Raw genomic sequence first — 72,089 nt, forward strand, 5'->3', positions numbered from 1 at the left:
GCACATTTTGCAATGTAAAATTTAAGTTTAGCCCAAAGAAGTGACATGGAACTCAAAATGAGATATACCCCTAACATTTTATGATATCCTAACCTTAGGTAGACAAGCACATTGCTTTTTGACCCGGGATTTGACGGTTTTAGGAAATGAAGACGGTTTTTGACCCGGATTCCAAATGAACTTTAATTACTGCCAAAATGACCGTAATGAAACCTAGACGACAACCATGAGGTAGACACAAGTGTATGAGTTACCGTTTATTAACCGATTTACAAAACGTCATAAAATCGCGACATATGCTAAACATGCGGCCAAATCATCACTGGGTGTTTGGCGGGAGGTGCAGAAACAAGGTGTTCACAACATGTTCAATAATATTACATGAAACTTCATGGCATAAACATTAATATGTATTCACTCAATATCAAGGCGCGGCTTATCATAATTAGGCTTGTAAACCATCAAACCCCTTTCATCCAAGTCCGTAACATCCTCAAAATGCTCGGATGGTGTACCTCTAGAAGCATCGAAGTGAGTGGGGTTGATGGGCAGGGATAAGTGTAGGATCATTCATATATGTCATCATGATAAGTTGGTGTTGGAATTAGGCAAGTAGGTCGGTAACAAAGAGGGGATGATGAGACCAAATCAACACTTTTAATGACCCGAAATAGTAGTTCACTTCATCTTTCTCTTGATTTTCATCACAACTCAACCCATTACCTGAAGAGATGGCTTATATGTCACCAAATGCATACCACTCTTCCCTCGACAATGTGCTCATAAGTGGAGATTGGAGAGTCAAAGCATATGGAGTCAATAGGAGATAAGTTCATCCCAAATACAAGGATTTGAGATCAAGATTAAATTTGAATCTTCGATACAAAACTTAAATAAACTAACTATTACATGATTAAAGCTTACTAAAGTATAATTGGAGGGAGATTAACACTAAACTAAGGACTAAAGTACTCTAGGATTTCATAATGTAAGATCCTAAAAAAATACAAAGAAGGGGTACTTACACCCCAGGGAACAAAAGACGGAAGAAGAAGCGAAGGAACCGAGAGAACCAGCCTAAACCGGCCCTCCGGTTGGTACTGACTCCAGTCCGGGTCGGGACACCAATCCTCCCAGCCGGGACGCCTAGCATAGAGGGGGGTGACTTTGTTCTTGCTTATCCGAGATGGTTGTCTTTAAGAACGACCTTGGGTATGACCGAAGACAAAACGAATTGAGTCTTAATGGATATAAAGAATATCTTAGCAACGATATAATTACAGTTATAAAATTATTGAAGGTTGCTTAGACTTTTTAATCCGACAAAAATGGTTAAAGATAATGAATAGAGTGAAATAAAGTTCTCGGGAGTTTTAGAGGCTCTTTTTATGACAAACTAAATTATTTAGATTAGAAATTTACTAATATAAAATACAACCTGTTACACTCGATCCATACATTTATCCGCACAAGAGGTGCGAGCGTTATGCAATCTTTGAATGATTGTTAGTTAGTCGTGTGTAGTGTGCGAGGAAAATTCAACTTTAAGGTAATGATATTCATCAAGCCACATGCATATTTTTTTATCCAGATAACATTTTCTTATCACTATTTTGCTATTGGTCAAATCATCTTTTTTATCAACGTACATACTGAACAGTTGTACTGCTCATAAGTCAAGTAGTACTTTATCTATCACCTCTCTCGTATGGTCCTTGTACTATATCATGCATGTGTTTGTGACGCTTTTAAGTAAAACCTACCATATTCATAAAGATGTATTTATATTATCATTAATCTAAAAGAACATTAATAGATATTCGCATCATTATTGGATTTCAACAAAACATTATGTGTAACACCCCCTCATACCAAGGTACCTTACCAGGACTACCCAAGCATGAAAGGCTGTTACCATCTCGGTTGCCCGAGGTTAGTATAGATCAAAAGCGTCCGTCCTAAACACATTTATTAGAAGTACTGTAAAGTATTAATGTTTACAACAATTCAAATCCAAACCAAAACCAATAAAGTGAATACAACTGAGGACAACTACAAAATCATAGCCAAGACTCGTGACTGTAATACTACAACTGGTGATGACGACTTCCCCATGACCGCCCAAGCTCACCAAAAGCAATACTCACAAATCTGCTCACCATCCCGAATGGATCACCGCAGTTTTACAAAACAACAACAACGGGGTCGATACTACTCAATCAATCTAAGACAACAAACAATACCACCAAATGATCATCGATCTCACACAAGAATCGACTACACACCGAAGTGTGTAGCCCCGCCAGATTACCCATCGCAACAGTAATCCTCGCCGCGATGGGTGACCGCACCCATCCCCACCTAGTCCAAACTCATCAATGAGCGACTAACAATCCCCGTCCCTTAATGTGCACATCCCCTCCCGTGACGGGTTCCACGGAGGGCGAACTAGGGTGTGAAGCCACTCCCGCAAGTGACTCCACCACAATCACACACACACGACATCACAAACACACAACACCACAACCGTCACAACACAACCACACCAACACCGTCTCCACAACACCCATCCTCCGATGATCAGCAGATAACAACAATTATGAACATATGCAATCTCAATCAATTAACGATCGAGTAGGAGAAACCCTACCTTTTCGCAATCCGCTTACGCTGCAATCAACCATACAAATGCATAACAAATACCACATCGTCACCTACAACAACAATTACATGATTCCAATCACTAATCGCAAAACCCCATTTCCCCCAATTCATGATCAAAGACAAACCCTAAATATCAATCATTGAATATAAGGATGGGGACTTACCGAAGATGAATCAAAGGAAAGAATACAATTGCTATGATCACCCAAAGGAGAGATTCAGAGATGATTAGAGCGTCGTAGGATGTTTTAGGTTTTATAAATTGTAAATAGAAACTGTTTATCGTAATATATAACGCCCTAACCATTCCCAAATAAAACTGCAGAAATAATACTCGACGGACCGGGTACTCGGTCGAGTATAGAGCATACTCGGCCGAGTATCCTCTACTCGGTCGAGTATTCCTCATACTCGGCCGAGTATTCCTCGGAAGCCAAAACAGAATACACCTTTAACATTACTCGGCCGAGTAGGCACTACTCGGTCGAGTACTTAACTTATAAAAATCCGTAGTGTTACAATCTTCCCCCCTTAAAAAGAACTTCGTCCCGAAGTTCACACTCTACTATAAAACAAAGCACAACACTACGCCACAAGACTATACCAACCACATATAACAACACCAAGGAACTATACAAGTCACCACAAAAATCGTTATCCCGACTCAAAGCAAAACAACAAACAAAACGAAACACGACCGCGAAGTTCCAACCCAACCTATAAAACATGGACACTTAACACCAACTCCACAAACCACTCTTCCTTCCACAACATGGCTCACGATATCGTCCCAACTATAGCATAGGCTCTCAATACTGACTCCATAACATTACCCAATAACCACAATATAATGTTGCCAACCTTGTATTACTTCCATAACACTCAATAGCACTCAATCCACAAAAGAAGATCAATCATCAAAACGGAATGTTACATTCTACCACTCTTAAAAGGAACTTCGTCCTCGAAGTTTACTCACACTCATCCACATCATCATCCAATTTGCCAAAACTCTCGAACTCATAAATATCATCATCCACTTTTATCAACACTATCAAAAATTCACACACTCCTAAACATCGAACTACTACAAGCATAGCCATGGCCTTTTAACACTATCAACCACTATATGTACCCATCCATTCCTTATGCTACACCAACACTCTACGTCCAATAATATTACGACATGCACAACCCTCAAACGCTCTTTGCCGCATCCTACTCCTCTTAAGACACATGTTACGTCCTCGTAACTCACTAATACTAGATCTTTAGCTATACCTCTCATTATTTTCATCACCACCACATGTGAAAGATACCCACCTATAATCTAACACTTACTATATCCAAGGCTCTCTTACTTAAACAGTTCTCATACCTCAACTCATTCTGCACTCCATCTAACCAATGCCACACAATCCTGATCATAACAAACACTCTAACTCTTCCACATTACCGCAACACGACATACCTCTCTATATAAACTATATAAAACTCTTATCGCCAAAAGCATAATTCACGATCCACACTTGCTACGTACACTCACACTAGATCCTCAAGTTCCTTTCTTTCATTACCGCAAGACTCATACATAACTTAACACGACCCTAAATACCCAACACCCTACACTCACTGTCTCAACAAAGGATTATGAACCATCCGCATATATCGATCATTACCACACATGTTCTACGAATCACTTGCCATTACCATGTCTACCAAAGCCTCATCTAGAACAAGATCAAAATTACTCGACAACCTATCACAACTGTGTCCCATCAACACAATATCACTATACCATGATAACAACGAAAACATATACAACTATCTTTCATATCATACTCTACCCTCATTCCCAAACTGAAACTGGTAAGAAACATCAACAAACAAAACAACGGTCTACATGTCTAACCGAAATTCACAAGAAACAACAAAGAATAAAAAACAACAATCTATGCATAATCTGGTCTGTACTTTCAAAACTCAAATCGTAACCGCCCGTATACTCCACCACAACCGGTGACGGCTTCAGAACACCGCCGCAAAGAATAACAAGATCATAGCGCAAAATGCCCGCATCACAACACAAAGTACCGTGCCCGGATCACCACCCGAGGCACAACACCCACATCGATAAACATCACACCCACATATAATTCCCATAAACACCGACTCGGATGACATTTCGAACAAGAAAACTCTTTCAAAACCGTTTTACTAGATTATAACACAACATATTATACGGAATAAACATACAAGAGTCTCATGCCTATCATCCATACCTTTTCACGGAATAAACATGTATCATCAATACACATACGATTTTAACTATCCATGCCAGATCAACCAAATTATTACCTTTTGAACCTCATTCCATTAGATTGTCGTACCCAACATCTATCACAACCATTCATATAACAACTTAAAGACTATCACACCCTACATTTTCTCGTGAGGTCGAACCTCACACAAACATTTATACACATCATAGACCCATAATCACATCCAACTAGTCAATCCTGATCACGTAAGTTACCACTTGACAAAGAATACCTCTTATCCGGACTTAACTCAGGTGCCTTTCATAACATACCCTCTCATACACTCAATTATCACCACCCGACGAACGTAGTCATATCATCGGTACCCAATTACCAAATGAATACCTCATATATCCATATTTTACAGTCCCTCAAAACCACACATACCAACCAAGCCTCCACAAAACAACCTTTTTAGAACAACTAACTTCCCCAAAATAACATCATCCTCAACCACTAGTGACAATACTATGACACCAACATTTTTCATGTGACTACTCTCTTACTATCACTTCTTAATATAACAATCCTTTTCCTCCCTTTGGTTCTCATCCCAAACAACAAACATCAAATATATCAACAAAAATCACCTCAACACTATTTCCAATTCCATCCGTAATTGTATCGTCACCCGACTCACCACCAAAATCTCATATCGTGCAAATTCTTTACCCAACTTTTGCTTTCTTTAATTCCTCGAAACTCATGATTATCATGTTGTCCTGGAACTTCTATATAACTGTAAACTCAAATCCTCATGATAGTATCATACATCTCTACGATTCCTTACTTTTATATCACATATCCTCAGTGAACATGTTCCTAGTTTTACTCCCCTTATTCTTTTCTTTTACCCTCGACAAACTCCCTTAATAATTCAACTCTTCATTATTTCTATCTAACTCTCTAGTGCTCCGGTTACCTTCACATTGCTCCAAACTCAAATCCCATTATTTTATGTCGATATCATCTCACTCTTTCTTACCATGGGTCTTCTCTCATTATACTATAACTCCCAATTGTCACTAATCTATCCATAAAATCAACGTTTAAAGTTCAAACAATTGCATCTCCCTTTTTACATCACTAGGAAACCAAAATTCATCTCATACCGTTAGTTGCCCAAAGAATTACTCACTAGGCTCACATCGTGAAAATTCCAAATTCCCAAACTTGGTCACTATCTACAAATCCACGTCGCGACATAACTCTATCTAAGTTCACTATATACCCCTCTTCTCCATCCCTCTAAAGCAACCTTTCATTACATATATCCTTAAGCAACACAATGCTAACCGTCTCCCTCTATAAGTCCTTACACATCCCGAAATGTCACACTTACTTTTATATACTACTCAATACACGACTATATCACTCATCGTATCTCACAAAACATGCTCTTTACCTCGATTAGCTCATCATTCTTCCCTTTTCTTTTTCCACTATCCTTCACAACCACATTAACACATGTCTTCCTTACCCAACACATGTCCCTCATAAGCCATCATTCTCCATGTCATACCTTCCGGTAACTTACGTATCAAGACCGTCTCACATATAAAAGAATGCGTTAAGACTCAAAACATACATGTGTATATACCCTACGACTCAAAACAATGAAAAACATAGCCACCGGCTCAAAACAAAAGTAAGAACATAGCCACCGACTCAAAGTGGCCGCCCAACGAGGTACTCGGTCGAATACATAACATACTAGGTCGAGTAAAGGGTACTCGGTCGAGTAACTATATTACTAGGTCGAGTTTTCGACTCCAGAAGCAACTCAATTGCCGCAGAAGGATTACTCGGTCGAGTATTGGGAATACTCGGCCGAGTAGACCTTACTCGGTCGAGTATGAGACTACTCGGCCGAGTTCACGACTCCAGACGCTAAACAGTATTATCACAGAGAGATTACTCGGCCGAATATGGAATACTCGGTCGAGTATAAAAGACACTCGGCCGAGTAGGGACTACTCGGTCGAGTATAGGCGCATTCTCGAAGACCGTCCAGTTTTCGTAAAACAGTCATATCTCACTCGTTACTTGGTCATTCTGGGCGTGTGACCTATCGTTAGAATCGTAAGAGGACAAGCTATCACCTCAACTTGGAATCACAGCAATATCATTTCTCGAACTCGACTTATAACAGTTTTAAGACAACCCTTCCGTAATCGGTATACAGATAAATCAAGCTTTCTAATGCCAAAACAACTTGAACATGCATAAGGCAACAAAAAAAACTTAATACTTCTAAATACCAGTACATAGATGAACTTTTATCATTCTCACATGAGAATTAAACACGACATTTAGGTATATAAACGCTTGACCTTAATCACATGCTTATACCAACAAATAAAACACTATCATTATCCTGATCATATACACATGTACCACTACCCTTTTGAAAGCCACGTATTAAACAGGTAACATGCTCAACATATTTCATGTTCAAGATATATCATATACGAATTCACAATTCACCTTTCATATTTTACCATGTTCCAACACTTAACATGCCAACATATTCCATGCTCAAAGTTTCAACATCAACAAATCGTCGATACATCTTTCAACAACTATCACATTCCACTTCTTTCATCATTTAATCCAACCATGCACAAGATTCAAACTATAGATATCAAACACACATAACGCAAACATATAACAGTTTTCCCCCATGTGACCGGCTTGAGATCGTAAGGGCCTTAGTGCGACTCCGGGACGTCTCCCAAGTCTTTGCGGTAGCTCCAAACAACTCTCCCCGGGTTCATTTTATTTAGACTCCCTACGTTCATTAGGTTCATTAGTTTTAGGTGCCGGAATCGTCGGCTCTGATACCACTTTGTAACACCCCCTCATACCAAGGTACCTTACCAGGACTACCCAAGCATGAAAGGCTGTTACCATCTCGGTTGCCCGAGGTTAGTATAGATCAAAAGCGTCCGTCTAAAACATTTATTAGAAGTCTTGTAAAAGTATTAATGTTTACAACAATTCAAATCCAAACCAAAACCAATAAAGTGAATACAACTGAGGACAACTACAAAATCATAGCCAAGACTCGTGACTGTAATACTACAACTGGTGATGACGACTTCCCCATGACCGCCCAAGCTCACCAAAAGCAATACCTGTCAAATCTGCTCACCATCCCCGAATGGATCACCGCAGGTTTTACAAAACAACAACAACGGGGTCAGTACTACTCAATCAATCTAAGACAACAAACAATACCACCACCGATCATCGATCTCACACGAGAATCGACTACACACCGAAGTGTGTAGCCCCGCCATTACCCATCGCAACAGTAATCCTCGCCGCCCGATGGGTGACCGCACCCATCCCCACCTAGTCCAGCTCATCAATGAGCGACTAACAATCCCTGTCCCTTAATGTGCACATCCCCTCCCGTGACGGGTTCCACGGAGGGCGAACTAGGGTGTGAAGCCACTCCCGCAAGTGACTCCACCACAATCACACACACAAAGATCACAAAATTGTCACAACACCACAACCGTCACAACACAACCACACCAACACCGTCTCCACAACACCCATCCTCCGATGATCAGCAGATAACAACAATTATGAACATATGCAATCTCAATCAATTAACAGTACTGAGTAGGAGAAACCCTACCTTTTCGCAATCCGCTTACGCTGCAATCAACCATACAAATGCATAACAAATACCACATCGTCACCTACAACAACAATTACATGATTCCAATCACTAACTGCAAAACCCCATTTCCCCCAATTCATGATCAAAGACAAACCCTAAATATCAATCATTGAATATAAGGATGGGGACTTACCGAAGATGAATCAAAGGAAAGAATACAATTGCTATGATCACCCAAAGGAGAGATTCAGAGATGATTAGAGCGTCGTAGGATGTTTTAGGTTTTATAAATTGTAAATAGAAACTGTTTATCGTAATATATAACGCCCTAACCATTCCCAAATAAAACTGCAGAAATAATACTCGACGGACCGGGTACTCGGTCGAGTATAGAGCATACTCGGCCGAGTATCCTCTACTCGGTCGAGTATTCCTCATACTCGGCCGAGTATTCCTCGGCAGAAGCCAAACAGAATACACCTTTAACATTACTCGGCCGAGTAGGCACTACTCGGTCGAGTACTTAACTTATAAAAATCCGTAGTGTTACATTATGATACTTAATTAAGCTTTTCTAAAGTCGATGTGATATTGTTGGCAAACAGTCATACACTGCAAATATCTTTACCATATTATAGTCGGAACCAACTTTGAAGTTTGATGTATTCATTCACATAAAAGGGTCGTGTTTTATGGGAACTAATGACATTGACTCTTCAAATATATATTAATAACAAAATATGAAGTTTTTTTTTTATATTATTGGCATGATTTACTTACTTTAATGTTATTTATAGAATTTTTTGTAGGTTTGGCCTCAACCATTAGATTTTTTTTTTTCTGTTCACTCTTCATGTATGTCTTTATTATTCATTTTCATTATTCATTTTTCTATTGAACACACGAACCACTTAATATAAAATATTGTTGATTTTCATATCGTTTTCTATTCTTTAATGTGAATTCCCATGTATTTTTTTTATCTTCTTTTCATTGATTACACCAAGACTCAACTTGGTGGAAACTAAGTACCTAATACGGAAATTAAAAATTGAATACTTCAATTTTGCAAAATATACGAAAGTTCTTTAAACTATAAAAATTACAAACTTTATTGTACGATAATACTAGCCATATACTCTTAGTACTGGATCGCTAAAATCTATGACAAGATCATAAGTATCAAATAAATTATTATTATTATTATTATTATTATTATTATTATTATTATTATTATTATTATTATTATTATTATTATTATTATTATTATAAAAACATTATACATTTATTGCAAGTTTAAAGCTATTTTTTTTAGTTTTAAAACTAAGGTATTTAGAAGATGTAATTATCTCAATTATATATCGAACACGTAAGTTATAAACTTCTTCATTTTTTCCTTTTCAAGACCCATCCATATATTTATACCTACGTTCCTATTTTGATTTGCATTCCCTTCAGAAAGTAACAACACAAACTCATCGCTTCCACTTAGAACTGGTCCCATATGTATCGGTCGTCCATACCCGAAATCAAGGTCACCAAATGGAAGTTTACACCATGCCGATACGTAGAAATTACCATTGGTTGTTGCTGGAATACCCTTATAAATTTCCAACCAATCAATCACCGACCGTATATAGTCTTCTGTTATTCTTTCTTTAGCTTCTTTGATCAACCTTACACCAAATGATATTGGGTTTTCTAGTAAGTCGTTGACTTTTGAAGTGGCAAAAGCTGTAACTACGGCATTTCCGACAAATCCGTTTGGTAAAGGTGGTGAAATTATTGATCGTATGTCTACTGCAAATAAAACAGTTGACAAGTCATCAGATTTGTCGAAAACTGCCTTTGTTCTTTGCTTCCATATATGTGCAATGATAGCCTCAAAAGTTGAGCATTTTATCTTTGATTTATCTTTAAGTAGAGTTATCATTTGAAGATTAAATTTAAAGAGTTTATGAGAGTATTTGTTTGCAAAGATCAATGGAGATGGTGCTGATTCATAAGAGGTAGTAAAGGCAGTTGCAAGAGAAGATATTTTTGGTAACATTATATATTCATTATGAGGGTATTTGATTGTAGGAGGATTTCTGGCTTTGATTGATGTCCTATTATTGCATATTACTGGAAATTTCAAGCCTTCACCCTTGCATATTGACACGAGATTCAAAAACATTTCACAAGCAGCTTTGCCGTCCAAAATTGCGTGGCTTGTTAAAAACCCAACTGAAAATCCTCCACACTTGAATCTTGTAACCTATAACAAGCATGATAAGTATCATATCGAGATGTATCAAAAACTTTAACGGCTCTTATTATATACGTGCACTAACTATTATCTCATGCACAAACTACAAGCATAAAATCGTTATGTAACACACTATTTGTCTTAATAAATTGTTTACCTTTTAAATTTTTTGTGATAAGTATTTTTATCAAAGATGAACAAGTGATCGGGACGAGAGAGTAATAATGTGAGACTCTAATATATCATTCATAAGCATGTAAGAAATTATGAAATTAGTTAATTATAAAGAACTTACTTTGATTGTTAAAAGCGGTCTTTCATCTAATTTCCCGTATACGTTCGGACGATGGATGAAGTAACCAAATGTAGGGTTAGGAAGAGAAAGATCTCCTAAGTCACTTAACATGAGCTTTGAGCTCGCGCTAACAAAAGGAATTCCAACATTATTACAAACAAGCTCTAATTTATGCAAATCACCATTAAATTTTAGTCTACCCGCCATAAAATAGTAAGGGATAAGAAGTTCACATGTTGCTTTCTTCACTTTCTCAGCAATATCATTTGTAGGTGCTTTTTTGTCTTCTTCAACTTGAAAAAAATAAAGGGTTTCAACAGGAAAAGTTACTGCTTGGTCAATATTTGACAAAAATATAATTTCAGGAGGGACTAAATCTTTTGGAGATATTAACGTAACTATCTCATCCGTTTCTACATCTTTGTCAATTACTATAACATTGGTCTCCATTGTGATTTTGTATTTTGCCTAGTGTTTTGAAAAATGGTTGTATAAATAAGTATCATATATGATAAAATCTAAAATTTAGAGGGTTGGTGGAGAATACATGAAATGAGCATTACAAATTAAAATATTACACCATCCATTAGACATGAATACTGAATTATAGGCATGATTTCTCCATTTCTTTTAACTTTAGAAGAATGACATAGAGACAATTTATGAGCATTTCACACTATGAAGTAACGAAGCTATTGATAAGACAAAACTAAAATTAAATATAAAACCTTATCTCTCCACTTTGTATTTTTCATTTAATTTTAAGCGGTCTCTTACATACGTTTTATTATATTTATATATTATTATTAATATTTTGTTGAAATTTTAATTTATGAACGAGTTTCTTTTTATCACAATCGTAAGTAAGTAAATATCAGGTTATAAATAATATTTTCTAAAGTATATTCATGAGGAATGTCCAATTGAATTTGGAGGCCCTGTGCCAAATTATACATTTGATACCTGAGTTCTATGATTATATGGAGTGCTAAAAAAATTGGTTCGACTTACATATATTTCTATTAAAAGAAATTTACATAGTATAAAAGAAGAGTCTTTTAGACCATCCCCAAGTAATGTCAATTGCTTGGTCATGACCTTGCTTGGTCATGGTTAATGAAGTAATTAGGAGTGTTAATGTGTGACCAAAGGTGGATAAATTGTGACCAAAAACAAGAAATGGTCAATTTGTGACCAAGGTTGATAAAAAAAGATGTCTTATTGACCTTCTTATGTGTCAATTTTCTATTGGTTGAACAATTATAAAACAATAAAAAAAGTACTCTACACTAATCTAATCTACACTACTCTATAGTCTATTGTTGTACTTCTCTTATGCTCCTTCTTCAACTCAACAGCTCAACTCTCTCCACTGCTCTTCTTCAATTCACACGGATAAACTTTAATTCTTCATTTACTTCTCAAATTTCAATATCCATACATACCAACAATAAAAGTAAAAGCACATTAATTAACTTTTTATTTTTGAAATTAAAAAAAGTCTATAAAAAGAGGATTTCTTCAGTCAAAATTTACTCAGTCACAATTTTTTGACTCACAAAAAAATTACTTACAGTAAAAAAAAAATCCACACATCAGAAATTTTCCAAAGTTTTTTAATCATAAAAACATTACTCACGGTAAAAAAAAATTCCAAACACATCTCAAATTTTCCAAAAAGTTATGGATTTAAATGAATATGATATTTCAAATTATGGCACCTATGATTATTTATCTCCAAACAATTCAACTTTCGATTTAAATCAAAGTACTCCAACTTTTACCGAATTATTATCGGGTAGCCAGTTAAGCCAAAAACTTGATATTTTTGGAAATCCGATGTTGTTGTCTCGACTCTCGACTAGCGATTTTGTAGCGGAAACCCCTCTTTATTGTGCAACTAAATCCAAAAAACCACCATCCAAAAAAAAATCACACCAATTTAAAAAATGACGGAAAAAATTGGACGGATAAAGAGGACGAAGCTCTTATGTCCGCTTGGATTTTATCTAGCACCCACTCAATAGTGGGCAAAAACCAAAAATATATCACAATGTGGAATTCGGTTTACGAATTATATGAACAAACTCGTAAGGAATATCAAAATGATGCTGAAATTGGCATTAGGAGTCTTGACGGAATGAGAAGTCATTATAAATGACTCAATTTCCTTGTCAACAAATGGGTTGGTTGCTACTCTAAGGTTGTTAATCGTCCACCGGCAAGCGATACTAACATAGAAGACTATACAATTAGCTCAAAAATTGTTTCGTAACGAGAATGGTAATAAAGAATTTGTTGAGTTTCATGTTTACAATAAAATCATGAGTAAGCATGCAAAATGGAAGTTACAAAAAAATCCAATCGATGTTGGTGAGAACATTAGTTGGTCGAGTAAAAAAGGTCAAGGATGGAAATGGATTCTAGCCCATCAAGCGTCAATGTCCCTACACCGTCTAGTTTTTAATGTCTCAACCCCATCTAGTTTAAATGTCGAGGGTTACAAACGACCCAAAGAAAGGGAGGTAGCGAAGAAAAAAAGGCAGGGTAAAGCTCCTATGGCCGAGTCCGACTCGGTGTTTACTCCGGGTGATATCTCAGTTATGGAAGGAAATAGACTATCAACGAAAGAGCAAGTTGAGTTTCGACAAAAAAGAATGGCTGCAGATTTTAAAATAGAACTACGAATTCAAGCCCGGAGAACTGAAAACGAGATGATTTGGCTAAACACATTGCTCTCGCAATAAAATTTAAACCCAAAAGATCAAGAAATGAAGGATAAGCTAATCGACAAATATATGTCCCAACTTTAAGTAATTATTTCTGTTTTAATTTAAGTTTTTAATGCTTTGTTTAATCATGAATCTTCGGTTTTAAGTGAGCTACGGATTTAATCGCAAACAAGAACAACAAAATCTTCGGATTTAATCTTAACAATACGCAGAGAAACGAGATGAACAAACAAACGAGATGAATAAAATATTCGGATTTAATCTTAACAACAAACGAGATGAACATTACGCAGACAAAATCTCGAGTTTATTAATCTTATTAATCTTAACAGCACAAAACCAGTAGTTTATTAAATTTTAAGCGAGTTCCAGCAGATGGTGTTCATACCAGCTTTTTCGGCTTTGAAAATCTCGAGTATGGAAGTGGTGTTCATACCAGCTTTTCCGAGTATGGAGATGATGTTCATACCAGCTTTTCCGGCATTGAAAATCTCGATCTTGTATAGATTGGCTACCTGCAACCATGGCAACAAAAAATAAATTGAAGATGAAGACGATGGATCTTGTATTAATAGTGTATAGATCGTGTATTAATCGTGTATAGATCGTGTTATTAATCATGTATGGAGATCGTCTATGGAGATCGTGTTTGGAGATCTCGATGGTTTATTAGATGATGGTTTATTAGATGAAGAAGGAGACGATTGAAGATGGAGATGATCGGCTGTGGAGACGATTGAAGATGGAGATGATGGTTTATTAGATGATCGGCTGTGTATAGAGATTGAAGATGAAGACGATTGAAAATTGAAGGTTATGTTTCAAGACGATCGGCTGTTGTGAGAAGGTTATGTTTCAAGATATGGCTTATTACCCTAGATGATTAAGTCGATTTTTATTAATTGGTTACTCGGAATTAGACAAGTTACTCGGTTTTTATTAATTGTTTACTCGGAATTACTTGTATTAATTGGTTACTCGACTTGTATTAATTGGTTACTCGGATTTATTTATTAAATAAGAAACTCGGTACCTGGAATTCCTGGTATATTGGGTAGCATTGATTGCATGCATTGGGAGTGGAAAAACTGTCCAACAACATTGGCAGGACAATATGGTGGGAGAAGTGGGAAGCCAACAATTGTTTTGGAAGCTGTCGCATCGTATAATTTATAGATATGGCATGCTTTCTTCGGTACACCAGGTTCGCTCAATGATATTAACATTCTTCAACGTTCTCCATTATTTAATGAATTGTTAGAAGAATCGCACAAATTTATTAATTTCACGGTTAATGGTACGGAGTATAATATGGGATATTATCTTGCTGATGGTATATATCCGGGTTGGGCAACATTTGTTAAATCAATTAATACTCCTCAAATTTAAAAGCATCGGTTATTTGCAGCTCGACAAGAGAGTTGTCGAAAAGATATGGAGCGTGCTTTCGGTGTCCTACAAGCTCGATTTGCGTTTATCAAACGCCCTTGTCTTCTTTGGGATCCAGTTATGATGGGGAAGGTTCTCATGACTTGTATTATTATGCATAATATGATAGTTGAGATGAACGAGAAACTTATCTTAACTATGAAAGCATCATCAAAGAATTTAAGGAAGATAATCCGAGTTCAGCTACTGATGACCAGTATGAATATCATCATCGTAGAAGGTCGACGCAAGAACGATTCGTAGAAATTCATGGCGAGATTCGTGATCATGCCACTCATAACACTTTGAAAAATGATCTTATTGAGCATATTTGGGAAAACTTTCGTAACTAGAATTTGCTTTTAATGGATTTTATAATTTCGTAGTATTTAATGCTTTTTAATTTAATGTTTTTTTTAATTATGTATGTGGTATTTTATATGTCGAATCATGTTTTTCAATTTTTTTTAATTATTAATGAAATCGTCTAATCACTTTTCAAAATTAGAACGTTGTTTAATATTTTTTTCCGTAAAGTACATCATAAGATTAATATAGTCGTAAAATATTGGTGTAGTTTTTTTATTAAGATATTTACAATAATAGATAAATAATATATTTATAAAATGTTAGGATAAATAATTGTAAAAGTAAGAGAGAGAAAAGTGGGGTAGAGAATGTGGAAAATAATTGGGAATGTTGTAAAGTAGATAATGATTGGGTTGATGACCTAGGTCGCGACCTTCTGCTTGAGAGGGTAAAAATGGGTCAAGATTAATAAGGTGGGATTAAGAGTAAAATCGGGTCGTGACCTAGTTAGCGTGATCACTGCTTTGGATGGTCTTAGAGCTCTCTTATTGGCCCCTTGAATTTAGAATTTTTTGTTTTTAAAAAAAGTGGTCCCTATTGCAAGTAGTGGGTGTCAAAGTGATATAATTTCTTTCCTCCGTCGATACAATACATACAACCATACATCAATCAATGTAAATATCTAACACATAAATATACATTACAATATACAAAACATATGTTAAAAAATAATTGTGAACGTGAAAAAAAAACAAAAAATTCGGCCACTTGTTTACATTCTCTTAAATTAAAAATATGACTTATAGTCAAATTTTTAATATGTCATAATATAATACCTAATCGTGGGTTTTCTAACAATAAAATATATGTTTAACAAATTTTATCAATGCAGACCGTGCAATTTCTGCACGGGTCTATGATTATATGGAGTGCTAAAAAAATTGGTTCGCTTTACATATATTTCTATTAAAAGAAATTGTAGTTATTTTGACGATGGAGTATGTTATTTAAATATTTTTCACATTAAGAAAAAATGCATATTCTTTAAATTTTGTATTTAAGAAAAGTATAGTGTGAGATTTTTATTTAGTTAGAGTAAAACATATATGTAATCTATTAGAACGATATATGATTTCTAATTCTTATAATACATCTATACCTTAAAATGTGGTACGTTGCTCCTAATTTCTTTAACTTGTTTGAACCCCAAACTTACGTGTGACCGAAATCAAGCGATATGAATGTAAGTGGTGCGCCACTGTAGACCACTCTACTAAAGTGCTGCTACTAAATAAGTTTGTCTTCAAATTTACACATTCCAGACCTCTTGTTTGATAGGCTTTGACTCGTTGAACTAAATTCAAGTTGATATGTACTTGGCTTGATATTCATGACTAGAGTTATAAAAAGTAACCTCCCCGCTCAGACCCTCACGACTCCGCACCCTCCCTTCCCCCCTTATTTGATGCCGCCACACCCTTCCCTTTTCCCTCACGAAGGATACCACATCCTCCTGTAACGCCCCCAACTACCAAAGTGCCTTACCACGGCCTACCTTAGCAATTGAGAGTGCTACCATCTCAGTTACCCGAGGTAGTAAGCATCACAGATACCATAATGAAACGGAAAATATATAAAGTATAACAATTAAAGTTATAACTTCGAAACTTCAAATGAAAAGTGTATACAACCAAACTGTCATAAAATAAAGTCTACTAGCGATCAACGGAAGTTATGACAAAAGCTAGACTCAGCGACATCCCATCCATCTCGCAAGAGAGCTTAAGCAACCAAAACCTGCTAGATATATGCTCACCATCCCCCAATAGATCATCGCAGGTTTTGCAACAACAGAAAGGGGTCAGTCATCTGCACAACAACAAGTAACTACAACAATAACAATAAACCATCCACACAATTCTGTAACAACACAATTTCCAACCTCCAAGTACATTATTTGAGCCGTAACCCAGAAGTACATTATTTGAGCCGTAACCCAGATCTGCCAGGTAACCCATTGCAACAGGTACCAACACCGCTAGTGGGAGACCGCAACCTTGCCACCTAAGCCCCGCTCATCGCAACGCCCGATCACAGATCATTAATATGCACATCCCCTTTGTGACGGGAGCCACAAAAGGCGGACATGGGGGTGAAGACCATCTCCCGACAATGGCTTCACAATCAATACCAATCAACCAATCTCCACAATATTATTACAACATATAATCACACAATATCACGATACTTGAAATCAACCGTACAAAGACTAAGTAGGAAACCATACCTTATTTGCAAAATTCTGAAATCAACAACAACATAAGGCTAGAACTGTTCTTCTACGAATTCGTCACCCAACAAGGATAATCAAGCAATTACTAACTTATAATTCATCACTAATTAACCATTCCCAAAGGACCAACCCAACTTAGGGTTTGCAACAAAATTGACTTAAAGCAAAAAGGTAGAAATCTAGGACTTACAAACTGATAGACACGCGGACTATGAAATCCGAACACCGAAATGATAGATCCTTGCTTGATAGTTGATTAGGGTTATTAAGGAGTGAATTAGGTTGTAAAAGTGATTATGAAATGTTAATGATGACGGAAATGATAAATATATGATCCTTAATCATTCTAATTAAAACCGCGGAAAATAACCCGTCAGACCGGGTACTCGATCGAGTACCTGATATACTCGGCTGAGTACGCCCTACTCGACCGAGTTCCTCACAACTCGGCCGAGTGCACCCAAAACAGTAGTCTGTCTAAAAGCACTCGATGACCCAGTCGGTCGAGTACAACCTACTTGACCGAGTTCACTGTGACCAGAAAACCGCGGTATTACACTCCCCCTCCCGAGTTCCCCTCACTGACAGCAACTCTGCCCCCTCCCCCACCCAAGGCTTCATCTCTACTTCTCTACCAATGCTCGACTTCAAATCTATTACTATTACTTGTAACCCCTTTCACTCGCGCCACCAGTGAACCCACAATCAATCACCTTTATGCCGCGCCACCCCTACACTGCCTTCGCTCGCTTCGCGTTTCCCTTTTCATCCTCTACCCATACCACCAGTTTCCCACACCCAATAACCAATCTCCCTATAACAATAGTTACTTAACAAAAAACTAATCCCAAATTAAACAAAATAACTGTTTTACGATCATTATTTATAATCGAATAAATTTGATTAATTCAAAAGGTTGTACCGCTTGTCCAGTTAACAATGGAGTTTATGATTAATTTTAAGTTTTAACCAAGCGTATATAAAATATTTCATTGAGTAAAAAAATATACTCTGAATAAAAACTAGCGAATATAATTTTATTTTTTTTAAAAGTTTCAATTTTGTTGTGTTTCGCTTCTCTAATCTCCATTATCTCCATCATTAACTAGGAAACAAAATCCAAACATTGAAACAACAAATAACACAATTACACAAAACACATAATCAGATCTACACCCTGATTTAATCAAAAATCAAACAAGAACAAACAAAACCCCAACCCCCAATTCTTCTAAAATTAATCAAACAATGCATAAATTAACAATTATTCCCAACTTACACGATCTTACTCGAAGCTGAAATGCAGCCAGGATCATTATCATCGCCATTTTTGCTAAGTCCACTTTCATTTCTTCACAGTATTAATGGCGAATTAATCGATTCTTCCGGTTTTGATAGTTCTAGGGTTTTGTTTTTGGCTTCTTTGTGGTTGTTTCCTCAAGCTGGTGTTGGTATCGGCGGCGACAGTGGTGGCGGTGACGATCGTGTTTCTATGGATTTGTCAAAAGTAGGAGAGAAAATTCTTAGCTCTGTTCGTTCAGCTCGTTCTCTCGGCCTTTTTCCATCTACTTCGGATCGCCCTGAGGTTGTAACTCTAGCTCTTGCTCTTCTTGATGTTTGATTTTGTTAATTGGGATAGTGTGGCGTGCAATGTGATCGAATGCAGGTTATTTTGTTTGATTTTAGTACACATTATAATTTAGGTATTGGTGTATTGTAGAATGTAATGTGATCAAATGCGCGCGTATGGATGATTTAAGCTCTTAGATTGTGCCCATGTTGAATGTATTGTGATCATTGGTGTTAATGGTGAAGAGAAAAAGGCTACTAGAAAATGTGAAGATCTCCGTCCTTTGTGATGATAAGGTACAGGGGAATTATTTTGTTGGTCTTTACTCGTAAATTTGTTAGACTTTATCAAGGATACGGATGAGGAAGCTAGTGCAAGTGTGTATACTAACTTTGGATTGTTGGGAAGACCGAAAAGTTCCTTACGAGAGAGTTAGTATGTGTGTGCCAATGATATTGTGTTGAATGAGTAAAAATAATGTGTTGAAAGTTGAAACTAAGTTCGAAGTGTGGAGATGAAAATTGAAATAATGTGTTTTAGGCTGAGCAGAAGTAAGACTCGATATGCGGATCTCAAGTATAAATTAGTGATGAGAAATAAAGAGTCAAGTGTGGTCAACATAGATGGAAACAATATCCCAGGTTGTTACCTTTTTTTTGTGATTTAGTACTGTGTAATCAATTTTCTGGAGGAAGACGGTTGGATGAAAATGTGACTCATAGCATAGAATGTGACGAATTGTGTGGAAGAATACGGTGTGCAATGTGATCAAATGCAGGTTATTTTGTTTGATTTAAGTACACATCATAATTTTGGGATATTGCTATGTTGTAGAATGGAATGTGGTCAAATGCGCGCTTCGGATCATTAAGGTTCTTAGATTGTGCCCATTTTGTTTGTATTGTGGTCATTGCTGTTAGTGGTGATAGAAAAAGGCTCCTAGGAAATGTGAAGATCTCGGGTTTATGTAGATATGACTTTCATCAAGGGAAGCACTTTGTTGGACAAGAGGGACCATGTCTTGTAAATGTTGGATTGTTGGGAAGACCGAAGAGTTTTTGACAAAGGAATTAGCTTGTGTGTGCCAATGATATCATGTTGAATGAGAAAAATTAGTGTGTTCAAACTAAGATGGAAATGTGGTTTGAGGTTTTAGGTTGAGCAAAGTAGGACCTTGATGATATTTGGATCCTATGTTTACTGTTGAGAAGTAAGAGTTATGTGTGATCCCCGTAGATGAAAATGTTATCTTAAGCTGTTAATTATTTTTTCTATTTCGTCACCCCAACGTGTCTTTTTGTTGATGGACGCCACCTCTATGATATCTTTTGTACATGGGAATCAGCCTTGATGTCCATCAATTATATCCTACTTATAAAAAAAAAAATACCCTGTATCTATTATCCAGGGGAAGACGATGGGATGAAGATGTGACTCAGAGCATAAAGTAGGACGGATTATGTTGTAGAATGCCATTATAGATTTCACGATCCTAGTTGGCACATAGATTTGAAGTAGTGTCACATTGTTAAGATTATGTGGCCGAGATTGTATGCTGGGTTGGTTGTGTGACCATACAAGAAATTATCGGTTGAAAAATGAAATAATTAGGAAAAAGATAAATATTTTTCAAGGGTTTTGGATATGAGACGGTGAATTCTCTGAGGTAGTATAACTATACAAGGTACAAACAAGTGAGGCAATTTGCTAGGAAGGTTTGAAAGGAGGCGTAGTTATAGATTTATGAGGAGTAGATAAAGACATAAGAAAACTTCAATATGAGTAATTGGGTGTGAAAAAATACGGGCATTAGATGGGGCAAGGAGGATAGGATATTCAAATATACATATGTTGGGGATCGACTTTATTCTTGTAGGACAGATACATAATGAAGCATTCTTAGCCTTTTTTTTTTGAGATATCATTGTCATCGACATATTTCCATATTTCCAATGGAATCAAAGACTCATTACTCTTTGGTTATGGATTATAATGGAATAAATCAAAATGGCTCACTAAAGTGGCTACGCTTCTTTCTTTTGTGACGTAGCGGTCCTTCGATGCAGTTCTCGACGCAATTTTCATCTTGGGTCATTCGAAAACAGCCTCTTTGTGTTGCTAACACAAGGGTAAGGCTGCGTACATCCGACCCCCCTTACCCCGCAATTTGCGAGAGCCATTGAGGCACTGGGTAATGTTGTTGTTGTATCATTGTCATCGACATCCAACAGCAGTAGCTTGTTTGAGAATATCATTGCTATGTTTGCATGTTTTTGGAACATGTTCCCTTTCCCCACCTGTCTAGCATTATGTGTTAATAACTACCCCGATGTGTACAATATTTATTACAACTCTCTATATTTACCACCTTTGTCTGTGCAGTAGTTTTTATCTCAGCTATAAGAACTTATTTATAATTAGACAATGTCCAACAATGTCAAGAACTTCTTATTTATACACAATCCTTCTCTTATTGTGTATATATATGGGCTTCACATTTAGGGTGTCTTTTTGTATATGGCCGTCAACCCCAGTGTGTCTTTTTGTAGAAGTGCGCCACCTTTATGATATCTTTTGTACATGCGCGTCACCCCCATTGGCGTCTCTTGATTATTATTCTATCTTATTTATATAAGAAAAGTAATTTCGTTTGGGATCTATGTCGACCTATAAGTCTATAACTAGGGGAAGGGAGTTCTGTTTCTTTTTCCCTTTTTACTTTTCGTAAGTCTATTGGTTGACAATTCCGTGTAGGTTCCTGCTAGGGCAGCAGCTGCCGCAGCTGTTGCTCGGGCTCTTGCAACTCTGACCCCGGACCAAAGGCAAAGTCTCCAGTCAAGTTCTGCAGAATTGAGTTCAATATATGGAAGCAGGCCCAACGATCCAATAGTGGAGGAATTAGAGGAAGAATTCTATGAGGAGGTATGTTTAAAGTTCGGTACTTTGTTGAAAAACTTGATTCATTTACAGGTCTTCAGCTGCTGTTCCTTTCCAGGCTCATAACATACTCCCTTTGATTCTTTGGAATTGCCCCACTTTTTATGATTTGTGAGGACTATTTAATCAAATGGGGGCAATTCTTAAGAATCGGAGAGAGTACCGTTCTATATATTATTTGGATAATTTTTGTAATTTTTTTTTATTACAGTAACTTGATGTTGTCATCTTAAGTTTTTGCTCGTATGTTAATTTAGAAAAAAACTTCTTCTGCTATGTAGTGGAATTTTATGTTCTACGTAAATTTATGTACTTCAGAGTTCAGTCTTTTAGGTTTTGGTAAACTGATGAGAGGTTATTCTGAGATTATTGAGCAGGAGTTTGACCCTGTTATGTACGTGTTGAATCATATCCCGTCAGAGGAAGATGAACTGGAGCATTATGAAAATAAGGTAAATTGGGGTATTTCTAGAGGATAACTATTCGTCTCTCCTTTTATAAACTAGCATCATCCCTATGGTGTCCTTTACTTGATATTCTATCATATGAAAATACACTAGGTTTTGATATGGTTTTGTCTTTTACATCTCAATCCTTAATTCAATGGTTTTCTAAACATTGGTTGATCTCATGGATTAGACATAATGTTCAAAAGGAAAAAAATTAAAATCAGCGCGAAGATATTAATCCATTTGAACAACAATTCTGTACCTTTTCTTTGTCTTGCATTTAAATTATTTACTTGGAGTTACATATATTATACTTGAGTGCACAGATCATCCTTGCAAAAAATCATGTAATTTATTTATGAAGAAAGCTTGGCGCATACGGTGATACTTTAAGTCACATAGTATTGAAAAGGCAACAAAGATGTCTCTCACTAGATTTCATATATGTCTATGTCGGCCTGATTAAGTGGTAATTTTGTTAAGGCACTTAATTGGCTAGAATCAGTCGGGAGGTTCGAAATGCTTCTTTACCTAGTCAAGAGCAATGGTTGCGGGTACAAAGATAAAAAACAATGAATTGTGAACTCTCGGTGCTATCATCACAGGGTCAGCCTGACGGACTCACTAAAGAGACCACATCACCTACCCAGGTGACTCATTGGGGTGTACTGGTGTAGAATGTTAGAAATCAGTAGTTTCAAAGATTCGTAATGAGCATTATGAATTCAATGTTGTAACATTGTTTGTGCTGCTAGTCTCTTATATATTGATGCTTTGGGAGCAAAGTGCTCTATCTAAGCTATAACCTTTAACGTAATTTTGTTAGAGTTGAAAATTTCCATTTGTTATTATAAGTTGGATCTCCCTCCCTCCCTCTTTTTCATTTTTTTTCCGGCTTTCTTTCAGGCGACTGTCAGACTAGCCCAACTGGATGCAATATCTGCACGTTTGTCCCGCCATGTCATGGAGCATCATGAAGAAATGGGTAAGTTGTCTTGGAAGTCTTTGCAGCTTCACAATTACTTTGCTTTAGTAGAGTTTCATGTTTCAATTGTGGCTGTAATTTTACTGCAATGTAATGCTTTTTTTGGGGGTTTGAATGGCAACTTCATGTGTTTCAATGATGTTTTCTGTTTTTAGTCAAGGGGATGCAGTTAGTAAGAGAACTGGAGAGGGACTTGAAGATTGCCACTGTAATTTGCATGGTAGGCCTACTGTTGTTGCTGTCTAATTATTGACATTCTCTCTAAGAAAAGAAAAGATTCTCTGACTTGCATATGCGCATATGCAACATTTAAAGTCGTATGTGTGCAGATGTTCCCTTCTCAGAATAAGCACTCTCCTTTAGTTGCATTCTTGCATCCCATCCTAACATAATTATTTTGCTCATAAGTTCTGCATCAGTATTTAGTAATTACTTATTTACATCTGCAGAATGGAAGAAGGCACCTGACATCTTCTATGCACGAGGTTTCAAGGGATCTCATTGTGACTACAAATTCAAAAAAGAAACAAACTCTTCTGGTATACATGAATGGCCTCTATTTGATTTATGATTCATTTTTTTACTCAAAAGTTGGGGTAGAAAGTTCTTATCATTTCATGTACTGAGACTAGTAAGCTCACTTAAGGTTTTCGGTTCATTATTCAGGATATTGAATTGTGTTCCTAAAGATACATATGGGTAAAAATTATTCAGAGTTCACCTTTATGTTAGAATTCACACATTAACGTCGTATGCATCAATTTATGAGAACTCTTATTTATCTCCTGCTTTAAACCCTGCAACGTAGGGGCAATCTTTCTTATAGATGCAGCGTCACTGTTCCTTCCATGCCCAACAATCAACTTAGGCAATAAGTGGTTTTTGGTTATTAAACTACAATACTACATCTAGTGTAATATTGAATTTTGTACTAGAATCTTTATAGTTTTGCAGAAACAACAATATTACCTATAGCCTTTGTGTTGAAAAGGCAAAGAGGCTGTTTGATGATCAATATGAAAAGTCCATCGTTGGTGACTCCTACTTCATAATAAAAGAAGTGCAAATAGTTTAGTGACTCATATTCCAAAGCAAAAGAATATCATCAAGTTCTTAAAATAATATCGTGTAGCTCTTTGAAACAGAGATTCTGGAAGTGATATTACAACGCTTTATTATACGCTGTTGCTTGTCGCCTACAATTTGGTAAATAGCTCGTCCGACCTTACCAACTTTATGTTGAGCTTCGTTCACCTCTTTAAGTAGTTATGTACATAAATATAGTTCCATTGACCATAGTTTTCTGTTATTTGCTTTCCCATGGGATTTAAGTCCTACTTCATCTTGAACGAGTTCATCCTTGTGCATTGATGAATTGACGGAAAATTTAGGCCACTTGAATATAAATCTTGTCAGAAGTGTGACCTCAACTAGCTCTTGAGGTGGTTGCGTTTATATGTCCTCAAACACGACACACTTGTGCATCATTTTATTACGTGGTGTTGGCTAGTGCTCATCTCAATCCTAGTCAAAGATAATATGGAACAAATAAGAATATTAACCCAATGCATCAAAGGCCCTGCCATCTGTAGGGTTGAGGAGGCAGATGTGCGAAACCATACCCCTGTGTTAAAAACTAAGAAAAGTTGTTTTCAGATTACCCATGATAAAAATTGCTTTGAAAATTGCATCAACCAACCACTATTCACAACAATATAAGACGCTGACAATTTAGTGAGTCATTTTGCTTTATTCCATCAAACTTCGAGGCCAAAGAATAATGGGTCTTTGGCTCCATTGGAATAGAAAACCATGGATAAAATGTAATACTAGTACATTAAAAAATTAAGAGCCCAGGTGAGGCATGGTAATGGAACTTAAGTTTCTGAGGGTGATTTGAGTTTGAGGCTCCTCTAAGTTGCTTTAGAGTTCAGGATGCCTTTGGGTTAGCATTTCATAAAAATGATGCCTACTGTGAATAATCTCATTCCATATGTTGTGCTGATGGTTCTCCGATCTCAATTGCGTCCATGCACGTTAAAACTTTGCAATGGCCCTGTCAGCATATGTATTGTATGATAAGCTTAATGAAGCAGTTCTCGACGTAATTTTCATCTTAGGTCATTTGGAAACAACTTTGTGTTGTTAACACAAGGGTAAGGCTGCGTACATCCGACCCCCTTACCTCGCAATTTGTGGGTGCCGTTGAGACACTGGGTAATGTTGTTGTTGTTGAAGCCTTAAGCACCATGACTAGTACCTACATTTTCTTTGACTATTCTTGAAACCAACAAAAACTCCCCTTAGGGTTTCCAAATGCATCAACCAGAGGCTGTTTACCTTTGTGGAACTCTGGAAGTCCATTTCTGGAATTCAATCTGGTCTTGATTCTATTGAGATGCCTTTTTCAAAGCCTTTTTTCTTTCAATTCTTTGAACTGGATGGTAGATCGAGGATTTCCACGTGTGTAAAGCTATATCTTTTGACCTGGATAATTAACTGAGTCATTGGCCTACCCTTTCTTTAAATTCTTGTTAAATAACCGCAAACTTTTCTAGAAGGATGGATTGGAAGTTGTCCCTTTGATCTTGTATTGGTGAGTTTCAAACGACGACAGTTCTAGAGTTTGACTTTAGACAGAGGAAAAGAGAATAAGAGGAAAGCATTTCATGATGGTTGTGTTGGCTATTTGGTGGTGCACTTGGTTAGAATGGACCATTGTATTTTTGAGGATGTTGCCTCTTTACATAAAGGCATCAAGTTTCTTATTTATTTTTGAAGCTATTATATATTTGGAGCCATATGCTTCACCCAAACAGGAGCTTGTCTTTTCTTATTCTTGTAGATAATATTACTCATGGTGAGAGCATAACTATCCATTTCTCGTTTCGTCTTGGGGCATCCCATTTAGAGTGTCTTTTTTGTATATGGGCGTCACCCCCATGCTGTCTTTTTGTTGATGAGCGTCAACTCAATGATATCCTTTTGTACATGGGCTGGGGTGGTGGTGTGTGTGGTTTTAACGAGGGAGGATAATGGCCTCATGGGTTCTAGCCCCTAGGGTGGTGTTGGTAAGGGGGTTGTGGGGTTGGTGAGGAGGGTGGAGGGAAGTCAGTGAGGTAAGTGTAATGAGGGCAATGGTAAATTAGACTTGGAACCCATTTTCTTGAATTATGTGAAGATTGGAATGGGAAGAAAAACATGGAGGGAGTATTATATCTTATAAAAAAATCACAGAAGTTTGGTTTGAAAACATACTGATGTTTTTTAATAGCTTTGAACTTTGAGTATGTAACCATGAACAATGATTAATAGACCATCAAATTGTAAATTTGTAATTATCAAGGTCTCAAATATCTGCATTGGTTTTTTATTCAACTTAGTAGTAGTTAGACGACAATTAATCTTGCTTATTTTGTTGGTATGAATTTCGGAACTGCTGTGCAGGACCTGCTTCCAGCTTTATCAGAATTATGCCACGCTCAAGACATGCAAAAAGAGCTTGAAACTCTTCTTGAGGAAGGGAATTTCTCTAAGGTTGATTACTTTGTTTGATTTTTATTTTTAAGGCTTTGTTGCTGCTATATTTTGAATGTTTACCCATTTTCTATCTTCATTCCATCTAAATCTTGAAACCCCGTTGAATAGTTCTCACTTCATTCCACTTTGTTCTTCCCATTTTTGGGTTTTCCAAAATTCCTCATATATTTAAAAAAAAGGAAAAACCAAATGAAATGGAGGTTAGTACTATTATAACTATATTTATTCATCATTTGTGTGAGTATGAATTTATGTCGTTTTTCATAAAAATACTTAAATTCGAAAATTTCATTGAATTTTTATCTGCTTAAAAATGGTCATCATTTTTATCATTTTTTTTGTAAATGATTTATTTAAGTGCCGGTCTCTCAGAATCCTGTTTGCTAGCTAGAGGTCAATGACCTGCATACATATCGACCTCCCCACATCATGCTTTGTACTTGGCTGGATTCTTACTGGGAGATGGTGTTCATGACACTGAGAGCCATCAACTTCTCACTACTTAATGTTTAACTGCAGGCATTTCAAGTACTTTCAGAATACTTGCAACTTCTTGACACACTTTCAGAGCTTTCAGCTGCACAAGAAATGAGCCGTAGTGTCGAGGTAAACTTTGAATCAATACATCTGATTTTCCCTGACAGGTCTGTGTGGGGTTTGGAGTTGCGCCTGGATGAGAATCCATGATCCTCTTGATTTCTGATGGATGGTCCTTCAAAAACACACATTTCTTAGAAAAATCATAATCACTTAAAGCTTAGTAATGTTAAATATATTTTTGTGTCACGAAGTTCACTTTTCCCCCTTTAGATGCTACTCTCACATTCTTTCCTGCATCCTGCAAGGTGTTTATCCACAAGCATAAAAACAACTATTTGTTTTTCATCTGCCTGTTCATATTTGTACATTTATGTTGCTTTCCTGCTCATGTTTTTCAAAGGGACTTCATGCCTTTTCTCTATCTACTGTCTATAACTTAAAACTTATTGAAGATAAATTGATCTAGAAAGCGAGTTGTGTAATCTTTCTAGTGACTTATTTGAGCTTTGGTTACTGTCATTCAATTCTTATTCAATTTGGCATAGAAATTGCTTTCATCAAGAAAACGTCAGTGGATTACAAATCCATCTGCTGTTGCACCGTCTTAAAATTTTAACCAATATAATATTGTCTTTAAAGCTAAGGGAGGTATGAAGATGAAGGGGTTCTCCTATGAGCAGAAACTTTATAACAAAGCTTTGAGAGTGTTTGTCTCCTTATTGAACACTTGAACGAGAGCTGGCTGCTGTATTTAAACATATAACATGCAAGGAAAACTGTAAATGAATCTGGAGTTTCGAGTTGTACATTGAGAGTACTTTGTTCATGTTTAACGACTCATAGTGATAGTAGAATCGTTTCCACTGTTGTCAGTTATGGTGGGGGGATGAGTCTTCAAGGGAACTTTTTGATCCATTTGTATATAATCTCTCCAAATTTGTGTGAGCCCTTCCAGTTTATATTCTCTTTTGATACCTGTGAGCCGTGATGGATATATCTGGTGAACTTCTGTTTCAGTTTGGTAATAATTTTTGGGAAGCTTGAGAAGTAGCATAGTTTTAAAGGGAAATTATAATCATCTTAGTGAAGGGATTGGAAGGCTTTGATGTATGGGGCTTTTTTGCTGTTGATGGATACAAGTCGTAACAGAAGTTAGTCAATGCCTTCCCCTTCAATCAGTATAATACTGCAACAATAAGTTTGAAGAATATAACGTGACAACCCTTGTACTTGCTTGTCACTTCGGAACATGGGGCCCTTAATGTTTGGGTGGTTAGTATAATGCACCTCATTTTGTAGTTGCACCTAGCAGTCTAGCACTTTGTGCTCCAGTGCTTCCAAACTCACCCCTCTCTTTCAATAACTTGGACAGTCTGTATTATTTCTTGAACTTTATCAGTCTCCGGACTCGCCTGTTGCCTGTAGATTGGAAAAGATGGTCTGGCAGTGCATTAGTCATAATGTTTGTTGGGACGTTTCAGATAAGGTATTGAATATCTGTTAAATCAGTTGTCGCGGCCTGATTTCAGTCATTTTGCCATAGAAGTGGCGGATATGCCTCAAAATGCGGTCGTGATAACCTTCAGCACTTTCACAAAGCAGTCGTGACCCAGTTTCAGTTCCATTGTTTTGGACTTTTGGACCATATGCTGTGACTGATGAATTCACTTGGCATAGAAGAATAAATATGCATCTATAAAATGGGTCAACTATTGGGGAGGAACCTGATCTAGCTAGTGAATTTTGGAGGGAAATTCCTCGTTGGAGCCAAGAAGTTCAGTAATGTTTGTGAAAAGTTAGGATTGTCAGTTGAGGGTTGACATCTCTGGGAGTGATTGGAGAGATACGTGATGTGAGCATCCCAAGCAAGGATGTAAAGGGAGTTAGTGAGGGGTGGGCACTACATGAGATGACTTGTGTTTGAATAATTCTTTGGAATGTGTGTGGGCTTCATAGCCCTAGTAAAAACCGAGCAAAGTTGCTATTTTGCAAGACTAAATCGAAAATGTTTGGGTGGTTAGTAAAATTGGAAGGTGTGTTCCCGGAGGCTTGAGGTTTCACATGGTATGCCTTGGCTAAGAAGTCGCTATCATGAAACATTAAATTGATATGTACACATATCCTGGTCATCTTGGTAGGAGACTGGATATTTTTGGTGGTGAAGTTTAAATCTGGGACTAGAATAAGCAAGCTGTTCGAGAGATTAAACAGGCTGGAAACTGATAAATTTCAGTGAAAAGATTGATGATGTTTTTGGGGCGAAGGAGTTAAACATATGTTTTCCTATTGGATTTTCTAAGACGATCCAAGCATAGCCAGATTGGGTCCCTAGTGTCAAGTGTCAACCACTTGATGTCATTATTATTGCATTTGTAAAAACACTTAAATTGCTCATGAAAAAGCATACTAATAGATTACTAGTAAAAAAACTTGGTTTTTAAATTGCTTATAATAAAGCGTAGTTATAGTTTACATATGAAAAACATATAGTTCAAAAATTGCTGAACATAAAAAAACCATTCCCTCTCAAATATTATCTATTCCTGTATGGAATGAGCTATTATGAAATAGAAGCATAAATCTAGTCAATAATCGCACATTTGATGATTTAAATTACTCGTCGAGTTAAGTTAAGGGCTTCACTCACAAGATGATTTTGATTTTTCTTCCCTTTATAAATAAAATTACTTGTGCGTGTTCAACGACTTAAGCATCCATCTCTCCTTTTCTATTTTTGGTATCTTTTTATACATGGGCATCATCGTCTTGGTCTCCTTTGATGTCAGTTACAAAAAAAAAAATTCATTGTCTGACTGCAATTATTAGCCTCTAGTTCTACTAGGAACGATTTTATACATTTGCTTCTTTTTATGGGCCTTTATTTTAAAATCTGTTTTCTTGTTTCATGTGTGCACAGGTTTGGCTTGGAAATGCCCTTCAAAAGCTTGATTCCTTATTAGTACAAGTATGCCAGGTTTTCAAAGAGGAGAAATATGTGACTGTATGTTTATACATCTCTTTCTTGCTTTTTATAAGAAACATCTCTGAAGTGTCATGCCATCTGTTCTATTGATTTTGCTGCTTCATATTTAAAATTTCTGTTTGAATGAATATGATTTTCCGACATTCATCATCACCTAACAAAAGCTGGTGGCTTTAGAATGTGACTATACTATGATAACAATAAAGATTGAGAAATGGCCTTCCATTTCACAGACATATCATCTGTGGGCGAATCCTAGTGGTTGCTGTATGCCTGCACTATATGCACGACAATTGTTCAATGAATTAATACTTCCACCTGCTTATTGTAAGACCTTTTTCCACTGCTTCATCTACACTGCAGAGTAATTTAAACAACTTTTGTTTTCATAACTTAATCTAGTCACTTTTTCGCTCAAGTTGGGTTCATTATTGTAATGCTAAGGATGTTCTTTCGGCTTGGACCAAAAGGATGAAAATGGGATAATTTAGCTAAGTTTGGAAGATGGTTCCTTTAGCTATTTTGTGGTGTAGTTGGATAAAAAAGAATTGCGTTTTTGATAATAATGCTCCCACACTATAAGAGCTCAAATTCTGCTTATTGAAGTTGTATAGTTGAAGTAAAGCTCTCACGACGCTCGATTTTTCTTCTCTTTGTCAATAAGATTACTTTGTAGCACTTAAATGCGTAGTCATTGAACTTCCCTCTCTTTGGCGATATTTAGAGACATTCGGGATGAAAGGGGCACATTGAGACATTGAGTATTCCAAAAAAGGTTGTAGTACACTTGCAAATCTGCTATATTTGACTTACTGTCAGAGGAGAGGGAGGAGTACGTGGAGTAGAGAATGAGGTCGACGGCTGGTGGTGGGGCAAAAATAGACACTTGTTTATGGACATCCCAAAAAGAAAACTTGGGCTCTTATGTGCGGGCTGTGTAAATTAATGTTATTGCTATAAAAGCGTTTAAATGACTAACAGCTTATGCTTCAACTAAATTATGATAAGTAGCAGTAGCTACAAGATTTCGCTGGCCATTTCATAAACCGAGCGATGACAATATTTGGTGAAGTATGGCTGAAAGAATGATTTTTTTAATCAATGTTTTCCATTTATCATATATGTTCGAGTATATGATGTTCATATATTTGCTGCTGTTCTGCACCTCACTCCAAAGTCAATCTTGACTAATGTACTTTATTTATCTGAAACTGAAATAATGTAATGTATTGATCTGATTCTTCATTATTAGATTTGAACTACAGTCAGTTCTTTAGTATAATTTCATGAGTATTTGTTTCCCTTGGTGGTTATCAGTTTCTGGCAGATATATGCTCATGCCATTGTTTTATCTCATTCTAAATTGTTCCCACATTTGAATGTTTAACCAAAATATATTTCTGTATATCATTGTTTCAGGTGATTGATGCCTATGCATTAATTGGGGATGTATCTGGTCTTGCTGAAAAGATACAGAGCTTTTTCATGCAGGAAGTACTTTCCGAAACTCATGCTACAGTGAAAGCTGCAGTACAAGAGGTAATGATTGTTAAGAAGATTGAAATAGGAATCATAGTTTTGGCGAATGTGAATTACCTAATTACCTAATTACATAAATGCGTGTCTCCCTTTCTTTACCAAAGCTGTACTGGTTCAGGCCTTTTATGCTTCTGTACTGTAATACATAAGTTCATTGTTTGAAGTTTTAGTTGTATGTTGACAGTGTGGTGAGTGGGAACTATGTCACTTTTTAAGCAGATACGTGTCGTTATTGTTCTCGAATTTATTGTAGATTTTTGTCTTCTCTTCAGCATTTATTTTCTGTCTTTCTTATTGAAGGGAATGTTTATTGAGATGCCTAATTTTGGCAGGATCAGGATACAGACAATTCAGATAACAGGTAAGTGTGGTACCTTATGTTACTGCTTTTGTTCTCGTGCATGGCAAGGACAAGTTCTGATTTATTTTCTTTTGCTAATTTGTCAGTTCTAGGCTAACATACAGCGATCTGTGCCTGCAATTACCAGAATCGAAGTTCAGAAATTGTTTGTCAAGCACACTAGCAGTACTTTTTAGCTTGATGTGTTCTTACTATGCAATAATGAGCTTCCAGCCAGAGAATGAGGTGAAGTACTTACTTTTTGAAATAGTGGCTTTTGATTTTGTTACTATGGATTTATGGACTACTTGCGCCTCACCATTTTGTTCTCTATTACTTCCTACGTCCCAAATAGTATGGCCACTACTCACATTATGGTTAGGGAAATCATCTTATATTGTATTAATCTCTATATAAAAGAGCATTTTGGAAGGGGCCAAACGGGATCACATCTTTACTTTGGGTGAGGATGGGTGTCACTCGTAACTATTTCTACTCATTTTCTTTGAATAGATCCTTATTGATACTTTTTTTGCCCAATATGAGGGATTGTTTTTGGGAGTTATTTTTTGTGGAGTCATTGTCTTATATTAAATTTTCTTGTATCTGTTGGCACGTATCAACATCTTGGATTTTTCATATAACGGACTATTTATGTAGTTAAGGCTGCAAGACTATAAGACCCTTTTGCCAAGCATATTTTTTCCTACACCTGAATGCAAGTATGCAACCTTCACTGCCTTTACCCTTTCCCTGAGATGAGCACCGTCCTAAATTCTCAACCTCGTATTCTTTGATGTCAATATCAGAATTTCGTATACATTTTACCTGGAGGCTCAGGGTTGGTGATATTTGATAGTATGATACATCTTATTTATTAGGCTGCAGTAATATTGTCTGGTATGCTAGATTTAACTGCTATGTCAATCATGTTCAAAATTCTTTCCATTTGTACAGACTGATGATACTTGGTTTACTTCTCTTTTCTTTTGGGAGGAGGGATCATGTTTAGTCAGTAGGTGTTTGCGTCGTAGGGCCTTGATTGCCTTTTAGGAACAATCTCAGATGGTTGGGATCATGTTCTGGCCTTAGGCCTAGGCATCGTGGTTATCAGAGCCCGGAATTGATCCAGGAGAAAGTGTATGTGCACTGTATCATTTGTCAACTGTATAAATCATGTTTCAATGTTCTTATAAAATTCTGCTGTTTATTAGTGATTTATACCTTTTAGTTATCCTCTCAATCCCTTTTTTAGAAACTGTTGATTCCTTACTTCCTGAGCACTGACATCTGCTGTCATGGTTGTTTTGTTTCAAAATGCTGTTCTCAGATTCAAGCTAATGTTATTTCCCCAAAGTTAGAAGAGATTCAGGAAACAAGTTTAGAACAAACAGTTGATGGCTCATATGTTGGCTCCACTGACAGATTGGAATGCGCCTCTTCTGTAGTTGAATCTGCAAATGAGCTTTCAGCCACAGATACAACATGTGAAATTAAGGATCAACTACTGTGCGACAGCTCCACATCCAGTAGCGGTTCTCCGTGGTACGAATTGCGAAGGGATGCTACTTTACTTATTTCACAATCTCTACAAAGGGGGCGTAAAAACCTTTGGCAACTTGTGGCAAGTCGTGTTTCAGTACTGCTTTCATCAAGCGCATTTTGTTCAGCAAGCATTCATCAATTTCTCAGAAATTACGAGGATTTGAGCATATTTGTTTTGGCTGGGGAAGCTTTTTGCGGCATCGAGGCTGCTGAATTTACGAAAAAATTAAAGGTCGCGTGTGAAAGTTACTACAGTAATTTCCATAAGCAGAATATATATGTAAGTTATCTTTATATCATAGTTCGTGTTGGTTACACCTGAATACTCTTATGCTGACTAATTTTGCATTGGGCTGATTATAGTATTTTTGAGTAGCCTTCTTCTTAGGTGTTTTTTTTTTTTTTCTAAATTACTTTGGCTCTTCATTTAACCTCCCTGCTGCATTCATTAAGATATGTGTAACTCGTGCTATAGGTGTACCTGTTTGTGATATTACTTTATAGCATAGTATATGTAGTCATATATGTGACTGTCCTTGATTTAGATCTCATCGATAATGTCTGCTGTCAACATTTCTAACTTGGGTTTTGCGATAAGCCCTGTAATCTAGGCCACCTGGGCAGGGCATTTGAAAAGAAACCTACGTCTCAACATTTGTAGATCGATGATATGGTTTAAATTATGGAGCAACGCAATTCTATTCAAAAAGGTGGTGGAGGAATATGAGGCTTGAGGAATGGAGTACATATAGGATTGCGAGAGATAGGGAAGACCAAAGAAAACATGGATAAAGGTGAAAAGGGATTGAAGAAAATATGGCTATAAAGAGTCTAATTCTTCTTTAATCTTGTTAATTTTAAGTTTTAATACGGCAAAGCGTCTTGCTTGTGACGGGCTAATCCCGTCACAAGCTTGTGACCTCTCACAAAAAGGGAGAGGGGACAAGGTGGGGCACCCCCCATGTGCTTCTCCACTCACCTCTCATGGGTATTTTGTGAGAGGAAATGGTATCCGTCACAAACTTGTGACGGATATCGCCGTCACAAATGAGATTTTGTGTTAATACGGAGTACTATTTTATTTGTTTTTCTATCTTTTTTCTTACTTTAGTCTCTTTACACAACTCTCTACGTTTTTGTCTTTTATATTGACTATGTTGGTTTTTCAAATGTGTGTTCCTTTTTTTTTTGGTTTTTTTACCACTTATTGATGGTCTCAACTTTCAAATGATATTCATTTTAGCGGACCCCAAACATTTTGTGATTAATACTTTGTCGTCATCGTTTTTCTCACTGCACCTTCTTATATGCTGTTGGTGGTAATCAAGACAGTCGTCAACTGTAGAACCAAAGATCTTTGATATGGAATGCTTGAAGATCTACCATTCTACCCAATGGCATAGGTTCTACATGTTTGTTGACAGTTTACTTTCCTGGAGTTGTTTTTTTCAAGATGATTGCTCACATTGCTGGCAACCACCATAGAGAGGGGTTATCAGCCTCCCTATCCCATCATTCTTCTGTCTAACTGACTAAAGTTGATCCAGTCCATGCATTAAGAAACTTGTCTTTATGATTTTTTTTTTATCTGTTGTCCAACTGCATTGCCACTTTTGGTTGATTGTATGCTGGTGACAAAAGAGCTGCACACACCCCTTACTCGTTAGCAAGTGACCTGAACTCCTTACAACAACAACAACTACAATAACAAAGCCTTACTTCCAAAATGATTTGGGGTCGGCGGACATGAATCATCCTTTAGAACTGTCCTGAGTGATGATCGCACACCTGAACTCGTTAGTGTTGCGTAATTTTCAATCCAGTTAGACACAGCTGTTCACTGTGTATCGTTGGTTGGCAGTCAATGTGGCATGTGAGATTACATTAATGTTTCGTGTGTCAAATGGACTCGAAGTCTAAGCTTAATTGCTGAAGCTTTTCAGTACTTGCCACTTTGTGCATAATCACGTTTATTCAATGTTATTTGCAGGCATTAAAGATGGTATTAGAAAAAGAAAGCTGGCAGAAATTGCCATCCGATGCAGTTCAAGTAGTGGCTTTTGCAGGCTTGGTTGGAGATGGTGCACCTCTAATGGCTTCGTCAGACAATTCCGCGAATCCTCTACTTCTTCCTAATAAATCGATTTATGCTGCTGAAATGGGGAGTAAAAAGAGTGGATTTTCTCACTGGCTTAATTGTGGAAACCCTTTCTTGTTGAAAGTTACTTCTCCTGCTGCCTGTCATACATTATCCCCATGTGCTGATGGGCCATCTGTTTCCGGAGGGTCTAATGGAAGCCCTATAGATTCCCGAAGTAACAAGTTATCTACTAGCCAAGATAACAACACTCATGGAAATGGTAAGACCGATATTCTAGATGATGAAAATGAAGATCTTCTAGCGGACTTCATCGATGAGGATAGCCAACTCCCCAGCCGAATTTCTAAATCTAGTTTACGACAAAATCAAACATCACAATGGAAAGATGACGAATCTTCAGCACAAACAGGGTCTTCACTTTGTCTCTTGAGGTTGTCTATGTTCTCTTCCTTTTTCTTTTGGCAATTAGTATCTTTAGAGATAGTCTCACATTATATTCAGGAAAAATTGCAAACTACTCCGTACTACATAATAAGTTACACTTGTTTCAAACCACTACCTAATAAAACTTCTCTTCAAAACAATTACATCAGTCTACATGCTCCTATTCTTTGAATTGCTATTATTTCAAAATACTTCTTTCATATTTTGACAAATGTAGCAATTTCAATGATTTGGAGGGAGTACGCATTAAGGAGTTCTGTAATGAACCTAGTAACTATGTGGATATATGACTTTTCCTGCCAAAACTTATGTGAATTGACCATTTTATCCCTAATTTTTAGTTTCATTTCTGTCTCCCAATACCAGCCCCAAATATCTTATCTCTCCTTCCTTCCTTTTGGAACAAATTTGCCAATATTCCCCAGAATATTTATTTATTTTTGTTAGTGAAAATCCTATTTAGGCAGTGTTTTGTTTATAAAAATTCTTTAATAGGTCGTTATTTTGAAGAAATTTTTTATTAGGTAGTGGATTGAAATAAGTTTAACTTATAAGGTAGTAGTTAGTGCAGTGTTTCCGTATGTTAATGTGAGACCAGCACATCTAAATAAAATTCCACCCATGTACCCACTAAGACACTAAAAACTTAAACAAAGACATTAAATTTTGCATTGTATGGATCGGTCTTTTGATAAGATAATCATGAGATCACATAATATGAGTATTAGGTTTTGTTTAGATACAAACAAAAATAGAAGGGGACGGGAGGGAAGGGGAGGAATGAAGACGGTTGTGTAATCTACTAAGTTCATCCTCATTTAGGTTCATGGACAAATATGCAAGGCTAATGCAGAAGTTAGGAATGATCAATGTTGAGTTATTCAAGGTATGGCTATGGATGTATCTGTTCTTTATGTCAGCACTTCCTTTGATTTGCTATCCTCTCTGAGGCAAAAAGGATCATTGTTTTGCCTTTTTTTGCCTCGGGAATTTGTTGTATATCTTTGATAAGGTTAATCCTCGTAGGGACTATGCCAATTGTTTGAGATGTATTATTATTTTGTGTTTGAAACATTCGGCCGTCAAGACAACTATGCCAATGGGAAAGGTGTTGCTGATACTCTCAACTGTAAGTTTCCCTACAAAATCCTTACTCTTTTCTCAGTTCCTTGATTTTTAATATATAGTGACTTTGTTCCCCGTCTGTAAAGATGATGGTTTGTGTTTGCCACTTGGCTTTCATTTTCTCAAGTGCTTCAGCTGATCACTTTGTTTGCCATGACTCACAGATCGTCTGAAGTCAGCTATGAATAGAGCAATGCAAGACTGTGAACAATGGTTAAGACCACCCCAGCTGCTCACCTCTTCATCCTCATTACCAGCCTCGTTTAATACATCATTCAAGAACATGGAACTTACGCCTACCACTCCTCTTGGCTCTAATAGTGCTCATTTTCCTGGCACTTTTGACCTCAAGGTGTTTGCTTCTTGTGGCTTGTTAATTTAATGATAATCTTAACTCTCTTCTCATTTGATTTATGGATATGCGATTAATTCATGAGTCATGACCATGTAACTCAATGGTCTATGTTTCTGTCTTGCATAATAAGTCTGTATCTTGAAACATCATATACCCACATGAGTGGTGGTATTATAATAAGAACTTTGTATTACCATTTTATCAATCTACCTCCCTTACTCTAGGATATAGAGTTTTAATTCAATGGGTACAAACAACAACATCAGAGCCTTAATCCCAAAATGATTTGGGGTCGGCTGACATGAATCATCCTTTAGAACCATCCATAGGTGTTGTACACCTCAAAAAGCGAATAGAAAAGGAAAATGAAAAATAAAAGGGGGAGCGAAAATGTAATGGAAAGTCAAGGTAAACTTACAGGTTTTAAAATCGAATTTTAGATTTCTTTTATAAAAACTTAAAATTTAAATCGAGAGAAAAGATTAAAACGATTTTGAAAACCGAAATAGAGTTAAGGATCCGGAATATCTTAAAGGTAAACCAAGTAAAATATATAAGAAAGTGGTCGGTAAAAATGTAATAAAGGAGAGAAGAACAAATAATTTAATTTTTTAAATTAAATAAAAACACTAAATATGTCAAAAAAATATCAAATACTAGAAATCAACATGTATCCTTTCCCTCCATTGTGCCCTCTCCGTCACCATACTCTCCTCAAGCCCCAGAAATTTCATATCGTGCTCTATCACTCTCAACCATGTCTGTCTCGGTCTTCCTCTACCTCTAGGGACCTTTTCTGTTCTCCAAGTCTCCGGCCTCCTAACTGGTGCGTCCATAGGTCTCCTTCTCACATGGCCAAACCATCTTAGTCGGTTTTCCATCATCTTGTCCTCTATTGGCGCCACTTTTACCTTTTCCCTAATCACCTCATTCCTTAATCGATATTTCCTAGTATGTCCGCACATCCATCTCAACATACGCATCTCCGCCACACTCATCTTTTGAATGTGACAATGTTTCACGGCCCAACACTCGGAACCGTAAAGTAAGGCTTTTTTTCATCATAATATTGAGGTTTTTTTTTTTTTTTGTTTTTTTTTGTTGCTGCTTCTTTGTGGGCTTAGCGTCTGCTTTCAATTGTTCTCTGTCTTCACTTTTACCTTCATTAAGGAAACCTAGTTTTGGTATCAAAGACCACATAAAGCTTAATGGTAATTGTTGTTGTTCGAATTCTGAGATTCCTTTTCATTGAGAATGAGGGGTTACTCTTGCTTCCATCCATGCACTAAGCGCCAAATGTAGCACTCTCGATTGTTGTTCGTGAGTTGATTATGCTATCTTAATTTAACAATGAATAGTTTCTGTCTTTAACTTTATTTTTCGTTTGAAAGATTCTGTCTTTAACTTTTATGTGTGAGCTGTTCGTTGGGTAGGCTAGTTGTTAGAGCATTAGTGCATAAGAACTGTCAGCTTAAATAGACAATTTTACAAATTTGTGCTAGTTCCAGCTCTACATTGGCTGTATCTGTCTCATCAATACCTTTTTCAGTAACTTTTATTGTTTCATTTATATTATGTAATGTTATATGATCACATCTTAGGCAAGTTATCATGTGATAAATTAATGGGTTATTTTGAGTCAGAGTGCCAACTATTGTTTTGATGTTGCAGGAAAGATGTGTTGCTGTTAACACAATTTATCTTGTAGCTCGAGTATTGCATAGATCAAAGCCTCATCTACAATCAATGCTCTTGCAGAATAATCCAGTAATAGTTGAGGATTTTTTTGTGAATCTGGTATGCATTTCGTTTCCGGTTTGATAAATGTCTCATATATTGATTCTCAATCAATCTTCTTAAACACTACTCCCTTTGTTCCACTGATTCTTTACAGTTCATACCTCCGTTACATATTTTGCGATGTGTAAGAATCATGTGAATCATCGGGATGGAATGATCGTAAGTTTACATATAATTGGGTTCATAGTGGTTTGAACAATGTTCTTGGCTTTGACAATTTTTAGAATTGACATAGCACTTAGTTTAATACTTTATTAATGTATGAAAATTTGACATTCTTGATTGTCTTGGTAACTGGAAGTGATGTGAGAGTTCTATATGCTTCTTTCAGGTTGATACTGTGCCAGATCTTATAGAGCACGTACATAGAACAACCGCAAAATCGCTTCTTCACATCATTGGGTAAGACAGGTTGGAAATCTTGGAATAATGATGACTATTGAGCACATAATCCGTGAATCAATGCTGTTATGTTACCTTTTGACCTATTTAAATTTACATAAACTTTCAGAAACAGCTCTCATTCTAGTAAAGTTTATAGGGCTGCATATTTGTGGGGTTGTCCAGACCCTTTTACTCTAGTCTTGATGGCAGTTTGTACGAATTTAATTACGTTGGGGGTAAGATTGAAAAGAAAGGACGATCAGCTGTTTATTCCAAAAGTTGGCACTCGGGTGCAGCCGTGTAGGTTACTAGGTTATGATACCATAATACAAATTAAATATCTCATCTATATTAATGCAATTATCTGTCATACAAGTATACAACGACAAGGGATAAGAAGTACAATCCATCTTCCAAGACTGATATTGTTATTGAAATCTTAATACCTACCATACATCCATTTTCAAACTTCCTAAATTCCTTTCTGCGGTGTCTCATTAAACTTCATATATTGGAATCTTCTCTCTTTTGTCACCATTATGATTTCTAACATATTTCTTCAGCTTGTATTTTCCCACCACATTATCAATTTTTGTTCCAGTGAAGTAATAAGTTATGAATTGGATGGAGGAAGTACTGTTTATAAGGCACATCTTAAGGTAGATTAGCTTTACTAGAGTTTTTGCTGATAGAATTCAGTATCAGCCTTGTTGGAAAGAATTCCTGGCCAAGTTAGATACTTGTTAGGTTTGCATCAGTGAGCCTGGAAATTGGTTCCATCTTAAGTTATATGACCTCCTCCAGAGTCACTATTTAATTTGTAACTTTGTTGATATTTGTTGGGGGAAATAAGGGAAGCTGTCTTGGGAATATGCCAATTTTCATTTATTCGGGTCATCCGGTGCATTTTGGCTGTACAAAAATTCCTGAATTTTTTCAACAGTGTAATGCTCTTGGGGTTCTGTTTGGGGCAGGGTTGTATATTTCGCTTTGCTTTGGGTGAATAATATTATTCGAGAAAGCTTTTTGTCCACTTGAGTTTTACTTTCTTATGGATGAAACTTTTCTTAAATCAAAATATAACCACTTTCACCTTTTAGTCAACTTTTTATCATAGGAGACTTCAGCTAGTTTTTCTTTTTTTCTTATTTGAATACTTTGTGATGGCTATTGTTGTGCAGCTACATTGACCGTATTGCTAATGCCAAATGGGAAGTCAAGGAGCTTGGAATGGAGCATAATGGGTATGTAGAGCTCTCTGTATTTAATACTTGTTGCCGTACGTTTACCATCTGCTATGCTGTTCTATTCCTTGTCACATGGCCCTTCATAAAAAAAAGCAAAAAAATTGCAATAAATGAACAACTGACAAGGGTACACTATGTCCTTGGGATAGCAGACTAGACAGTCTGAAATGGAGTTCGTATCTTGCTTTATGGAAATTAGAGCTGGACTTCGGACTGGTTCAGCCCGCGCCGGGTTGATGGACGGGGAGCCCTAGCCCACACTGCGGGCTGTGGGCGGACTGGGCTAGAAAATGATGGCCCTGAACCGGCCCGTTTGGGTAAAATGGGTAGAAAAGGAGGCAGGCTGGGCGGGCTGCGGGCTTGGGCAGTGTGGGCGGGGGAAGGAGCCCAGGACCGGCCCGTCTTGGGGAAGCTGGGCTGGAGATTAGAGGGTCCGGTGGGCCGGGCCGGGCCATCCTGCACTGTTGTCCAGCTCTAGTGGAAAGTTTCTGCATACCCTGCATTGACCTTTCATTAAATAATTATCAACTTATTTATTGTTAAATGGCAAATTTCTTTATGTATTTACTTGTACTATTATCTTTTTATCATTTTATTGGGTGCTAACTTCACATAAAAAATTGTTTAAAGTTTCAGAGAATTGCACACAAGATTTCTTGGGATGCATTAGTCCATCTTAATATCCCGATTAGCAAAACTTCATTTCCACCTTTTAAATTTTAAAAATAAATGGTTGAACTTTAGCAATTACGGCTGCTGTCAGGTGCAGTGAATATGATCTCAGTTCTACATCTAAAGTTTAGTCTTGTGCATTCTCTTTGACTTTGTGATTCCTGATCACATTGTCACATAAACATAATCCTCTGCTCTCTCCGTTGCTTCCACTTTTAACAAAAATCACTTGGCTTTTCTGGTTTTCTGTAGTCTGATTTTGTTTATTCTTGTATATATACCTTATTTAGAGCCAAAAACTCGTTATTCTTTGGTTCTGAATTATGATGTAATGAAGCAAAATGGCTCACTAAACTGGTTGCGCTTCTTTTTATGTAAAGTATCAGGCACTCGGTGCAATTTTTATATTGGGTCATCCATAAACAACCTCTGTATTAGTACAAGGGTAAGGTTGCGTATTTTTTTTTTGTTTGGGAAATGTAAGTCAATATATTAATGATTACAATCAACCTAGGAATATGACATTCCTAGTTAGTTACATCATTGATCATTCTCACTAATACTATCTATCCAGCTCATAGCTCTTTGAGATTTAACCTTCCTCTTGCAATTTCTAGTTCTCATCCTAACTTCATTTCTAACCTGCCTGCATACAACCTCAGGTTTAGTTAAAAAATTCTACACCTGTTTCTACACTGCCGTATTTGATACATAAGGTTAGCTATTCCTGTTGCCAGAATCATTTTCACGATGAGTGAGCTCTCCTTATGCTTTAGCCACCATTGAATGACATCTTTTTCAGGTAAATCAGCACAAAACCAAGCTGCTAATTTTTCTAAGCACCTCCTGCTAAATTCACACTGGAAAAACAAATGGGCATGATTCTCCTCTTCAGTTCCACACAGATAGCAGCTGTTTGATTGAATAATTTTCATCTTCAATAGCCTTGAGTTAACAATCTGTTCTGTGCTATAAGCCAACTCAGAAAAGAATGTTTTGGGACAGTCAACCTGTTCCTAACCCAAGGGTATCAGTGCACCTTATCACCATCATTAACCAGCCAAGAATAACCCAGTTTTATAGAGTATTCTTTACCAGTTAGCCTCCAACTAGCCTCAAACATGTTACAGTATGTTTAAGTTGATTTTTCACTCAACATATCTTCCTCCATGCCCAACTTGCTCCTTGACCTGGCTCATAATCTTTCCATGAAGTATCCTTTAAATAGAAATGTATCCATCACACCCAAGGTGGTCAGTTTTCTGTTCAATCCACCATACATGCCAATTGCTGCTACATTCCACTGACTCAACCTTTTCAATCCCAAACCTCCTTGCTTCCTTGATTTGCAGATACTTTCCAAAGAGACAAGAGCAGGGCCGCGTCTCATCTCATTGCCATGCCAAAGACAAGATCTACAAATAGCCTCTATTTTATTAAAACAGTCTTGGGAGAATGAAATCTGGAATTCGATTCAACTTCCGGATCCTTAAATTCAACTTCGGTTTTCAAAATCGTTTTAATCTTTATGCTCGATTTAAATTTTAAGTTTTTATAAATGAAATCCGGAATTCGAGTTTAAAACCTATAAGTTTACCTTGACTTTGTATTATGTTTCGCTCCTTTTTCGCATTTTGAGGCGTGCGTTCACCCATGGACGGTTCTAAAGGATGATTCATGTCAGCCGACCCCAAATCATTTTGGGATTAAGGCTCTGATGTTGTTGTTGTTGTTGTTGTAGTCTTGGGAGAATGAAATTCCGTGCCCAATAATTATGCAAAGTGCTCAAAACAGATTTTATTAGAACTTTCTGGCTCCTATACTTCTCTGAGCCTCAGGCTTGAGTATGAAAGAGGAAAATCAAACCCTTGAGGCACTGGGGTACTGTTTTTATTGTGTACACCTTATTTGATTTAAGAAACTGTTCCATTCATAAAAAAGTGCTTAGGTTAATTGCTAAACGAAACTCCCAAATCTCATCCAACTTGTACGCTGTAAATTCAAGAATGTGGCAGTGTTCGGTTGAGCCGTACATGGATAAGTTTTTTGCCCTTCTGATGCTAATTCATATTGATGCAGTTATGTTGATCTCCTTTTGGGTGAGTTCAAGCACTACACAACAAGGCTAGCTCATGCAGGAATACAAAAAGAGGTAATTTATTTGCAAATTTATCCAGTGTCGGTTTACAAACTTTTTTAGTAATTGAGTACGACCTTCCAGATTTCCAGATAGTTTAGTCGTCTATTTTGAACCTTATAAGTTGTGATCATATCTTAAAGATAGATTTCACGGTAATGAGTTAATGACCACATTGTCCTGTTTGTGTAGTTCACACTGCAAATTTGTGCTAATTGTGGTAGACTGGTAGACTTTCTTAGTGTCTTGTTCCATCAATATGTTTAGCTACTTTTGGTATTTAACTGGTGATAGTGTTTGCCATTATGGCCTTGAGCCATCCATTGCTTATCTCAATGTTATTCTGTTCTTTGTGTACCAGTTTTCATTTCCACTTTTTGCAGGAAAGAAAAAGCAACTGTTTTCTTTCTCTTTGCTCATTTATTGGCTGATTCTCCCTCTGTCCCGGTCATTTGTTTACCCTTTTTATTCTTTGTGAGAAGTATTTTAATCAAATGTAAACAAATGGTTGGATGGTTGAGACGGATGGAGTATTAATTTAATGTGAGACCAATCCAATACAACTATAATCCCTCCCCATAAACTCATTAACCCATTAAAAACTGTAATGAATTAATAACTACTTGTTAATTTGGGATAGCCTCATGATTTTTCATGAGACTGTCGACTCTTGTAAGAACAAATATAGGCCAAGCCAGTTTTTATCTGGAATGTGTTGATTTCTGGCAACAAATACTTTGTGCGCACTAAAAAAGTTGCTTGAAAGGGATTATGATATCTGGCATGCCTTTATTTTGATCTCAGCGACAGATATTTGCGGTTTGCCTTTTATGTTTATATTCTACATATGAGCTGGGCTAAATCATTCTAGATATGATCTTCGCTTGCTAGCTAAGCGCTAAGCCATCCGGAAAATTCTTGAGAGAGACGATGTGGAGCCATCAATAGGTTACTCAGTTTGGTTTGCATTCTTTTCACTCCGTTTTTCTCTAGTGAGGTGAAATTTGAAAAGTGGAAGAAAACAGTAAAAGGGAAGGAGTAATATTTAAAGAGGTTATGTGTACTGGCATGTCTTAGATTGTAAAATTCAAAGAGGTTATGAAACTTGACTTCTATTAACGAAATAATCCTGGGCAACACTACATTTGGGAACACCTCCAGTGGCACGTGGCACAATATTACTTTTCATGGGCGTACAGATTGATGGTCACTCTAAGCCGTTTAGGACAGCAGCTGACGCTTGTTTCTGCTTCATCAGGTTCAGGATCTTCTTTTGGAATATGGTGTTGAAATTGTGGCTGAAACACTTGTTGAAGGTCTATCACGTATTAAGAGGTGTACTGATGAGGGTCGAGCTCTGATGTCCTTAGATTTACAGGTTTTCTTCAGATTGTGATTTATAGTCTTGTTACCCTTTTCCCTCTTGCATCTAGCTGTTTATTGACATTGTTCTACTTTCTGCTCTCAGGTTTTGATCAATGGACTTCAACACTTTATTCCAAAAGACGTAAAACCTAAATTTCAAATAGTAGAGACATTCATTAAGGTGAGACTATGGTTGAATTTTTTTTATTATCCTCCTCCCTCCCACAACGATTATCTTAGTTGGAAAATTGATTTTAAAGATAACATTATCCCAGTGCTTTAAAAACGCTTACTTGTTTGGCTGACTGTTTGTGTCCTGAAAGAGTTAGACGTGTGGCTCAAATTGTATTGAGTGACACTCGCTCTACAATATAAGCTACTATATTTCCATACCTTGGATATGTATACAGAAAACCAATTTTTTGCTATCGTTTTGTAGAAGCTACTATTTCAGATTACATAATTGCAACTGATTCTTAAATAGAGTTATACTCTCCGTATTATGAATTATTGTTTTTAAAACCCTGTTGAGGGGACACTAATTTGACTTTCCTTGTGATAGGCATACTATCTACCAGAAACCGAGTATGTCCATTGGGCGCGTGCACACCCGGTAACTAACATTCTCTACCTCGTCAACTATTCTGGTTATGGATATGTGAGTCATTGAAATCGTTATGGATTTGATAATGTCGTTTTTTTTATGCAGGAATATAGCAAAAGTCAGATTATTGGGCTGGTAAACCTTGTAGCAACTATGAAAGGTTGGAAGAGGAAAACCAGACTAGAAACTCTTGAAAAGATAGAATCATCCTGATATGTTTATAATATCGGATAGTCACAGAAAGTAGTAATCTTCTGTAATTTAAGTTGGTCTTGTATGTAAATTGGATAGAATCTCAGTTTCATTTTTTTTTTTTTTTTTGTGTAGTTTAAAGGTTGTATATCCTGTAATTTTCTGCATTTTGTAATATTGACCGCGGAATGAGTCCCGTTTTGTTTTGGGAAAGAGGGTGTGTATGAGGCACTAAAACCGATTGAGAAACTCGGGTGTAACTTTGAATCAAAATTAATGAATAAATACATTATTAATTATTTTACCACGTGTCGCATGTCCGATGATTCATTTGTGCTTCTTTTGCGCTTCTGGTCGGAAATTTTTCTGTCAGCATCCACACCCGTTACCGGAGAGTGGCAAAAATTATTCCAGAAGTTTTGAGTTCAAAATTATTTTTTTCCCACCAAATCCTTGTTTCAGACGGCTAATTTCGTTTGGCCGTCGGAAACAAATTAGATAGGATTTTGTGATTATTTTATGGTCAAATGTAATCATAATGGTCCAGTTAGTGTTATAACTTATCGTAATTTGTTTTTCAAAATAATTACATTTGGTTGTAAAATGATCTCAAAACCGTTTTTTTTTACTGAGCAAAATAGTCCGTCTGAATGGATACCTAACTCATTTTTTTTGGATTCACACTACATGTCAAGTTGAATCTACTACATTGCACTGGAAATCCAATGAGATTAAACATTCTCATATTTTGTCCGTGAAAAAACAGCTTTTAACTAATCCTAGTCACCCACCTCAAACCCTATGTCATTTACATTTACCCCACGTAGCAACACATTCTGCCACGTTTTTACTATGTGTCCTCCTCTAAATCACCCTTGGTTTTCTACATATTTTCCCTCACCAAATCCTCACTTTTTCACCGCATTCCCTTACATACTCAACAACATTTTACAGCTTCAAAGATCAAACAAAGAAATACAACCAAAAAAACAATGGCACCAAAAAGAGGTAGAAAGAAAGTAGGTCAAGTAGTGAAAACCACAAAAGTTGTTTCAGAAACTGTTGAAGTTTCCATTCTTGGTACTCAATCTCAAGATGATGAAGCCCAACTTGCCCAATCACCTAATACCAAAGTGATGTCCGAGCGAAGAGAGGAACATTCTACTGTTACGACCAAGTCAATCCCTATTGAAGTCGAAGACGATGCCCAAAATGAAGAGACCGAAACTGAGACACAGGAGCCAGAGGTCCCTCTAGACGACCCTCATTTCGAGAAACTCCCCACTCCACCATTGGATGAAGAAGGTAGACCTACCAAACGCGCCAAGAAGCAAAATGAAGCTAAGAAGAGTGTTCCTGCACCGCCCGAAAAGCGAGAGAAAATAGATAAGAACAAAGTGGGTAAGAAGAATAGGAAAAAAGGGAGAAGGATGAAGGAATATGGGGAAGGGAGAGAAGGGTATAAGAGCTATGTGTTTAAGGTGTTGAAACAAGTGCATCCTGGTATGGGCGTTTCGGGTAAGGCGATGACGGTGATTAATAACTTGATGAGTGATATGTTTGAGAGGTTGGCTAACGAGGCGGGGAAATTAGGGATGCATGCTAAGAAACAGACGTTAACCGCGAGGGAAATACAAGCGGCGGTTAAGTTGGTGTTACCGGGTGAGCTTGGGAAACATGCAATTGCTGAAGGGAGTAAAGCTCTTACTAATTACATCAATTATCATAACAACAATTGAACTAATCATCACTTTGTTTGTTGTTTTGTTGTCGTTAAAATGTCGTTGGAGAAAATTTGTAAAAGTGTTTCAAGTTTGTATTAGTCATTAGTGAATGGAAAATAGTGTGTAGTAGTATTAGTTGGGCTTTATATAGTCCTACTTGTAGTAGTGTTAGTCAGAGTCTAAACTTGTGGCGTGACTCTGCATTTTGGACGGACGGAGGGACGCTTAAATTGGGGATGTAACGATTGAGAATTTCCTATATAAATGTTGGGTTTAATTTATAATTCCTATACAAATAGTATTTTGAATCTATTTTAGTCTTAAACTTGATTATACAATCATATGTTAAATATTATACATAGTATATATATTTAATATACTGAGAAATATCAGTTAATAGACTATACAATCAATTATACAATGATTGGCAGTGTAGAAGTTTTATGCTTCATCCGTTCCGACTATTTGTTTACCTATTCTATTTCCGTGTTTTTATCATTTGCTTCTCTTTTTATATTAGGTATGTTTTTTATGGGTGATTTGATCACACACATTTATTATAGTCCATTTGTCATCAATTATGGTCTATGACAACTAACAACCATGAACCAAAGTTGACTGGTGTGAGTGTTAGGGGTTCTCATCTCTTAAACAAGTGGTCAGGGGTTCGATAACCCATTAAATTGCCTTTAATATCCCGAAGGAGATTGTCCCAGCTGTCGGTAAGGGATACTCCCGGTCAACACCAAAAAAAAAAAAAAACCAACCACCATGAACCACCACAAATAATTCTCTCCCCTTTTCAAAATTTTCGAGATTTGTATTAAATAATCTGAGTTATTATATTATAAAATTTCTGAACTCAACCACATAAGTATAAAAAAGGTGTTGATAAATACGCGGCATAAATCAACTTAAACTCGGGAATTGTATGCACATGCCAGACATTAGATTAATGTGCCTGGAAAACTCTAATTAGGCCTCGTTTTTTTAGAGTTAATTTGTGAAGAGAATCCAAAACTGTCTGAATTGAACTGAAATAAGAGTTAATTTGTGAAGAGAATAGCTGAATTGAAATGAGCTGAAATTAAGTCCAGAAGAACTGGGTCGTCTCTCTTTATACTTACCTCTATATTTGTGTTAGTAAAATAATGATTTTTTGCCAATAATAACATTTACCTGGCAAACTGGTTAACGGATCGAGTTCGAGTCGAGTCTATTAGGGTGGATAAAAAAAGATAAACAAGAAATAACGAAAAGAAGAAATAGGAAGAATTTTACTTTGATTTTTTTGAGGGTATTTCCGTCAGAAAACCTTATATCACATCACATGGGCTTGTTTACATTACCAGATTTGTCCTATTTGACGGAACAATTGGTCTCCCTTGTGACGGGTTACCATTTGTGGCGGATATTTTGTGAGATAAAATGGTAACAAAATGGGTTAGTGGAGAAAGGGGACCACATGAATAGTATTGCAGAGAGAGAAAAAGTGGGTACTTTGTGAGGTAAAATGGTATCCGTCACTCAAGAGTGACGGATATGTGCCGTCACAAACAAGAATTTGTGTTGACGGAATTATATCCGTCAGAAAACCGTCACACTATATTAGCGCTATTGACACTGTTCAAGGCGCCAATTTTATCTGCCGGATATTCTGTTGGAAATCCTTTCCGTCAGTTTTCCTTATAAAATGACGGTTTTCTTTTCCGCCAGGACTTGTCCGTCACTTTACCAATCTTATTTAGTAGTGTTAAACGATCGTTAGCGACTCCAAGACGGTGTCTCGATTCACATGTAGGTTCTCTCTTTTTCTCTTGTTTTCAATTTTTTATATATAATTTGTACTAACGTTTGTTCATTGTGTTTCGTTTCCAAATCTAACTATTTTATTATCGCATCTAACTCACTAACTATGACACTAATAATCCGACTATGAGTTTAAAATAACTAATTAAAAAAGTGAAGATGCTGACATGAAAAGGAGGAAATCCGAACATTACGAACATGACTAAAGTAGAGAAAAAAGAACATACATCGGATGTATTACCTCAGATTTTACTTGTTTTTGAGCATATGTGTGTTTTTTCCGAGCTTATTACCTCAAACTTTATTTGTTTTTGAGCATGTGTATTATTTCTGAGCTTATTAAAGTTTATAAGTTAGATTTTAATTTTTTTCCGTCAAAACTCAAATTTAACTATGTTTGTATGTAATATTTTTGAATTTTATTGTAATTTTTTGAGCTTAATGTTTTAGTAAATAAATTCAAAAACTTTATAGTAAAACTCGTAATTTTTAAAATAAAACTCAAAAACTATAAAACTGGTGGTAGTACATCGGATGTATAATCCACTTACTGGACTAAAGTATTCCTCGCTCTAATCTATGGTCGCTCCTTTCAACTTAACACTAGTCTTAAACCCGTGCAAATTGCACGGGCTTGTTGTTTAAAGTTGTGTATTAAATTATGTAAATAGAGAAAATTGCCCTTTAATTAAATTCATATTTAAAAAATTTTCACTGAATAGCATATTATTTGAAGTTATCAAGTTTGTACCTATTGGAGAGATCTAAAATATTGAAATAATAAAACTACATCTTATATAATCATATATCAAAACATAACAAAAGGTAGACAAAATTGAAGAAAAAATAAAACAATAAGTTGTTACTATAACTTTTAAAAATTTCTTTATACACTACGTTATTTCTTTTATTGGACATGTGTTTATCATTATCACAAATCAAAATCTTCAGTCTCTTTTTACTTGTGATCCTTGAAATAGCCATGTAAAGCTGGTCATGTTTAAACACCGACCTTTGGAAGATAAAGTTCAACATGTGCTAGGGACAATTATATGAATAGTTTTAACTATGTATTTCATATATAGTACATATGTTAAAGCAATAGTGTTATAGGTTTATAGTTAACATAAAATACCGTTAAAACATCGTTGTAAAGTACTAAAATATATATTAAAACAATGTCCCAATTTAATATATTTATCAATGAGACGATCAATAATTCTTGTTTAAGATGGATTATGATGTCTTAAAACCTAAAAATCTTTTAGCTTTTTTTGGGCAACTTATGTTGTGGTTTGATATGTATTTGAACTGTCTTAAGCTTAGGATATGATTATTGGTAAGATTTACCAAAGTCTTAAGACTCTGTCACATCAGCTTTCCACTAACTTTTATTTCTTTATTTTTCAGACTCACCTAAAACACCATACATTATCAGTCAGACTTACCTTAGACTCTACTTTTTCATTTCCCTTCTCTTTTTTACAAACCTAAAAAAAAAGAACAAAAAGAAATGACACATTGTATCCACTCATTGGATACTTTTCTTTGAAGGTGAGGTCAAGTTATTGATAATCTTGAGTGAGGCTTGTCTTAAGACTTATCAAAGTCTTGTCTCAAACTACGAATAATCTTACTCTTAAGACATATAATGCCCGTCTTAGATGATAATTTGTGTGAGTTAATTTCTTAGTATGGGTTGAATTAGGTTGTAAGCAACATCGATGATTCATGATGACATGGGCCGAATTAATAACCTATATACTCGGCCCATAATAACCTTCATTAAAAAACCCTTCCCTCCATTAAATACACTATCCAAACTCCAAACAAACCCTAACACACCCCTTGTTAATTGTTATAGTCACGGTAGTCAGTCACCCGCCTCACACTATACCCTACCTTCTAACTCTACCTCTCTCTATTAAAATTCAGTCCACCACCTATTAATTTTTCATTTTCGGCACTCTCTGTCAATAATCGTAATCCCTTGAGAAGGGTTTGTTATGTGATATTCATATATATAGTTAGAGATACAACAGAAGACCTAAATACAAGGCTATAAGCAAGGATATGATAAACTATCTAAGGATAGAATACAACTAACTTAGGAGACTAAATATTCACAGAATATTTACAAAATATTATGTTGACTGACACACCCCCGCAGTTGGAGCGGGATGCGGAAGGACGCTCAAACTGGTACGAAACCGAGTAAACAAGTGTCGAGGCAAGCCTTTAGTAAATATATCGGCATATTGATATTCCGAAGGCACATGTAGAACACGAACTTCTCCAATTTTGACTTTGTCACGGACAAAATGTATGTCTATTTCGACATGTTTGGTACGCTGATGTTGTACGGGGTTTCCCGAAAGATAGACCGCTGAAATATTATCACAAAACACAATAGTAGATCGCTTTAGGGGCATGTGTAGCTCAAGCAAAAGGTTGCGTAGCCAGCTGGTCTCAGCGACAGCGTTAGCAACACCGCGGTATTCGGCTTCGGCACTAGATTTGGAAATAGTAGCTTGCCTTTTTGAAGACCAGGAAACAAGATTATCACCAAGGAACACACAATACCCGGATGTTGAACGGCGTGAGTCTGGGCAGCCTGCCCAATCAGCGTCGGAATAAGCAGTTAGAGCGTGGGACCGAGAGGGACGCAGTGTGAGACCGTGGTCAAGGGTGCCCTGAATATAGCGGATAATCCGCTTTAAAAATTGAAGATGGGGCGCTCGGGGATCATGCATAAACAAGCAGACTTGTTGTACCGCGTAAGCGATGTCGGGACGAGTAATGGTGAGGTATTGAAGCGCACCGGCTAAACTGCGATATAATGCGGGGTCCTCAACCGAGGGACCTGATGAGGCACTTAATTTAGAACCGGGGTCTGCCGGAATCGTGCTGGGCTTGCAAGTCGTCATATTAGCACGTTTAACAATATCCTTGGCATATTGGGATTGAGATAAAAATAAACCATGAGAAGTCCTACTAACCTTTATACCCAAGAAGTGATGTAACGTGCCAAGATCGGTCATAGCGAATTCATTAGAGAGGCGAGCAATAATGGACCGAAGAAGAGCAGTGGATGACGCGGTTACGACGATATCATCAACATATAGGAGTAGGTATGCAGTGGCATTGGTTGTTTTGTGTATGAACAGGGAGGAATCGCAAACACTGTTAGTGAACCCTTGAGACATAATGAACGTGGAAAACCGATGATACCAGGCCCGAGGAGCCTGCTTGAGACCATAAAGGGACTTACGGAGTTTACACACGTGATGAGGAGCAGTGGGGTCCACAAAACCCGGTGGTTGATGCATATACACTGTTTCTTCCAAATTCCCGTGTAAAAAAGCGTTTTTAACATCCAATTGATGAATAGGCCATGATTTGGAGACGGCGAGACTGAGGACGGTACGGATAGTGGTGGGTTTCACCACAGGGCTGAAAGTTTCGTCACAGTCGATTCCAATTTTTTGAGTCTTGCCATTGGCGACAAGACGAGCTTTGTATCGCTGAAGAGAGCCATCTGCATGAAATTTATGTCGAAACAACCACATACAACGAATAATAGGCGCATCATTAGGGCGAGGGACCAAGTCCCAAGTATGATTGTTCCGTAATGCGGTAAATTCGTCATTCATAGCTAGTTTCCAGTTACGGTCCTCAAGGGCAGTTTTGGGTGATTTGGGAAGGGGTGAAATCGTGGTGGATGTTGTGAGGGCTTTGGGTTTGAAGATGCCATTCATGGCACGGGTAGACATGGAGTGAGTGGGGATAGGTGGAGGTGGGGGTGGTCGTGGTGGTGGTGAGGGTGCGGAAGCTTGATGAGAGGGTGGACTGTTGTTGGTGGGAATAGGGGACGGGGAAGGGGATTGGACAGGGGTTGTGACAGGAGTGGTGACAGGAGGTGTCACGGGTGAGGGAGGTTGGTCAGGGGGAGGTGAACGGGGAGAGGGAGGTGTTTGTGGTGTGTTGTGGGGAGTGGCAGGGCTGGGTTCAGTGAGGGATTGAACAAGCAGTGGGTTATCATCATCAGGAGGGGGTTTAAGAAAGGTGTAGTTGTGAGGATTACCCGCGAAAGGGAAACATTGTTCATCAAAGATAACATGACGAGAGATTAAGACACGGCCCGTGGACATATCAAGACAGCGATAACCACGCTGATTTGGGGGATAACCGATAAATACACATTTGACGGAACGAGGGGCAAGTTTGTGGGGCATTGTGGCGGATAGATTGGGGTAGCAAGCACACCCAAAAACACGGAGATGATCATATGACGGGTGTTTGAGGTATAGAGTTGAAGTTGGGGTTTGAAAATGAAGGGTGGATGTGGGGAGAATATTGTGGAGATGAGCGGCGGAATGGAGGGCATCGACCCAATATTCGGGGGGTACTGAGCCGTGATGTAAGAGGGCAAGCATGATGGCATTTAAACGTTTTATCATACGCTCGGATTTTCCATTTTGTGACGATGTGTGAGGACATGAAAAACGAAAAGTGAGGCCATTTTTGTGAGCAAAGTCCTGAAATTTATTATTGTCAAACTCGCGACCCATATCACATTGGAAAGTTTTAATTTTACGATTGAATTGGGTAATAACGAATTGATTAAATTGAAGGAATTTTTCAAAGACTTGCGATTTAAATTTGATGGGATAAACCCAAACAAATTGGGTGAAATTGTCGACTAAAACCATGTAGTATTTAAACCCAGATTTGCTTGAGATTGGTGACGTCCAAAGATCGCTATGGACTATATCGAAAGGGGCAATAGTTTGTGAATGCGAGTCATGAAACGGGAGTCTAGTGCTTTTACTAACTTGACAGGAGGAGCAAACTTGAGAATCAAATTGTTTATTACAAGCAATGTTTTTATTAGACTTCAATAAACGCAAAATGGAAACCCCGGGATGACCGAGACGGGAATGCCATGTGTCGTGGCTATGGGCAATGAGAGCTTGAGGCGTGGAGGAGGGAGGATTGGGCTGCTTTGGCGACGAATTGGTGGACACGGGATAAAGCTCGCCATTACTATCACTCCGGAATATCAGTGTCCCAGTCGAAATATCCTTCACAGAAAAACCAAACGGATCAAATTCAACACTTACGTTATTATCTTTGGTGAATTGGCGCACTGAAATCAGATTTTTAATTATTTTTGGTGTGTGAAGGACTTGGTGAAGGTGTAAAGTACGGGTATTGGTTTCGAGGGTGGAAGTACCGGAGCACATAACTGGAATACTATTGCCGTTGCCGACATAAATGGAGCGAATATTACTCGTATTAAACGGAGCAGAAATCATACCTGGGTCCGAAGTCAAATGCGACGATGCGCCCGTATCCATGTACCATGGGTCGACATTCTGCTGAACCGATAAAGCTTGAAAAGCCTGAGCCAAGTCAGTGGGTTGTGGTGCCTCGTTATCCATAACATATGCGTGGCCATGAGTGCGGGATGAGGAGCCACGATGATAAGAAGGGGGCCGTTGCTGAGGGGTAGCATATGGTGGCCACGGTTGAGCCCAGCCGGGATAGGTTGGATAAGGGCAGGGAGGAGGGGTCCAGGGGGAAGGCCACGCCGTCGGAGGGGTCCACTGGAGAGGTGGGGCAGTGGGGGTAGCAGGAGCAGAGACAGAGGAATCCCTGTTTTGACGATTTGTTCCCTGTCGAGAATTGCCATTGGAATTAGAATTATTATTATTGTTATGGCGATGGTGATACCTGTTGTTATTGGGCGACTGACGGGGAGGACCAGAGGTGGCTGGTGGAGGTGGTTCAACCCAGGTGTCAGCAGGGGAGGCAGTGGGTGTAACGCCCCGTAAATTTCGGACCGTTAATATATTTCAGAAATAATTTATTAATCAAAATAAAAGTGATAATTAAGTATTTAAAGTAAAAATAATTTAAAGAAATATAATTTTATTATATTTTGAAGAAAAGTATTTATTTTGATAGTTTTGAAATGTTTAAAAATAGTTTAAACCGTGTAAAATCTTTTATTTTGAATTAAGGGCGTATCGGGGGGAAAATGACAATTCGTTTGAACGTTGGGTAAACGAAATTGGAAATGGGTCGTATGAATACTCAATTTTATTGTAATTTCGTGTTTAAAAACTTTGGACTTGACGGAATTTGCGTTTGACTTACGGATTTAATTATTATCAAGACAAATCAAACCCGACTCGTAAATTCCGACTAAAAATCCCGACTCCCTCCTTTCCCTTTCTCCCTTTCCCACGTGACAGCCCCCCCTTCCCCTTTATTCTTTCTTTTTCTGAAATTTTGATGTTCATCCTCTAAACAAACCAAAATCAAACACCATTTTCACATTCAAGCTCAAAATCGCCATAAATCCTTCGTTTCTTGTCCGTTTTTCGCGAAATTTACCTTTCCGGAATCCCCTCGCCACGATCTACAACTTAGTATGTTCTAATTTCAATTTTCATTAAGTTATTTTAAGGCTATATTTCGGTATTTTCGGTTTTGATGCTTATTTTTGTGTTTTAATTGTTTATTTAGGTGAAGGATTGGAAGACGAGTTTGGGGACTCGTATATTGTAGAGGATAGCGGTTAGTTGTGGTTAGGGTTTCGGTTTTGAGGACTAATTGCTCATTTTCTAGCTTAAGGTAACATATTTCGAGCTACTCGACGAATTATCGTCACATGTTTTTGATTTTTTGTATGTTTGGTGAATTTTTGTTTGGGTAGTAATTTTTCACATGTTAAACTTAGTTGCATGCAAGCTTAATTTGTGCCTTTTGGTAGTTTAAATTATCAAAATTGAATTGGGGACGATTAATTAATTTTCAGACGGTCTTATAATGTATAAAAAAAAAAAAAAAAGAGGAAAAATGGTCCGGCAGCGGGCCCGGCAGCAGCCGGCAGGCCGTGGCAGGCCCGAGGTAGGCCCATGGTTGGCCCGGGTCGGTCCATGCTTGTTTCGCGGGTTTTCGTGCAATCTTGGTCTTTCCGGGTTAATTAATATTAGAATAGTATAAGTAACAAAAGGGTAGTAATTTGAATTGAAGCATACTAGTAACAAATATTATGTTAACGGAAAAATTGTGCTTATATTAATAGTTATCACATGTTAGGATAGTTTACAAAATGAAATTGTAATTAATAGGCTCAAAATGAATTTTATAGCTATAATTGTAATGTTTTGTTGATTGTCTTAAAACCGAGCCTTAGTCCCTTTGATGATGCGATGTCGATTAATTGAGTGATTGGTCAGCCGCAATTTGACCCGTACCTGTCGCAGGGCTGGGGTTGCGGGTAAAAATTCGGTTGAATGAATTAGATAATCGGCCTTTTTCTTGTTTTCGGCCATTTATTATATCTCTGTTTCACATGTGTAATTAGTTGAATTTAAATAGTTTCTTATTTAGTTAGTTGAATTTAAATAGCTTCTTATTTTGTAGTAATGGCCCTAGTTTCCCCTAAAGCCTTTTATATTGTTATAATTGCTAGGATTGGAAATTAGTATTGAATTCTTATTGAGGAACTGTTGGGATTGTATGCTGTAAATAGACATTTATATAGCCTTTCACATGATTGAATATTAGAATTTATGTTGGCAAGTAGGACTTTTTGCCTCTTAAGGTTAAGTGGGTGTCTTACTTGACTTGGGTGGTGAGTCTTGGGTGGTGTGGGCTAAAATATTCAAGCTGGGACTAGCTGTGACTAGGTCCTAGGTGAGTATTTCGGCCTTCATCATAGATAGGTCTTTATAGTCTCTGACGAGTATATGTTCACTGCTTGATAGCCTTTGTGTTCCTGACTAGTGGATGTTTATCCAAGTTGGGGCATGACCTCAGGTACTAATTTTGATAGTATGGGGTCAGCTTAAGTACTAGCCGACCCTTCGGTGGTGTCCTTAGGGTACTCACTTCACTTTGTTTTAAAAAAAAGTTGTGAGTCTTGGGTGCGGTGGTGTGTATCCGCATGTCTAGGTCTGCGCAGATTTTAGGCTAGGGTTGTGTTGTCTCTTGGCCATGTTTTCTTAATAGTAACCGCTGAGCCAAGATACCGGTTCGATTACCTTCCCTACCTCGTGGTATAGACTTGAGTTACAAAGTGACTATTGACCGTACTAAGAACTTATGCCTGTCTTTGATATATTGCCCTTTCTTGTTTGATGATTCTATGAATCATAGAAGGTGAGATGCAAGCCGGCTATGGTTGATAGAGTTTGGATTACAATTTGTTATATGATTCACATGATAGTTAGTTGGGTCAGTTTAGGGGTCATTTGTTAGAATACATGATAAGTAAATGGTTTATCAAAGTGTTTACATGTTACACTACATGTTACATTAATTTTGACGATTCGTGGCTGGGAGGACTCGAAGTTACTCCCCACTGAATTGTGGCTTTCGTGTTTGTATAAAATGCGATTGACAGGTTGTTGATGCTTAGTTGGGGTCACAGACGGCTAGTGAGCAAGGAACCTTGGACCTAGTTTTGGCTATTTTATTAGTAAACCTTTTATACTTTTGGTTTGTATATAATTTGAAGGGACATATGTCTCCCTTTCTATTTTTGGGTTGTATCTTTATATTTCCGCGTCTTAAGCTATGTATGTAAATTAGTTTATCAGTTGTTGCAGGGTTTCTGACACTCTTCTTGAGATGGAATTGGTTGTGAATGGTTTAGTTAGAAATTTTTTTGAAATTGCAGGTTTTTGGACTAGTTGAACCATTTACAAACATATCCTACCAGTTTTTCTGTAGAAATTACGCATTTAAGTAATTAGATAACGCTAAATATCAAGGGTGTCACAGTGGGAGCAGCGAGGGCAGTTGCCGTGTCTTCACGGCCAGATTTGCGGTGAACTTCGAGTTCAAGCATGCTCCGAGCAGTTTCGAAATTGGGTAATGTCTGATTGATGTAAGATGCGACGGTATCGTATTCACCTGGTAAGCCACGTACAAGTTGAATCACGAGCCGACGATCAGTGACGGGGGCATCTACATCTTTGAGCATTCCGGCAAGTTCGCGGAGGCGTTGACAGTAAGCCTCGAGCGATGGCATATTGGCGAGACGAAGAGCATTAAACTCTTGTTCGAGAGCGGCGGCGCGAGCCCCCTTGTTGTTATTGAAGATGTTTTCGACACGAACCCAAGCTTGGCGGGCAGTGGACTCATCTTCAAGAACACGCGGGAGAAGATCGTCGCTGAGTGTACCGTAAATCCATTAAAGTACGTGTGCGTCGACTTCATACCAGGACTCATAAGAGTCGTCCGTTGTGGCAGGAGCAGGTGTGCCGTCGATGTGCGACAACACCTTATATCCCCGAGCATGAAGTTTAAACAGGCGAACCCACAACGCATACGTGACTTTCGTGCCGTCGAGGACACGAATCTTATGCTGGATATTCGAAACGGTAAACACGGGATGCAAGCCGGATTTGGGGGGAGGTACGGTATCGTTGGTCATGGTTTTGGCGTGAGGCTATTTCGAAAAATAGGACTCGATGTGCACAGGTCAGGAATCGACGAAGATAGATCAAAAATCTACCCTATTCACTGATACCATGTCAATAATCGTAATCCCTTGAGAAGGGTTTGTTATGTGATATTCATATATATAGTTAGAGATACAACAGAAGACCTAAATACAAGGCTATAAGCAAGGATATGATAAACTATCTAAGGATAGAATACAACTAACTTAGGAGACTAAATATTCACAGAATATTTACAAAATATTATGTTGACTGACACTCTCAAGCCTCATCCCTCACTAAAAACTCAGATTTCCCCTTAAATCTCACTTCCTCAAACTTTCATTAATCTGTCATTCATTCATTCTCAAATAATGAGATTAAAAATTGCTTGTCGTTTTAATGTTGAAATAAGTAATTTGCTTCGATTAATTTTATTTAATTAGATATCTAAGGCAATAATAGTTTTCTTATTCTTTTGCATGTATTATCAACGCAGTGTTCCTCATCTTTGTACATTTTTTTATGTATTTTAAAGATGTCAGCGATGTATATTCTGGTGTGAATTTTATTTCGATCGTCAACTTTTTCCGATTTTATTTGCATTTTAAAGAGGTTAATATTGTAGATCTATAATTTCTGCCGTGAATTACTTGTTTTATCAACTCGAGATAATGAGGTTCGTAATTTTTGTGCCATTTAATTGAGTATTTTTTTATTAATTATTTAAGAAAGTAATTTAGTACTAATAAGTTAATGAATTAATGGTGTTTATAAAACTATATGTTCCTCGATATTTCGTTAATTGTGGTTCTGAGTTAGTTATTATTCCTAATTTGTTATAAAAATAATGAATTTTTTTGTTAGACATTTAATATTTATTTATTATTTGAAATCATTGGGCAATGTGGACGCACAATACAGACGGACAATTGTGACAATGTGACAATAATGTATTTAGTCTTTATTAAAGCTGGTGTATCTGAATAATTTTATAATTGAACACTGAACATTGACACTAAGAGAAAGGAAATATCAAATGCAGGAAGTATCAAATGCCGTGTAATTAATTGGTACAATAAACGTGGGTGCTGAAAATCAGGATGAAAAAAATTGCTTTGACTTATTGACTTTTAACCACAGGCTGACAACTCAGCACTGTGGTTGTTTGTTTAATAAAGAGGATACGTATGATTTAGTTAAAGCCAGTGGACTAAAATTTTATACTTCCAAATATTTTACATGAATGGTTCCACTGTTTGACTTTCAAATCTAAGATTACTAGGTATTTGTTAGAAAAGTAAAAATCGGATTATGATGGAATCAAAATTCGACGTGACTAGAGCGAACTACTAAGTATTTCGGAGTGGTATAAACTAAATAAGAATAGAATCGAAACTTTCAACCCGAAATTTCTAATTTTTCTTTGTTTAAAGGGGGATATTGTTCTGCTAGTCTCCGTCAGATCGTCATGCATATGTTATGTTGGCCAAACTCAGTTATTTATGATTTGTTTATACTAAAAATAATTTACGGATTATCAAACATTACCTATGTTTAATGCGAGATGTTGGAAAAAAAAATCTGCAATGAATTACTCGTTAGAAATAAAGATGAACAAATGGTGTAAGCTTACTTGACCAACTTGGCTTAAACGGATTCTGTAGTAAGCATGATCTTCTAATAACGTCCAAAACAGACAATAACTCTGCCGAAAGGCCTGTTGTATTTCTTAGGCCCGTAGATTTAAAATTGAATCTAAACATTTTGATTTTTACAACTAAAATCATGAAAGTGAAACTAATTCGTATTTTCAAACATTAGCTAAGATGGAAATCAAAATGTTTAAAAATTAGGTGCTATTTCTCGGCAAAGCGTCTTGCTTGTGACGGGCTAATCCCGTCACAAGCTGAAGACATCTCACAAAAAGGGAGAGAGAATAAGGTGGGGCATCCCCATGTGCTTCCCCACTTGCCTCTCATGGGTATTTTATGAGAGGAAATGATATCCGTCTTCAGCTTGTGACGGATATCGCCGTCTTCAATGAGATTTTGTGATTTCTCGGTGATAGCTAAATGAACGACACCATCTTATTTTCCTTCCGAAATTTTGATTGAATTGGCATCGTTTTCTAAACAAAAAGATGAGGAGATGGGTAGTGTTAACGTCGGGGGATCACATCAAGTTGAAATTTGTAGGTGAAAAAGAGTAAACAAAAAGCAACAAGGAAACGTTTTGCGGAATTCCCAATTGTAAAGGCAAAAGATGAGAAAACGAGACAAGGAAATTGACTGATTAGTGATGACTTTGATAGTGTGATGATAACATATTCATTCTTCATTTTTTTTAGATCTGTAAGTCTTCCTCAAGACATCATATTAATCGTCTTAAGTTTAAGATGGGTCAACTACAAACCACTTGTATATATATATACAAATGCATAGAAAAATGTATTATATTTGTCTTATATGCACAAGTGGTATAATACTTAAGCCGTTTTAAGCTTAAGAAGATAATGCCGTTTTAAATGAGAGTTTATGTTTTTTAGATTAGCTCATTTGTCACTCCTTGCAATTTAATACCGTATACTCCACATATCAATTTGTTTGTTGGACGATTATAGTATGTTAAAAAATATTTAAATCGGGTGCGTGTCTGTTTTAAATACAAGTAGCCTAATTCCATTAGGCTAAAATATACTCCCTCCGTCCCGGTTATTTGTTATCTATTTCTATTTTGGGGTGTATTAGTGAATTGTTATCTATTTCTATTTTTGGTAAGTTTTATATGTAAAAGGTAGTGTGCAAGTGGATGAAATAATAATATTATATTACTTTGTTAGACATCCATTTGCATTTCTTTGGTCTTTGTGCTAACTACAATAGATAACAAATAATCGAGACGGAGGGAGTATTTAGTTTGAAATTCGTTTTGTAATATACAAAGTATATTTATAACAAGGTCATTGATACACGGGATAATTTGGATATATTTTACAAAATAATAGAAAGAATATCCATTTCGAATTATGATTAACAATCTATTTCATTCATGCGGGTACACCTATTAATTGGAAATTTTTCCTTGAGATGGATCAAGTATATACCACTTGTATATATAAGAATGTATTGGGAAAAATAATATATTTATCTTATAATACACAATCGTACGATACTTGACTTATTTTAAGTTTAAGACGGATAATGTCTTCTTAAATGAGATCACCTAGCAATCTATAAACCTTCCCAACAATGTAGATTGTCTTCGTCGTTATTTCATACTTCATGGAACTGTGGAAGGTTTATTAAAGATAGTTTGCGGTTGGTTGATGAAGATGGTTTATGATGTTTGGCGGAAAAGAAGCTCATATGATGTTGATGATTGAGAATCGAAGTGTAAGGAGGGTTTGTTGGGATGCAGCGAGTAAATGGAGAGTTGAAGAAGGTCATTGTAAATGTTAAATTAGGAGATCTACCGTATTTATTAAAGAAAAAGAAGAAAAAAAGGGATATAATAATATAGAAAACTTCAAAAATTCAGAGATTACAACTTAAAATTTTCCTAAATACTAATTAAACTAAGTGGTTCGTACTCACTTAACAAGTTGCTCCAAAGACAAACTAATCTGCAATGTAGCACAATTTCTTGTTAAACAAGAACATGTTTATTTTAAACGCATGCCAGATAACAGAAATGGAAATAGCATAATGCATAGGAGTAGACAAAAACTTATTTCATTTTTCTCATGGTAAGACTAATTTTTATTGCTGACATGATATGGAGTATCCACTTGTCACTTAATAACTGTTCCGGGTATGAATTCCGAAGCAGGTTTGTTTACCACGCTAGCTTTGTCGAATAATGCCTCTTCTAGCCTTGACTGCTCTCCTCGGCCTCTCCTGCGACAATGAGCAAACTGAGGGCTTGGCTTTGTGCCAAGCGTACTCACTCCGACGCTCAAGTCAGTGAACTTACTGTGATTAAGTAGTATGTAACTTGATTACGTGTATTGTAGAGAGGTGAGAGAGATAATACCAATTTAAGTGGTTCTTAGGTTAGATTCTGGATCCCTTCCTCAATGAGGATTGAGGAGTATTTATAGACTTTCACCTTTTGTCACGTAGTGGCCAAGTGGGCCAAGTGGCACAAAGAGGTGAAAAGATCGATCTACCCTCGGCCGAGGGACCTATGGCGCCGAGCCTGGTTGACTCCATGCCGAGGGTTCTTGGATATGAGTACGCGGGTAGGTGCCCCTACCGGTAGGTTGCCATGCCGAGACCCGGTGGGCGGCCGAAAGGCTGCATCGGCTGGGATGTCTAAGTCATTGGCTTGCTGTGGATATCTTTGACCTCGTTCAATATGTTGACTTGGTCAGCGGGCACAGAATATGCCCCATCAATAACATCACTGACAAATAATCTTTTCTCCTTTTTTTAATTTTTTGACAAAAGTAAAGATAAATAAATTAAAGTATCGGAATGAAGGGAGTAAATATTCGAATATAACCCGAAACCCAAGTTGATCCAACCACCTTATTCAACTCAACCCGAATATTTATAATAACAAACTGATCGTTACCTCTAAATAACTTTTAATTTACCCGAACTAGAAATGAGTTAACCTGATCAAAACTCTTGTAAAATCGAATAACCCAAACCCGACTTATTTGCCATGTCTAGTTATTAGCTCCGAGTTCGGACATGTAACAGCTAAAACATTCACGTATAATCCAGAATAAAACATGAGATTCTTTTGCGGGTCCTCCCACCTCCAAATACCCCTACCAATCTTGTTACTATAACAACTCTGATCTCATAATACCATACCAGATTTCCACTTCCCCACTCTCTCGTCTCATCCTCCTCCTTTCTCTTTCCTTATCCTTTATTATTTGATTCCCGCATTCAATTCTCCCAAACAAACTTATATTAACCGTTTTAATTCAATGTCATCCTTTTCACTTAATACCACCACTCCTCCTCCTCCTCCTCTAAACTTCATCCTCAACAACTCCACTTCTCCATCCTCTTCTTCTTCTTCTTCTTCCTCCTCGACGACGTCGTTATTCAGCGAACAAACCGAACGGGGCGAAGCAGCAAGCAGCTACACACCAACCTGCTGCTATAACAGCTTCAAACTTAACCCTCCTTTCGACTCTGCCATGGCGTTAACCGTCTTACTCCTCATTACCGCGCTTTTCTTCATGGCTTTCTTTTCCGTCTACGTTCGCCGGTTTGCGGATGACTCATCCGTGGATCCTACGCGTCGACGTGCCCGCGCGCCGACTGTGGGGGCGCGTGGGGTTAAAGGGGTGGATCCTGCGGTGGTGGAGTCGTTACCGAGTTATGTGTACGGTGGTGGGGGTGATGTGGAGAAGGGGAGTGTGGTGAAAGAGTGTGCTATTTGTTTAGGTGAGTTTGAGGTTAAAGATTTGGTTAAGGAGATTCCGTACTGTGGTCACGTGTTTCACGTCGAGTGTATTGACTTGTGGTTGGCTTCTCACGTGACCTGTCCGCTTTGTCGAACCACCGAGTTTTTTCCCATCAAGATTTGCAGTTAAGGAGGGTAACCATTTTGACTGATCCTCTAATTCCGCCACTGAAAAAGACACGTGTCATGATTTCGCTACTGGAAAGAATACGTGGTGGAAGACGGAGAGGAAATGGGCGGCAGAGACAGGGGTGGCGGTGCATCGGTCAGTGATATTGTATATGATTGGTTTAAGAGAGAATCTAGGACAGTAGTGAGACACGTGCGTGTCTTTTGTAATGCAACCTAGAGAGTAGGGCGTTTAAACTATTTGTTTGTTTGATTGTCGGCAACTCCCAATCGTTTGTTCGTAAATTGTAGCGTAAGATCATGTTACGGTATGAATGTATAATCTCATAAATCTGGTCAATTTTAGTCTTTTAGGTTAAAAAGTCATCATTTTTTATTATCGAGTATTACAACATGGAGGAAGTATCTATTTTTAAAAATTAGTCACTATTTAACGTAAAATAGTTACTCTGTACTCTCTTCATGGCTCCATACCTTGACTATTTCACACTTATCGAGACACGTTTTGCAATGTGAATATCTTTAGTTACGCATTAATAAAATTATAAAAATTTGATATTCTTATACTCCCTCCAATCCTCTATTTTCTTCCTCTTTACTTTGGGCACAAGAATTAAGAAATGGAGTATTATATTAATAAAAAGTTGGGTGGGATTTGGTGATAGGAGAGAGAGATGAATAATTAAGAGTTAAATAATGAATTGTGGGTCACAAATATTAAAGTAAGGAATAAAATAAGATTAAAATAGTTGGGTTGGTGGGGTAATAGGAGAGATGTATGAGTAAAATAAGAGTAAAAAGTTACCAAAAATAGAAAGGGGAAGAAAACCTGAATAACCGTTTTAGGAAATAGGGAAGAATATGGTGAATTGGAGGGAGTGGCATTTATGACGATAAATCAAAAAAGATCTCACACGACTATATTTTGTCTTATAGATTAAGAATAATATCGAAGATTCCCTACGAACAGGAATAGTGTCAAGATTCCGAATGTTACCATTGGTGTGATATGGAGGGAGTATAATATAGTGATCATTTTTTTATTACCGAGTATTATAACATGGATCGGAGGAAGTATCTATTTTTTAAAATTAGTCACTATTTAACGTAAAATAGTTACTCTGTATAATATAGTGATCACTTTTTAACTGTAAGTACTATAATTTGTTTGGCTTTGTGTGCATCTCCATTCTCGAGTGTAGTTTTATTAGTTTGTGATATCATTAATAAAGGACTCATGAGTAAGTATTCTGGTGAGAACAGTCGAGAAGATTTGGTTCAGTGACCTTGAAATCAGTAAGAAAATTTGAGACCTACTACTTGGGGCTCATCTCGTACTTGTTGAGCCTTAAATGTCTGAGCTTAGATTGGGAAATTTAGAGTGCTGGTGGAGCTCAAATGAGCGGACGGAATTTAGATGAGCTTGAATTCGGTAGGGAACTGAGTTTAAAATCGGGAAAAAGTTTTGGTTAAAGGTAATGTTTATTCAAAATTGATTTTACTCTTTCTTCATTCAATTCTTTTTAGTTTTCAAAAACTAAAATGATATTTTTATAATTATAAGATAAAAATAATTAAAAATATCAATATTTTGAATAAGGAGACGAGTAATTAATCATTGTTTTAAAATAGTAAAACTCAAAAAAAAAAAATAGCATAAACGAACTATTTATGTCGAAGCCAAACTAAGCTCGATTTCATGAAATGACTTCGCTCTCGCTGCTTATTTCCAACACCGCATAAGCTAAGATTATGATAAGAAGTCGCATGTGACATTGGTCTTTGTTCGAGCACAAAGCATGAACTTGAAATAGTATTACCGGTTGAGTTGGAGTTAACACTTTCATCAAATCGTTTTGGATAGTATATGGGAGCGAGATAAAATCATTTACCTCCTTAATTCAGAAAAAAAAAGTGTATAAGAGTTAATCACGTGCCATCATATGTACCACGTTAATAATGTGAAATGGACAGAGTGAAGAAATCTCAACAGAACGTGTGGAAGCCATTGATGAACAATGTAAAAGCTTGAAGATATTTTGGGGAAGAAAATATTGAGGAAGTAGACAACAGAATAAATAAAGGAGTATTGTATTAATCTTAGCTGTAAAATGTACATGTATGCCTATATATATACAATGTATGTAACTGTACAGTACGAATATAGTAACAACTTTTGTGTGTAACAAACTTTTCTGTTATTCCAACTAATGATGAGCTGTCATGAGCTGTCAGTTGTTGTTCAGTGAGCCTGGGTCCTTTGCTTCACTATTTCCACATCCCCCTCTCAAGTTGGAATTGATGTACTTCATATCAAAAAGCAATCCCAACTTGGCAGAAAGAAAGAAATGTTGGTCATGTCCTAGGGGCTTTGTTAACAAGTCTGCCAATTGCATACTAGACTTCATATGTGCTGTGGAAATCAATCCTTCCTGCACTTTTTCTCGAATGTAGTGACAGTCTATAAGTGCTTTGTCCTCTCATGAAACACAGGATTTGCAGTTATGTGTTGGGCTGCTTTATTGTCGCAATTTAGCTGTATTGGCAAACTCACAGATACTCTGAAGTCTTTCAATAATGCATTCACCCAGACTATCTCACTTGCAGTGTAGGACATAGCCCTATATTCAGATTCTGCTGTGGATTTGGACACTGTTTTTTGTTTTTTTTTGTTTTCCAAGAGATTAAAGAATCTCCTAAGAATATACACTGGCCTGTCAAAGATTTACAACTGTATTGGCATGTTTAATTTCCCAGTCTGCATCACAGTATGCTCTTAACCTTAATGATGATGATGTTGAGTAGAACAATGCTGCATCTGCTGTTCCTTTCAGGTATCTCAAAACATGAAATGCTACCTGTAAATGAGGTATCCTGGGTTGAGTCACAAACTGACTGAGATGTTGTATTGCATATAACAAGTCAGGTCTAGAAAGATTTAGGTACAGGAGTCTCCCAACTAGTCTCCTATAAACTTCAGGGTCATCTAGTAATGTCCCTTCTTCCGTGGACAACCTAAGGCCTCTTGGAAGAGGAAAGAAGCTGCTTGACAGTTATCCATAGAGGTATCCTTCAGAATATCCAAAACATATTTTCTTTGATTGATAAGTATCCCTTCACTGGTCCTCAACACCTCTAGACCAAGGAAATACTTAATCTCTCCCAAATCTTTTATAGTAAAAGCTGAGTGCAAGGATTCTTTAAGATGTGCCATGGCTGTTTCATCATTACCAGTAATAAGTAAGTCATCAACATGCACAAGCACCAACACTATCTTGTCTCCTGAATCTTTGACAAACAAAGAATAGTCACTCCTGGATTGATCAAAACCCTCTGTTTTTAAAAGTTTTGTTCATTCCATATTCCACTGTCTCGAAGCCTGCTTCAATCCATATAGAGATCTATGTAATCTACATACTTGATGAGGGCCAACTTTGGTATATCCTTATGGTGGTGACATATAGACCTCCTCATCAAGGAACCAATGCAAAAAAGCGTTATTAATGTCTAATTGATGTATAGGCCAACCTCGAGCTGCTGCCACTGCTAATTGTTAGATATTGAGTATGAACGAACAGGAATTGACAATAAAACCGCACCGAATCGACTCTTGCTTTCCTAATAGAACAATTCGACCCTTACTTTAGTGCCTGGGTTGTATCGAACTTTCTATTGAGATAAGACGGTTGCCCTCTGTATTCGGCACAGAATACAGAGATATAATTAAGAAGTATTTTGTGTAGATCGTTATAATTTCTTAGATGCAAAAGATGGATTATTTTTCCTGTAACTTTTCCATCTTATTCCCTGGCTATATATATAAGCAAGATAAGGAAATAGGGGAATGAATATCCGAACAATTGCAACTGTTGGATTTCCAAAATAATTGATGCCTTAAAGATTGGTATGAGTCGATGTCGGTCGATGGTTCATAGTTATTCGAACGAAAACTATACCGTAATTCCGTAAATAATTATGCAAGTGTACACTCCGTACTTCCCGAACTTGCATTATATTATTTAGAAATTACCCATCTATGAAACAACCTTAATTACGCCAAAATGAACCGGTAATTACTCTTAAATCACCAACATTCCTCCCCCATTTAAGCGTAATACAAGATTAAACAGCTAACAAACATACCAATTTATGCATAAATGAAAATGTCACGAAGATTGAATTTCCACTTAGTGAAATTACACATTCCAAATATTCGAGTATTGGGGTGTGACTAAGCATTGAACCCTTTCTACCCATTTTGAATACATGAAGATAACTCACACATAAACTAATTTACTTCTAAAAATTACATAAACCGACACTTATTTACAAGCCTAGTGTCCCATATCTATTCATGAACATATCAGGAGTCAAACCCATACTCCCTTGAAGCGGTTGTACTTCATGTTCATATAGGTTGATTCTTTTCATCGTGTCCTTGCAAACACACTTTTTCAAAAGATCAACCTTACACCATGCAAGTCTAAGCACACACCTCGGGATATAAATTATTGTGTGCTTCAATCTCTTAACAATAGGCCTTCCACATTGAATTCAGCCTCTAACGTTGTATTAGAGGGGAATTGGGTATCCTATCGCCAAGGATCTTATACGAGTTTTAAACTCATCACGTCAACCGACTTTATAACCAAGTCTCTAATTGACCCTTTATGCAAAGTGATCAACTAAAACTGAGATCTCACAAAACAACCAATATCAATTCCCATTTATGATAGTCCACAAACTGTGTTATAACAAACACTCCGGTGCGCACCGTTATTCACTATCAAAAATTATATTAATGAAATTGGTTAAATACTTTAAGGAACATCGTAGATTATTTTCTTCAGCTACTTAGCCTTTTAACCGGCTATATGCTAACACTACGCATACCAACTCCAATGTCAAACTCATAATGCAAATCCGCTTCTTGGAAACCATAAGCTAATGGTGCCTCCCATAAGCAAGAACACTCTACCACTTGTAGAAATGACCATCTACATTAGTAATTCAATTTGCATAACATTATCCCTCTAAAACCGAAGGAAAACCGACATAGGACAAACCATAATTCTTATTTACTTTATACATTTTCACACTTGCTTAATCCCTTGCCAAAGATGAGTACTAGCTATACTAGTATACTTACACAACTTGTCAAACCGCAATAATTAAGCCCTTGTGAAAATCCGAGTCATGACTCTAGTTTCACTATTGGATAAAACCGTCATTCTCGACTCTTGGGAGTATTAATCGGAGAATAATAATCATACTATCACCCTTGATCCTAATACCAAGGATCATACCACCTCCCCCATGTCCTTCATAGAAGAATACGATAATAGAATCACCCTTTACAAGGCAATCATTTTTAGTCTATTGCCAAAGATCAACTTGTCAGTAATCTTACAACAAAAGACTACTCCTTTACCGGACTCATCAAATAACTATACATTCAATGCTATTGATGTACCTCTAACATGGTTAAACCATCATGACTCCATAATCTTATTTTGGTTATCACAAACCATCATTCCCAAGATTATATGGTAAAAGCATTTTATATCAACAAGATGTATCTTGCTAATATGCCCTACAAAGACTATCAAATACGCATGAAAGATTTGCTATAACTTTCTGATTAGTAACAATAAAACTCATACAAATACTCCCAAATTATAGCACACTCTTCATGTTCATCAACAACAATGGCAATTGGCAATGGACAAGAAACCGCGTGCATGGTTCACGCATAGTACATACTATGCCAACCCATAGAAATTTATACATGATACGGGAATTTATGCATGATACAGAGTGTAAACTTAACTTCAAACTTATCAAGTTATTTATGTTATACAAACACACTTAACAAATTTATAATCAAAACCATCAAAAGTGGTGGATAACCCACTATGACAATAACGACACATATAAGGCTATTACAATAATTGAACAATCATATACTATTGTAAACCTCCTTAGCAAAATTATTAACCACTCATTAAACATGCCCAAAGTCTAAAACAATTTATCTAAGGACCTAAGATAAAATTATTTATACAAGACATGCTTGGCATATTTAAAGTGAGTACATAGTCATGTTATAAATTAACAATAACGACTATCATGATCAAACCATAACTGATATCATTATTATCCATTATTTATCATATAGTCAATAATCATGGATGACATATCAACTGAATAAAGATGAGTACAAGAACAAAAGATTAGACAAGTACAATTCAAATATATACAATAGACGTTAAAAGAAATTGCCCTTTTGTTCTCTCTCAAATATTCACAAGTCACACCAGTAAAAGTGCAGGTAAAACCACGCCCATAAAATAATTCAAACAAAATAATTAAATTCATACGACAATCTTCCCCTTGCTGTTAATCAAAATATCAACACAAAAATATCCTTCATTCCTTAAACAGATGTGTGTCATGTATACATGTTATCATTAATACATAAAAACCAAATGGATCCTGCCCAAATGCATTACGTAACTAAAGTGTTCCAAACACCATTCAAATAAATTCATTGAATGATCTTATAATATCAACAGCCAAGATTCATGACATGTTTAATTGCAAAACATGAATATCATGATAGCCATCATCGATCATGCAACAAAACGAGAACAAATTGCCTTTTTGATTTTAGGCCCATGACCGACATCACAGAAATGAGAGAACAATGCAAAGCATAATAAACATCATCAATATCAGACAAAAAAAAAACCTTATCT

General features: G+C 36.9%; 4 protein-coding genes and 1 long non-coding RNA gene across 6 annotated transcripts; 3 read left to right on the forward strand and 2 right to left on the reverse strand.

Moving 5' to 3' along the window:
• Positions 1 to 9,713: 9,713 nt before the first annotated feature.
• On the reverse strand, positions 9,714 to 11,642 carry LOC141611500 (acyltransferase GLAUCE-like). The gene is made up of 2 exons (XM_074430051.1): positions 11,163 to 11,642; positions 9,714 to 10,876 (listed from the first exon to the last, which is right to left on the reverse strand). Exons 1-2 carry the CDS (start codon positions 11,610 to 11,612, stop codon positions 9,974 to 9,976), a joined length of 1,353 nt encoding a protein of 450 aa, XP_074286152.1. The 5' UTR covers positions 11,613 to 11,642; the 3' UTR covers positions 9,714 to 9,973.
• A 7,373-nt stretch (positions 11,643 to 19,015) lies between these two features.
• On the forward strand, positions 19,016 to 47,082 carry LOC141611501 (uncharacterized). 2 transcript variants are annotated; one of them, XM_074430052.1, is made up of 25 exons: positions 19,016 to 19,509; positions 22,249 to 22,416; positions 22,809 to 22,883; positions 23,787 to 23,865; positions 24,021 to 24,085; positions 24,315 to 24,404; positions 27,313 to 27,402; positions 27,925 to 28,011; positions 30,863 to 30,946; positions 32,348 to 32,467; positions 32,800 to 32,828; positions 32,915 to 33,053; positions 34,138 to 34,632; positions 36,343 to 36,884; positions 37,720 to 37,783; positions 37,924 to 38,026; positions 38,187 to 38,374; positions 40,049 to 40,174; positions 40,509 to 40,579; positions 41,743 to 41,805; positions 44,560 to 44,632; positions 45,876 to 45,995; positions 46,086 to 46,163; positions 46,545 to 46,595; positions 46,692 to 47,082. In XM_074430052.1, exons 1-25 carry the CDS (start codon positions 19,225 to 19,227, stop codon positions 46,797 to 46,799), a joined length of 3,393 nt encoding a protein of 1,130 aa, XP_074286153.1. In that variant the 5' UTR covers positions 19,016 to 19,224; the 3' UTR covers positions 46,800 to 47,082. The 2 variants fall into 2 exon arrangements, 1 of the variants encoding a protein (XP_074286153.1); XR_012528635.1 differs by lacking the exons at positions 46,545 to 46,595; positions 46,692 to 47,082 and having other exon boundaries at positions 40,509 to 40,588; positions 46,086 to 46,143.
• A 320-nt stretch (positions 47,083 to 47,402) lies between these two features.
• Positions 47,403 to 48,775, forward strand: LOC141614412 (uncharacterized). The gene has a single exon (XM_074433158.1). It carries the CDS (start codon positions 47,771 to 47,773, stop codon positions 48,515 to 48,517), a length of 747 nt encoding a protein of 248 aa, XP_074289259.1. The 5' UTR covers positions 47,403 to 47,770; the 3' UTR covers positions 48,518 to 48,775.
• A 7,803-nt stretch (positions 48,776 to 56,578) lies between these two features.
• LOC141614417 (uncharacterized) lies at positions 56,579 to 58,946 on the forward strand. Its single transcript, XR_012529336.1, has 3 exons — positions 56,579 to 56,748; positions 56,846 to 56,953; positions 58,731 to 58,946. It is a non-coding gene; the product is annotated as an uncharacterized LOC141614417 (long non-coding RNA).
• A 132-nt stretch (positions 58,947 to 59,078) lies between these two features.
• Positions 59,079 to 59,765, reverse strand: LOC141613207 (uncharacterized). Its single transcript, XM_074431948.1, has 2 exons — positions 59,551 to 59,765; positions 59,079 to 59,502 (listed from the first exon to the last, which is right to left on the reverse strand). The coding sequence occupies exons 1-2, from the start codon at positions 59,763 to 59,765 to the stop codon at positions 59,079 to 59,081; spliced, it is 639 nt and encodes a 212-aa protein (XP_074288049.1).
• Between the last annotated feature and the right edge of the window lie 12,324 nt (positions 59,766 to 72,089).

Source organism: Silene latifolia, chromosome 11 (genome assembly GCF_048544455.1).
Source record: "Silene latifolia isolate original U9 population chromosome 11, ASM4854445v1, whole genome shotgun sequence".
NCBI classification, from domain to species: Eukaryota; Viridiplantae; Streptophyta; class Magnoliopsida; order Caryophyllales; family Caryophyllaceae; genus Silene; species Silene latifolia.

Bases quoted from the DNA above. Each gene is read 5' to 3' on its own strand.
- LOC141611500 (XM_074430051.1), bottom strand. From the start codon at position 11,612: ATGGAGACCAATGTTATAGTAATTGACAAAGATGTAGAAACGGATGAG. The intron at 10,877-11,162 runs GTAAGTTCTTTA...TGCTTGTTATAG, and splicing joins GACCGCTTTTAACAATCAAA to GTTACAAGATTCAAGTGTGG.
- LOC141611501 (XM_074430052.1), top strand. From the start codon at position 19,225: ATGCAGCCAGGATCATTATCATCGCCATTTTTGCTAAGTCCACTTTCA. The intron at 23,866-24,020 runs GTAAGTTGTCTT...TTCTGTTTTTAG, and splicing joins GGAGCATCATGAAGAAATGG to TCAAGGGGATGCAGTTAGTA. The intron at 36,885-37,719 runs GTTGTCTATGTT...ATCCTCATTTAG, and splicing joins TCTTCACTTTGTCTCTTGAG to GTTCATGGACAAATATGCAA.
- LOC141614412 (XM_074433158.1), top strand. From the start codon at position 47,771: ATGGCACCAAAAAGAGGTAGAAAGAAAGTAGGTCAAGTAGTGAAAACC.
- LOC141613207 (XM_074431948.1), bottom strand. From the start codon at position 59,765: ATGACCAACGATACCGTACCTCCCCCCAAATCCGGCTTGCATCCCGTG. The intron at 59,503-59,550 runs GTATGAAGTCGA...CGGTACACTCAG, and splicing joins GACGACTCTTATGAGTCCTG to CGACGATCTTCTCCCGCGTG.